The 60,948-nt window shown below is 38.7% G+C and overlaps 1 protein-coding gene across 8 annotated transcripts; it reads left to right on the top strand.

Moving 5' to 3' along the window:
• Nucleotides 1-15,837: 15,837 nt before the first annotated feature.
• On the top strand, nt 15,838-60,646 carry PJA2 (praja ring finger ubiquitin ligase 2). Of its 8 annotated transcripts, none has more exons than XM_075740262.1 (9): nt 15,842-16,076; nt 40,906-41,106; nt 44,124-45,183; nt 48,755-48,940; nt 50,421-50,606; nt 52,801-52,912; nt 58,238-58,352; nt 58,659-58,774; nt 59,930-60,646. In XM_075740262.1, the coding sequence occupies exons 1-9, from the start codon at nt 16,031-16,033 to the stop codon at nt 60,059-60,061; spliced, it is 2,154 nt and encodes a 717-aa protein (XP_075596377.1). In that variant the 5' UTR covers nt 15,842-16,030; the 3' UTR covers nt 60,062-60,646. The 8 variants fall into 8 exon arrangements, with proteins under 8 accessions (XP_075596382.1, XP_075596377.1, XP_075596378.1 ...); XM_075740263.1 differs by having other exon boundaries at nt 15,843-16,076; nt 44,163-45,183; XM_075740266.1 differs by lacking the exon at nt 15,842-16,076 and adding an exon at nt 26,734-26,810 and having other exon boundaries at nt 44,163-45,183.
• The last annotated feature ends 302 nt before the right edge of the window (nt 60,647-60,948 follow it).

Genomic DNA, 60,948 nt, shown 5'->3' on the forward strand with positions numbered 1-60,948 from the left:
TAGAATAGAATTATTGAACTGTTGTAGTTTTAAACATGTATTTTCCTGAATGTTTCAGAAGCAACTTATAAAAGAAATTTGGAAAGTTATCTAAAGCAGTAAAGCCAAGCTGTAAAGTCTTGGGCCCAAAAATACTGCTTTGTAAAAAGCAGGGTCTGAAAATCAGCTGATCCTGGTCAAGGTTTTATTAAATCAGGCCCTGGCTAAGACACGGAAAACAACCACTTTATTGAATAGGCAGTAGAAGGAGGGAAAAAAATTCTGTTATTGCATGCATGCAATTGTGTGATGTTATCCATGTATGTAAATAAAATAATAAAGCTAAAGCAAAATAGGGTTTTGGAACAATCATTAAGGTCTTGCAAAAATACTGAGAAACAGATTAAATCCATGTTTCCAGTGGATGTTCAGGTGCTTTTGTAAATTAACATTATATATAAACACAAATCAGTGTTTAAGTGCCAGATGGTTAATGAAGGCCAGCCAGGCAACTTCCATAATTCACAATAATGAGTATGGTAATGAGACTGCATTATAAACTGAACAGCCGAGTGATACATGGTGCCTACTTGAAGTAACAAAGCACTTGGAGTGTTTGATATTAGTGAAAAATGTTGCATTTCCACAAAAAAAAAGACACAGAATGTAAGTGATGGTTAAGTTGAATGAAAGGATCCTCAAAGTTTGTTACAAACATTATAAATAAATTTAATCGCCATTACTAGCAAGCAAATAGAATTAAAATGAAGTGACAAAAATTTAAACATGAAATTAGTTCCACTAATGCATCCAATAATGAACAGCTTTTCCGTTCCAGCATTTTCTGTTTTCATTGGCTTTGATAGTGGCAACACAGACTCCTACTGGTTTTTGGGACCTCATTCTTATGAAATTTAGGTTTGGCACAACTGTGATAGCAGCACATCTCATACTTGTCTGTGATAATAGATCGACTGATGCAATGATCTATTTGCATGTGCAGTTACAAGATGATACCTGCAGATTAGTCCTACAGTTGAAACAAACCATTCCCACTGCAGCTTCTGCATAGTTACACTTTTTAAGAGAAAACAACTTTGAATTGTTTTCTGCATTATCGACAGGGACCAGTCTGGATTCTAGATCATGTCTCAAATACTTAGGAGACGGCTGGGTAAGAGGTGATGCTAAGACACAGTTATGGGGTAAAAAAAGCAAAGTCCTGTGGTTCTGCCTGAAAGCTGACAACTTGTGAAGGTGGTTCCACTTCTTCCATTCACAGTGGTCTCTGATGGGAACTCTATATCCTCCAGCTGTCAAAATGCTGTTCCTCTTCCTTAGACACAGGCTCTTCTCCCACGACCATGCCTGAACAGCTGCTTTTACCTTTGCAGCAGATGCCTTCACCTTGACCTTTTTTTTTTTTTCTTTTTCAGACAGCCTTTTAGCATTTTGAAATATTCATGTGATCTGACACATCTGGTTTGGTTTTCCTTCAGAGTAACCTTCGGAGTAGCAAAACTGCAATAAAACAAAGGCTTCCTCTTTCTTTCCTCATTGTCTTCAGGATTTTAACATCTGTTTACCAGTACTCACATCTTCATTTTCTGGATAGCTGTTCATGCAAGGTGCCTCTTTAAGAAGAGATAAATCACAAGGTGCTGGCATTTTTGTCAATCTACATCAATATGTTAATAAACGTAGGCTCAGTAGATCTATACTGCTACCAGTTCTAACATCGTTATTTTTAAAGCATTTATTTATGGAACAGCTAAACAAAAAGAATTGTATTTTAAAATATCTGGACAAATTTTTCTATTTGAGCCACAGAAATGGGGATTTAACTGTAAAATTTTCAGTGGATTCAGTAACTCTTTTATCATTGATTGAAATTCTTACTTTTTTCACCAAAATCCTTGCCCTACATCTTCTTGATTTCTTAAAGCCATTAAAGTTTCTGTAATTAATAAGTTCATCATTTCCATACCAACAACTTGTAACTTTCAGGGTCTATTCAGTCACTTCCTTACCTGTTATACAGCCATCATTGAGCTGGCACCTGATGATTTTCGGGATTCTGCAGATTTTTCTGCAGTCTGGGCTGGTAAGAAATATGCTTGACACCATTTTACTAGGAGTCAGTTTGGAAATGAAACTGCTCTTGAAAGCAGACTAGTGGCACTCTACTTCCAACAGCTCTGTAATCTTCCACCTTTACTATTTTACATCCTCCTTCTTACCCTTCTGTCTTACCAAAAGATGCCATGACACTGCATTGTCAACAGAAAGCAGTTTAAACAATGCCAATATAGAAATACCACACTTCTGCAAAGTGCGTGCTCTCAGAATGAGAGTTCAATAATCCCTTTGGATTCCTCTCCCAGAGGGTATCAGGGTGCAAAGATTTTGCTTTCTTGGCCTTATGCCTCAGATTAGACCCCTACACAAAACCCCACTTGTTTTAAAGAAGTGTCAAAGCAACACCAGCGGAATGAAGGGCTTAGTGCAACACATTTGCTTTAGCCATACGGTTCTTCCATTTCCTTCTTCCTTTTCATTATTATTATTAGGCACTTCAGGAGCCCTTTTTTCTGTCTGCCTCATTAATCCTTTTTTCGTATTTCATATCCTATTTCACTCATTTCTGTACATTATTGTATGCTGCTTGTATTTGCTTGTTCTGCACAGCATGCCTTCCATTACCCAGTTTGTTTTCCTTTTGTTTCAAGCCATGTGGTTTCCCTGGATTCTTTTCTGGATGTTGGTTGCTTTGTTGTTTCTCAGCATTTCTAAATGAGTCATTTCATTTTGGCTCTGGTTCTGTTGTTCAGGTTCAATATATATTTTAGATGCAATATATCACAAAATGTTCATAATTGTACTTTAAAACTGATGACTGCCATTATGATATTAATTTATTTACTTTTAATCTAGATGTACCAAGGAAATTTTGAACATTAGTAATATGAATTCAAGCATGATTTGAAGGGGAGAGGATATTATTGTGCCAGTGTTATTAACAGACTTTGAGAATGCTTTTTCAATATCTTCCATACACGAACAATTTAAATAGGATAAATCAAGTTTGATGATTGTAAGATTTCTATATAAGCTAAAGAAAAATACTAATCTTCTCTGGGAGGAATAATGATTGGTTACTAGCAAGACATAAACCTCTAGGACAAACTTAGATGTTTTAAAATCCTGACAGTAACAATCTGCAAGATTTCAATTGCTGCCTAAGAAAAGAGTCAAATAAGAAGGATAACATATTACTGACCGAAATAGTCTGAAAGTAACTTCAGACAGAAATCTTTATTGTAAATATTGGCGAGTTGTCTTTGCTTTCTTTCTTTACTATACATCTGTCATTCTAACTTTCTCTCTCTTTTGCTTTTTCTCTCTCCTCCTTTTCTTCTTCTCCTCCTCTCTGTCTTTCCCTAAACATTTCTCTTCCTCTCATTTCAATTCTCTGTATTGATTGTTATCAGACTCTTAATACACCACATGACTTTTATTCCATTCTGCGTTTATTACAAGGAGAAACCAAAAATTAATACATTCTACAAGCATGGACATCTAAGACAACATCTTGAATCAACGTTTTCAGAACAGGATTGCTCAAATTCATAATATTATGAACTACAATCATAATTTTTTTCTGGGTTGTTTTATAAATTGACAGAATATATTTTGTGTTATTTTCTGTTTTTTTCTGCATTTTTCCATTTAAATGGAATGACAATCTGTTGCATTCTAATTCTAATATAGGAATATATACAACTACAACTACTACTACTAAAGCCTTTGTCCAATACATTTTATCTTTGCAATATATGATACTTTAAAAAATACAAGATATTTCTAAGAAATACAATTTATGTCATGGAATACTATATTAATGGTGCTGCTACTGTTGTTACTATGTTTGTGTAATGAGCTTGGGGGTCCTGGTAGTACTGCATAGATATAGAGCAAAGAAACTGCCCTTTTTTAAAAGAATATACAATATATTAATTTCATTCAGGTATACGTATTCCACCACAAAGTTACATGAAGTTTATATACTCAAGATTAATTATAAATAAATAATGCCCATACTGAATGACTCCAGAATTATAATTTTAAAAGAGAAATTCAATGACATTTAGTCTCTCTAAATAGGATTTCAGTCTCTCAATGGGATTTAGGCGTTCTTGAAATGCAAGATTTGTGATTATGAAATTGTATTTTATTAAATGTCTCACAGTTATGAATCTAAAATGAGTTGTGATTATTGCTTTTCAGTGTTATTTGTATAATCAACTTTCTTCATTTAAGGGAAGTCAGGGATTAGCTATTTCTTCTTTAATGCCTTCCTCAATATTCTGACATGCTTTGATTGAACACACATGATTTTTCTTACCTTCCAGGGATTTTTGCTCAGACCTGTGTCTGTGAGAATGGTATAGGAGAACAGTAGAACTGTCTCATAAAGACACTGTTATTATTTGAAGACCATTCATTACTGTATATATAATTTAAAACATTTAAATTAATTGTGAAGGACAGAGGGAAATTAAAAATGGGCTCAGAATACAGAGACTTTCTTATGTGTGATTTGTGAAGGAGGAAAGCAGGAAAAAAGATAGTTTTCTGTCTTATAATGATTAGATAAAAAGCAAGAATAATTACCAGCTCAGTGGGTAAGCTGGTACAAAGGAAGAAACACTCACCAAGCAGTTGTTTTGTTCAGCTTCAGCAGATTGCACACATAAACACACAAACACACACACCCCTTGGTGAGTTTTGCTACCCTGTAAAATCTAATGAATTATCTTCATAGCACATTTTGATGCATGTTGTTCCATATGATGGGTTGATGTCATTTCAGTTTTTATACTGTCTAAGACTTAACTAATGGCTGCAATACAAATTAAGGACAACAAGGTAGGTATGGAAATGATGAGTGTGTTTTTCTAAGTCTTTCCAGATTAAGCTTGTTACTAGCATGAAATACAATGATGACTCCATGAATAATTCTTAATAATCTTGAGTATAAAATGTAGACCAATCTGGATAAACCCTAGTGAAATAAAACTTCTGTTTCCCTACTTGATATTCTGCACTGTGTTCACGTAAGAGATTACTTCTTTTATCAACTATTCATTCAAGTAAATTTCAGAGCAGACCCAGGAGTTCTGTAAATCTGGTACAGAGTAAACACATTAATATTAAACAGCATGCTATTTCATCTGAAATTGCTTGATGTACCTTACATTCTTTGTCAAAATGCTCTGAAGAGTATCACATGCATCGCTCACAGGAAGAGGACCTTCGGAAAACCAGGTTACAGAAATCCAGACTTGGTATCAAAGACATGAATGACCAGACCAACAGAAAAGAGATTTAGGCTTGTCAGGTCAGATAGTTCAGTGACTATAGTTTAATTCATTAATGTATGTCTGCTGGGAGTCTAATTCTCTCATAACTGTTCAGACTTCTAAGTCTGAATCCACTAAAATACTAAGTTTCCTGTCTCCTGTAATGGCGTAGTTTCTGAGGTTTCAACTGGCTATAATTCTTCTTTATGTAGCGAGTATCATTAGTTTTAAGATAAGGACAGCACATTCACAGAAATTAACAGTGGAAATATATCAGCAAGCACTGGAGAAGAAAAACAACAAAATTTTAAAAGTATTAATCTTCTAGTCATTTCCTCCTAGCTATAGGTATGAGGGTTGTAGATTCAAGGGTTAGCGTCAGGAGAGAAGAAATGCTTACTGAAATTCATGGTTCATATCACCCTGGTATCAAAGCATTCTTAGAAGATGCTTGCCCCTCCATTTTCTGCTCCATGTCACTTAAACCAATGCCTTATTCTCTTTAGAGCACTGGGTGCAATATAAACCAAAGACTCCAGGTACCTTTTTGTCTTTTTTTTTTTTTTTTTTTTTTTTTTAGCAGCATAAAAACTTTCACATCCTGCAATGATTTAAGGAACACCACTATTTGCTTGCTAAACTATATGGTGTAACACACAGTTAATAGACTGTCCATGCTTTTTTCAATGAAAGATCAAAATGATGTACCTAATTCCTTTCTCACTGGTACCAATTTTAAACCCATTGTGGGAGTATTATATGACATTTTACTGTTAATCTAGTTTGTTCTTCTCAGTGATGCATACACCATATTTGGATTTAAACAGATCTTAAAAGTTAGAAACACTCAGACCCAGTATTTGTTATAGGGAAACACCCATCAGCTGAATTGTTTCAAGATACTAATCTGTGCAAAAATAAAGGGTGCATATGGTAGGGAAAAGAGATGGGTACAAAGCGTAAGACAGCAATCTTCAAGCAGATGAGGAAAATAAAAGATTTTCCCCAAACTGAAAGTATAATCTGTCTTCTATCGACTCACCTAATCTATGCAAATTTGCAATGTGTTCAGCAACCAGTAAACATGGACAGAGTAAAGATGGATGTTCCATATGCGGGAAGGGCAATGCTTATCCAGATGCTGCAAAGCGATCTTAATTTGTGGCTCCTTTAGACCAAGAACAAAGCAGATTGCCTGAAACCATAGCTACTAGTTCAAATGTCAAATTTCTCCCTTAAATGTACTACGGAGGCAGCAGCAGCTGACAGGCAATCCAAGTGTAGAGGATAAGTGGATAATGGAAATTCCAGGAGAGATCCCTTGCAGCAATTGAGGAATGCCAAAGGTGAAAAGAAATGCTACAGTCACTTGGGTGTGAATGTTTGTCAATATTGCTGAAACATTCTGCTATGAGCAGTGCAAATTCAGTATTGTTTCTGTCGTCTTCCTGTTCCTCTGCCAGAATACACCATTCTCTCTCTTTTTTTTTTTTTTCTTCTTTTCCCTTTATTACTGGAAATGCAGACTACAGCAACAACATCAAGTGAAAATCTGACCCATTCAGCAAAAAATGAGAAATGTAGCCAGGGATTTTCAGTTACTGCCTCACATCTAAATGCACAGAAATTCTACTATCTACCCAGGTAAAGCAGAAAGCTGTAAGGCTCCTTTACTTACGGTGATCCTGCATGAACACAGTCCTTTCCAGGTCAGCATCGGTGCCTGGCAGGCTTACTGGGCCAGGTTGCAAAACACTTAATTTTGAATAGGTTTAAATTTTGCTCCATTTTATACTGGTTTTGGACAGGATATTATTGCTTTGGAAGGTCATTCTATTTCTACAACTCACCTTTGAGGGAGCAAGTGAAGATTTATTTACTTTTTCTTTTTATATAAGAGAAACTAGGTAATAGGGCAGAGGAAAATCCCAGAGAGAAGTCCTGCTGTGAAGCATAGGGGTAGGACAGAACAGTTAACTAGAGAACAACATTTTTTTAAATGAAGTTCCTTGTTTAATGTGAGTTTTAACCATTGTCATGCTGACAGCTGGGGTGCTGAATAAGCTTGTTTGGGATATGAGCTAGCATTTGCATGCGTATGTGCTTATGTGTAATTTACATAGTTTTTTTGAGATACATTACAATTTGCATCACTTTTTCTAAAATGCTTGCAATATACCAGATGGAATAATTGTGTTTCGATTCTGAAGGATTATTTTAAAACAAGATCCAGTGCAGTACTTCATTTATAATTACTGAGAAACGTAAGAAGCAAGACATGAAGGAACTATATATAATACTATTTTGTCAGAGTTATTACATGACATTTGACCTCTCTGAAGAGTTCCTGCTTATCTTCAACACTCCTTTTTCCATATCCCGGATTGCATGATAACAAAGTCAAATGTTCTCTACCGCATTAAAATTTGAAATGGTTCTTTTTCACTTGAACTGCAATGCTCTGACAACAGTATCAGTTGCTTCAAAAGAAAACACAAGTACTCCTGCAACAAATGGCTTAAGGAGAAAAAATATAGTTCAAAAAAAATCTCCTTTAACTAAGGGAACAGTTTAGTATACTATAGTCAAATTTAAACAGTCTTCTTGAAGGGAAAGTTAACCATATGAAGTTTGGCTTTAGCCACCTTGTTGCAGATACCCAAGCTGGCTCATACAAAGCTAGTCAGGGCACCTCTGTAACACATCACAGCAAAAGCACACCTTAGCTTTGCTTCTAAGTTCATATAACCTTTTACATATAGCAAGGTTATAAAGTAATTTTGTTTACAGACATTAAAAAAAATTTTTTTTTCCCTTTTCAACACACCCAATTTGGTTATATATCAGAAATGTTTCAAAAATGTACTTCACAATGTATCTGCAAGCTGACTAGATGGCATAACAAAGTATCATTTGAGAGACAAACAATTTGCTCTCCAAGTTTCATTCCTATAGATTTTTGGAGTATGCTGATTAGATGACAAACTGGTATGAAAGGCACACATAAATAAAATTAACAAAGAAATCTCCCACCTTGGGGCACCATCTGATCTTGCACATCTGTGTGAAAGTAGTAAAAAGTCTAAATTTCAAATGTTATTACCTTTTCCGTCATATTTTCTGAGGGCCTAAATAGTGCATGCCCACCTATCCACACCTCTTTCTGTGTGTAGCTCAAGTGATGACAGTATTCCATGTGTTTTATAGATTCTTTTTACTAGGTTCTACATAGTTTTCAATTTGCATAATCTTCATGAAAACCAAAGGGAAATAATCCTTTTGAAACTATTTTGCAAGGCCATCACCCAGCTCCTTTACTTGATTAAATTAAACCTTTCCCAAGTAATTTTTCATTTATTAGAAATGTGACCTATGAATCTTCATATAACTAAGATTTACAGCAGATTAGGGACAAGGTAAAGTTTGCATTTGTTGTAGGTTTAAAAAAATTGCTGTCCTATTTCTGGTAAACATAATACGTTTCACATATGCTCCTTAAAATTTTATAGTAATTCCCTGCAGTGAAATCAGTGCTGGGTCACAAGGACATCACTATTGACATATCCAAACACCAAAACCAAGATACTCCTTTCCAGCAGCAAATTGTAGATAATGCCTTTTTCATCACTTCTCTCTCTTTAGTGTATACCTATAATGCAAGCACAACTTATTTGAGAAACCAAATATGAAGTCCTGAAACAAGTCCCATTAAAAACCCTCACAATATTAAAAGATATAATATTCACTTTGCAGAAATGATGCCATCAGCAACAGCTGTAAAAATCTATCATTCCTCATATTTTTGTGCAGCCGAGAATATGGATAGCCTATTAGCTTGAGTGTTGTGCCACTATTCCTGAGTATAGCAGTATTATTCAGAGGGAATTAACTGTAACTATATCAGTAGGAGGGTATTTGCACGATGAAAGGAGCATAGATGTAAGAAAAGACTTTTTAATGTTTTGGGAACCAAGAATTACTTACGACTAAATCTGTAGCAAAACACATGCAAGGACTGCTGCTGGTGTGCTTTCTTTCAAATACAGCACTGCATCTAAGATTAAGAAACTATGTAGCATAAAATATCACGGAAAAATATAGCAAAAGTGTAACTTACACTGCTATTTTATTTTAAATAGTATTCTTGTAAAGTGGTTTTCCAGTTTCCAGGAAGGTCATTCTGTTTCATTTTGTTCCTTGCTAAAATGCTTAGAAAAAAAATTTAACCTTGAAGAATCTCTGTGTTTTCCTGAGTGGATACAATCCTAGTTGGGATATTTAGTCAACAGAACAACTGGAGACTAAACACCCATGGGGAAATTAGGAACAGAACTCTGTGCCCTTCTTGACTCATGATAACATGTACCCATTTTTCCCTTACTGACAGCAGTAATTCACAGACTGTAAAGTATGACCTTTGAAATGGTGTCCATAGCTGTTACCTGACCCCTGCTTCCAGTAACAAGACCAGTCAACTTTTGGAAGATGTGGATCATATAGGAGAGCTTTGATAAGTATGAAATAAAGCGAGTACAGTGCAGAGACATCTATCAGTTTGGTAAACCGTTTACTTTGGTAAACCGTTCCTCAGCCACAAAGCCCTGGCTGCTTGTGATTAACATGCTTTGCCTCTCTCTCTGTTTATCATTTGTAAGGAGAAATCGCTCCACACTGAATATAGTAATGAAAGTCAGTATAAGGTATATATTGCAGAAATTATATAAAATATAATTTAGTGAATAAGTTATTCTATCAGATGGAATTGAGGGAGAAAGAGCCAGCAGCAGCAGCGAAACAGGAGAAGATGTGGCGTACAATGCAGTTTGAAAGAAGTGGGGAAGTTAGCAAGATACAGATGGCAGGAAACACAAAGAAAATGTTGACATTAACAGCTTGCACAGGCTGCAAAGGAAAAAAGGAAGGAAGCAGGAAGTGATGGTGGAGAGACAAGTTAGGGGCTATATCCGTGTTAAACTGCAGAAAATCTGTACAGATTTTTAAAAGAAAGAGGTGGTTTTGAACTGGATTCTTAAAGAGCTGAGGAGTCATTTCAAGGTGACCTGTTTCTATTCATAGTCTAAGTGGTAAGATTGGTTCCAGAGTTCTGCAGGTAAGAAGACGACAGAGGAGTTACAAGGACAATAAAAGGGAATTAAAGGGAATGTAAAGACAAACAGGCTGGAAGATTTCAACACTGTTGGACAGTGCACTCTAACAGAAATATGGGCTGACAGTGAAAAAAGAAATGTAGTTTGGGATCCAGGACTCCATTGCTCTGAGAGAAGTTTAAGACCAGTAAGCAGGCAGCAGTCTCCTCAGAATCCTCCTTACTCTTGTAACGCAGCATCTTTAGCATTTTCTGGTGTTATTTCCAAATGAAGCCAGCACATCAGCCAGCAGTACAAACCCAAACCCAAGTAAATTTTACTAGCTACCCACCGCTAATTGCTAATAGGTAACTGAAAGAATGACCATTGACCAATCAGATGCCAGTATTACTTAACAACCTTAGGGTTTAACAACCTATCTCTAGTTTAAAAATATATTTTGAGCATTGAAACAGAGTGGTGGAGTTAAAAATTTTCTGAAATAAGAACTAATGCTAGCATGTACATTCCCATTTTACACAGTAGCCTCCACACTTCTGAATACAGATGTTTTCACCACGTGCTTGCATCCTGCTAAGTGAAATGCTTTAGCATATCCAGATGTCAGTAAGTCAGAAAGCTAGAAACAGTGTAAGTATTCACTGGTATAAGGAAGAGTTAAAGTCCTACCAACACACAAACGATTTCTAGCACGCTCTGACTTTTTAGAAGATTGAAGTTGTGTTGTTGCTTTAATGACATTTACTGAAGAATTATAATACAAACTTTGCATTAAAAAAAAAACACCACACAGAAGTATTTTTGAAATAAACTCCTCACCAGTCTTTCCAAAAGAGCCCTTCTCCCTTCTTGGATACACCAGATACTTATTTCCAGCCTCCTACTTTACAGACTTCTCGGCATATAAACTTTTTGGCCTGTCAGCCGTATGTCTGTGGACCTTATGGACTGCTGCCTTTATGAGTTTTAACCATACGTCCAGCTCCCACAGCTACTACAGTGGTGGATTATCACAGAGGCCTTAGAGAACAGAATGACATCATGCACTATTGTTACTGCCTTTACTAGCTCAGCAATACACATATCCATACAGCCAAACATTTCATGGACTTCCTCTCCATGTTGTGTTTCAGTTGTTGCGGACATGATCCATGTGATAGTGACAGAATTATTCAAACATTTTGTTCTTCAATAGCAGCTCTAATTCTGATATAAACTGCTTGTCTTAGATGTTTCTGTGGTACATTAAGAGCTGTAATCTGTATGTGTAATCCTCTTTGTGCTGTGACGTAGCACGAGTCAGCTGTCTGATACGGTATTCCTATCCTCTCTGGACAAAAAAAAGGCAGCTAAATCACTGTAGTGTCATGAAATCGCAGTATATTAAACTATTTGTATCATAATGCTTTGGATACTTTCCACATTCTGAAAAATATGGACTAAATTATAATTCCCAAATCCTACCCCTGAAGAAATTAAAATGATAAATAAGCATATCAAAATTAATCATCATACCACAGCACCAAGTTCACAGAAACGCATGTGCCCTGCACAGCTGCCAGAGCCTCCGTACACCTCTTGCTGCTTTTCTACTTGTGTATAAAGTGTCCCTGGACATCATGTCCTTCACCGGTGAAGCCCAGGGACAGAACATTCTTCATTAATAGCTTATTTTTCCTGGCATTGTATCAGAATCAGTACTTCCAAAAACACAGCAGGGATTGCATTATAGCAAGGGAAAATTTCACTACTGCAAGAAAGAAGTGATACAGTTTACAAGTTAATGGCTCCTTATAAAAGAAAATGAAACCCTTTTATTTATAAATACCCAAGTACTTCAGAATTCCTGAATCTTAGCCTCTTTCTCTCCTTCCTACTAACAAGAGTTCTGCTTCTTTTAGAAAGCCTCCTTTAGCAAACGCTGCCGGTACCAAACGCGCTGCACTGATGGGCACTGAGGTTTTTCCGCGTGCCGGCGGAGGGGCGCGGGCTCCCTCAGGCCCTCGCCAGGCAAAGGGCACCCCTGGCCCGGTCCGGCCCGGCCACCCTCACAACATGGCGCCCCCCACACCCCCGTTGCCGAGGAGCGCCCCAGGGCTTTCCGGCGAGACAAGCCCGCCGTGGGTGCTGCCCGCCGCGCTAGCCGGAGTGAAGATGAGTTCCCCCGTTGCCCTCTCTCCCTCCCAAAGTTCAGCAGCAGGCCGGGACAACCTTGTCCACACCTCCTCCCCCTCCAGGCTCCGCCGCCGAATGCCCCACAGACGCCGCCGCGGGGTATGAGGTGCGGTTCGCGCGCTCCGGCCGCACAGCAGCATCGCGGCGCCACCTGCTGGCCGACGGGGCGGGGGCGTGAGGGAGCCGAGGGGAAGCAGGAACCCGCCCTTGCCTTGGATCAATTAACTTGGTTAACTACAGGTATAAAGCTGCTGTCTGCATTCCCAGGGGAGTCTTTTCCTTTCCTCACTGAATGTCCCTCACCAGGTGAAACACGTCCCTACCGCAGCCGGGATCTTGGGCGCCTGAGCTTGGCCACCTCGTCAGCCCGGCACAAAGGCCACCTGTCCCCATTTGGGGCTCTGGCAGGTCTCTGGGGCCAGGGTTTCAGGAGTACTCGACAGGACGAAGCTTGGAAGGGAAAAAACGTCCCTGCAAATGGCTGCAGCGCAAGGTTGAGGCACCAAAGCTCTTGGTAAATTCTCCCATGCAGGTGCTGGCTGCAGGCACAGCCGCTGGGAGCTCAGCAACAGTTGGCTGGCCTTCTCCTGCGACTTACAGCTCTGCCCACCAGTCAGCCTCACAAAGCTGGATCTGTGTGAAGCTGTCCAGATGCGGTGGTTTTCTTCTGGAGCTGAAGATGTAGAGTGTTTTACGTTGACTACAGCTGCCCCCTCTGAGTATTGCTTTTGAGGGCAGCCACCTGATGTTGCTCCCACACCTCTGCAGCTCAAGTCCTAAGGCCTCGGTCTGTTACTGAGCATCTTTATCTTTGACCAAAACCTCCCAGTTTTGTCTGATTTAATAGCTGGATGCTTTGGAGCATTGTGATAACCTGTAGGCTGTGTGAGAGAGTTATCCTTTAGTATTAGCTTTCCTTCTTGTAAATGACAGGGGTAAAGTGCATATGGAGACTGCTGGAAACCTTGACATAGCTGACTAACAGGCCCATTAGATAGCAATGCAATTCACCCCTTGATCCTCTACAGAGCAAGTGTGGGGGGATAGTCTTTCAGCATAATAACTGGCTGCAATTTGAACTGAAGTCAAGCAGGAGGCTAGCTGACCATTAGTGACAAGTTGTAGGAATACATTGCATACTGAATTCTTTGAAAAACATACTGCCTTTTCTAAAACTCCATACTAAGTGTATGTGGCCAGTCGCCAGCCAACATTCTTCTCTTGTACTGTGAGAATTCTTTTCCCTTGGCTCTGTATCTTTACACTGTGAGCTCTTCAAGGTTAGGATAAATATTTATGGTTTGTTTTGTCTCGAAAAATAGAAAAAATAAACCAGATAATAATAGATAATAAATATTCATGTGCTATGATGTCTGCATATTCATATAGGCTAAGGAAGTGCTCAAGGTCCGTGTATGTTTGCAGGCCAGAGTTGCTTGAAAATTATCTCTATATTAAAAATACCAGTTTTTCAGAATGAACACCTTTGCAGAAATATCTCCATGAAGGAAAAAATCCATTTAGACATTAATAGATAAGGTGATGACCTTGTAAGGTGAAACTGAAATTTCATTTTGGAAAGAAGCATTTAAATTTTTTTCTGTTTCAAAAGAATAAGTATAATTTTAAAATTTTGTATAATAATGCAAACCATTCAGAATCTTCACTCTCTCACCTTTTGGCTTTGTTTTTTTGGGTTTTTTTTTAGCTGTATGAGGTATTGCTGAAAGGATTTACAGAGTTTCTGCAGAAGGAGCAGATCACCAGGGTCTCTTTCAGGAACTTCTGCTCAAGTGAATGACACTCCAGATGTAATTGTTGAGATCTGCAAATGTTGTGAGAGACATAATTTTATTTTATTCTAACTCTCTTTGTAATAGTGGGCTTTATTTTTTCTATGTTCATTTTGAACAATGACATTCTAAAAATCTATAAATTATCTACGTATAATAATGTTGCAATATTTTCCATGATTTATTTTAACATAAGAGATAAGACTTGGGAAATTCTGCAAGCCAGCCTTCTGTGTGATTTGTTGGTTAGTTTCTCCCTAAAGCCTTTTTCTGAAGGCAGATAGCCAGACTAGTAGCACCATATTTAGTTTCTATTCTGATTTATGTATGGAGAGTAGTATTGGATCTCATTCCTTAATGTTATCTCTGGGGCACACAGGACTGTGTGAATTCTCTCTCTTCAAATCTGTCCTGTGGTGCAGCTTCTTAATCAGAGCTGACTAGTAACTTTTCCATTCCTATATACTTGGTAGGTGGAACATACCTGAACTTACATGCTTATAAAGGTAGAATAGTTGTTGGTAGATTTTTCTCCTTTGAAATTAGATGAGCCATTGCTGCAGTGAAAATGCTCTTTCACTGTTTATTTTCTGGATGATACATTAAAATACTGTTATTGGGAAAATCAACACATTTATTTGAAAGTGTACAAGAGCGGTAAAAGTAAGATAAAGAAAGTTGAGCATAGTTTTGCATGCTACAGCGATTGTTTTAAGTGAGAAAACCATGTTTTGTATCCGTATTAACTGGCTTAGTTTGAATAAGCAATCTGACTGGCCAGGGAAGATTATGAACTCAATAAATAAAGAAAATTCAGACTGTGTATATATTCCACTTTCTTTGCCAGGAAACAAATTATCTTGAAGCGTGTAATAAAATAAACAAAATAGACTTGGCTTTCGCAGTATGATCTGCGAGGGTTGCAGAAGTTACACTGAACTTTCAGATTCTGCCAACGATCTCCTGTTGTTTTACACATAACTGATATGAACACAGCCAGCAGTTTCTGGAGGATAGGGAAGTATCTAGCAATCAATAGTATAGTAGATTAGCAACAAACATAACAAGGTGGCTTGATTGGAAGTAGGTCAATATGTATATCCAGTTTAATATTTTCAAGTTGTCCTACACAATGGCTGTATAAAAATCAATCACTTTTTTTCTCCAAGATTTAGCAAAATTGCCATCTGGTTTGGTAGTTACATCAATAAAGTTTTACAGGTGCTGTTACTGAAACAGAATGAAGATAAGTAGCAAGATGATTCCTACAATAACTCCTAGACAGATTCTGCTTGGTGAAAAATCAATCTCTAGCAAATGAATTATGCCATCCTATTTAATTTGGAAAGTTTACATTCTGAATTTTCAGACCCTCTGTTAATTATGTTGTTTGTATCATTTTTAAATCGGTTGCTCTGTGAAGAGAAGAACTGACGAGTCTGGTCTCCTGCAGATGAAAGCTGATGCTGAACAAACATGGGAGTTATTCCACATAGAGTGGACTGTGTTGCTCGTTTCACAGTGAATCTGTCCTACTCACTGCCTTTGAAACATGTAGAAACTGAGGCAGACAGACAAATGATCAAATTAGTTAGGAAACCAAACTGCATATATGACATATTTAACCATGGAATTTGAATATTTTAACTTTCTAATAGGTAGGTGGCTTCAATTTTGGATCAGTTAACTTTTTGATGAAGCTGTATCTGAGAACTGTCAGCTTTTACCCTTTTCATAAATTAGTTTTCATTACAACCATATTTGCCTATCTTAGACTTATTTTAATTAAAGGGATAAAAATATCTTTTTCCAAAACAAGCACAGACTTTGTAACTTCAGCTGGGGTATCCAACACATTTCTGCTATGCAGTGTTAAGGAGGGAGGACCCCATGGTATTTTCTGTGCAGTGATGTTATCAGTGTTAGGCAGTTGTCCTAGTTTCTCTAGGGTGGTATGAGCAGAGGCTACATAATTACAGGACAGGTATCCATAGGGAGACATCTGAATTCCTCCTTAGCCACCCACATGAAGACTCGCTATAGCACTGCCTGCATAGAGCAACTTGTAATGATTTGAGACAGTCTTGAATTTGAGAACAACTGCACACTAGAAGGTATGAGAGACCAGAATCTATTAAACGTAAGCTACCTATTTTAGTGGTGAAGGCACTGGCATGCCTATCTTAAGCCTGTTTGAAAATCTTAACCACTGTATCTTCAGGTAAGGTCGCCATTGGTGTTATTTTCATCTAAAATAGGCCTATCCGCCTTTGTTAAGCCAGGACCTATTTTGATACATATGACTGTTGACATACTTAAAAAGTTCTTTACAGTACCCAGATTCAGTAAGGGAAAAATGCTGAAACAGTGAAAAATAGATTCAAAGCAGAGTGGTGCCACTGTACTGGCTAGGGATTCTCTAACCTCAGTTGCTGAAGACGGAAAAAAGCTTACTTCACTCTATCAAGAAAAAAAAAATATTAAAAAAATCAATCCTCTGGTGACACAAATACATACATCCTCACAAAAAAGCAGATAGTTTTCAAAATAATAGTTTCTGTAGTAATTTCTGAACCACTATTACATGCAGGGGTCTGAAAGACATGCTTGCAGTGGCTGTACAACTCATACAGTTTTTTCCCAGTTCAGGATCAAGTCTTCACCCATAGCACCTACTAAATGAAAGAGTGCCTTAACACATTAGATCTGCCTTCTCTCAAGCCAGATTTTTCATTATTTCAAGAGGGAGAAAGGAGTGTCTTTATTTGTCAATAAAAAAGGCTTAAAAATAATTTGGAACTGGGAAAAAAAATACAGTAGCCCAAACTTTACTGACAGTTACGCAAATACAGTATTATACTGTCTTTGCCAAAAAATGCAGTCAGAAGTAAAAATGCATCAGCATTGTCTGTTTCGGAACCTGCACCTCTGTGCCTGAAAGCAGAATTTGGTTCAATACTTATAAATACATCTGCCAGATCACCAATAGGATAAGATGATCCCCTTCCATGATGGTTTCACCTAAAATGCCAGGCTGTGGGCTGGAGATCCTGAGACACAGGTGTGTTTTCCATTACAACTGCTCAAGAAAGGTAATCTTCATCTTCTCTGAGCATGGGAATGGTAATCTTTATCTTCTCAGAGCAGCAGAAAACCTTGCACTGTGCAAATTCAGAAGACACTTTTATTGAGCTTTTGAGGAGCTTTCCAAAACTTTGGCACTTTCTCTTTGACTAGTCCAGGGTTTATTTTTTAATTTAATCATTACAGTGATACCAAGAATGATAACACAGCAGACCTCTCAACTTACCTGGCTCCTAACACATTAAACTCATTATTTACCTCTAAAGTTTTGAGATCCCTCTCTTGAGAAACAAACAATTGCCAGCCTTAACCTCCAAATTTGTTTATTTTTGCCAAAAAAATGTACCAAAATTGCATCAGGGTGCAGCAAGGCCTGCCTGCTCTCCAAGGAAGGCGAGCCAGGAGCCGAGTGTGACAGCAAGTCAGACAGGAGCAGCGTCCTTGCCGACAGCATTGCAGTAGTCAGGATCGGGGCCAGAGATAATGATCATGGTCACACACAGCCCAGCGATACCCTTGCAAGGCCGTAGTGCTGGGGCAGGTGCAAGGCTGAGCTGGGAAGCCTAGCTGGTGGGTCTGGACCAGACTTGGGGAGGTCCAGGACTGGGTGCAGGCCAGCTGTTGCAGAAGTGTGGTGCCAGTGGTAAAGCCACAGCTGGAAATGGCCCCCAGGGGAAAGGAGGGACAAGTCCTTGCTTCCAGCTTTCTTTACTGTACCGGTGAAGGAGCCCACCTTGGGGTCAGCCAGCCAAACTCCTTCACTCTGCAAACTACACAGCAGAAGGGGTTCACGCTCACAGCCCTGGCAAATTGGAGTTTGTACCAATTTTGGAGATGTAACACATGTGCATAGACACACACTGTACTTCAGCCACCTCAGAGAACACTGACAGAATTACTTCAGCTGCTCTGGGCTTTGGTATCAGAAATATTTTGTATTTCTATGCTGAGGAGCAAAAATTAACCATTTTAGAACAATTTTTAGGCCTTTCCAATTAAGCTGGCCAAAAGTGCAAACTCTTGAAACTAGTGACCAAAACATTTTGCCATATATTTAAAAACTAATCCTAGTATTGCTTCATTTTTTTTTCAGCTGGCAAACCTAATCAATCATTGTGACTATTAATTTCTCTTGGTGTGCTTACAGGATGCAGTGTCACCATTTTACTGTGTTACAATATCACACTGACACACCTGAGAAATTTGGTAGTGGGGATCAGTCTTGCCCAGTTACAAGCTTTTATCTGTTTGTTAGATCTTTCATGCCTAGTTTTACAGTGTGTTGCATGCCTAGGATGTAGCAAGTTCAAAGCAACAGATGTAAATGCTACAGTAGATGAAGAGTAAGTGTAATAGCAATTAGTTGTCTTTTAACATTGTTTTCATCCTATCAGGACAGAAAAAGTTGACTGCTTGTGGTTAAACATGCTGTAATTTAGGAAGGAGGTACAGAGAGAGATTTCCATGACCATAAGAAATACAAGAACCTAGGAAGCTGGCAGCCTTTGACTTGTTTGTGCGTAGGCCTTCATGCATCTGTTCGAGTGCTTTCCTGACAAAATGTGTTTTCCTGACTAGAGCCCTTTGAGTTTTAATCCTAGTGTGTGCTGGGTTGATGCATAAACAGGAATTATGTTTGTATATTGATTACAAGAGTCTCAGGTCTGTAGCTATGACTAGTACAGTACCTGTTCGTATAGTAGCTTTTGTGGAATTTCATGACGTTTTGGGGGTGTGGGGGGGTGGTTGTGTTTGGGGTTTTTTTAGAGCTGTTCAGAAGGATCTAAGCTTTAATTCAATGTATCACTGCTGAATGAATTGAATTAATCAGAGACCTTGCTAGGAATTTAAGTTATAAATTGTTTTTATTTAGGGAATACTTTAGGACGTAGACAGATTGCATGTACTTTGTACATTATTATGAGATATAAATACAAGTAGAGTCTCTTTAATGAAACTTTAATTTGTTTTGGTTGCCTTGGGAATTTCTGGATAGTTAGGATTTCATTTACTACTCTGAGTTATCCTGCAGAGCTCAGTTTTTGCTAACCCATAGCAAGAGGTATTTTATGACTGAAGCATTAATACAGAGTATACACATGCTGTAAGTTCCCATCTAGAATAACACTGGAACAGGCTTCCTAGAGAGGTGGTCAATGCCCCAAGCCTGTCAGTGTTTAGACGGCATTTGGACAATGCCCTTAATAACATGCTTTAACTTTTGGTCAGGCCCTGAAGTGGTCAGGCAGTTGGACTAGATGGTCGTTGTAGGTCCCTTCCAACTGAAATAGTCTATTCTATTCCATTCTACTCTATTCTATTCTAAGTAATCACAATATAAAAGATACATTTATTAATCAGTTAGTAATTGCTATGAATAATAACCACATCTTACCAATAAAGCAACCATTTAAATATTGTTATTCTTTAATAACTGGTTTAATTATCCAGCCCAATTTCAGACTATAAGAGCAATTTTTTAATATCTTTAATTGTGTTTTAGCATCTGAGTAATTATCTAGACAATGTGACCTAGAAAAAATCATATTCCATTTGTTACCTTCTTTGTTTTGTTTGATTTTGGAGACTCAAAAAGGTCTGAAATAGTAGACAGCTTATTTTGAAGCTCAGTAGGCTGGGTCTTAGTGCCATGCAAAGAAGAGTAAGTGATGTTAGCTGTAAGAAAGAGAAAATATTTTTATTAAGCTAGTTTAAAATCTTTGTTTATTTGCAGCAGTATTTCATTGATTTTAATACAGAAAGAAATGTTTTGTTACATAGAAATTGCCATACTGAATAAAACTTAAATCTTTTAAAATCTATTTGGCAATAGTGGTAAAGGACCTTGGAGAAGCACACTGAAGTACAAGGGTAGGGAATAATCCAGTCATGCTGAAATTATCTCTTAATCAATTAAAAGTGCTTTAAAATCTATAAGTCTGAATACAGATTTATAATCCTTCTTTCCATAATTGCTGGTATGCATTTATTATTTATAGTATTGTAAACTTAGATGTTGACATTATCTATGTAAACTGCAAAATATATCTTGTATCCTGCTAAACACTTGTTCTTAATGATAGTTACAAATAATGTTACTTATAAGTAATGCTACCTTGCAGAAATACCCCTTGGCTAATTTTACAATGTGTCAGCAAAGTTATTTTAACTGATTTAAAAATTTCTGACTTCATTTTATTAAACTGAATGTTTTCTTGTTCTGGAGTGGCAGGTGTATATTAATATTATCTTTTTTAAACTAGAACACACCGTGCTTTCCTGAATTTATAGTCATCTGAATTTTTGGGAGAGGAGATTTAATTTGCAGTTCTGTGTTGTTATTGGTGTTTTTACAGCTTGTTGTGCTGTAATTTCAGGGTTTTGGGGATGCATCTGAGGAACTGTACTTGAACAAATCACTTGTAAAGTATATATACAATAATTCTCATGCTTCTAAGAAATATTTGCTCTGTTGTGAAGTACACATAATATCTCATTTGCTCAGAAATATTCAGAAATAACCAAATTACAACATTACTAACTTAAAACAGTAACTCCACTTGAAGCTACCAATCATGCACATTGTAGGAATACCAAATATCTGGAAAAAAAGAAGATTCTTGAAAACTACTGGACAAAATTTCTGGATAGAAAATGAGATGTGTCCAAGAAAACACAGGTATGACAGTTTGTGATTTGCAGTAAGATTTTGTTACAGGAATCATCATATTGTTTTTCATGTGTACCTTTCAGTATTCTGTCATAGTTTTCTTTGAATTCCTCTATGAGGGAGGATGAACTTTTGATCATCAAAAAATTCCTTTCTTGTTATAAAACCTAATAATCTGGAGTTGGAAAAAGAGGTGGCACTCTTTGATATGGTGGTATTCTGTATGTTCTTACTGAGCACAACCTCAGTATGTGCAGCTACAGTTTAGCCTCCTCAGAAAAAAACTTGGTCTGAATACTATGAAGATTAAAAACATTACAAAATTCTAAATGCTCACATGCAGCTCACATGAAAAAACTTTCTATTTTTGTTTTTATTTAGTCTTTTGAATACAATATGAATGACATCATGGATGCATCAGTGATATGGATGTGTCTTATGCAACCATTTAAAATTCTTTAGAAACTGTTAGACTTAATGTCTTTACTGGAGTATAATCATCAAACAGCACAGCAAGCCTTCAGGAAGAATTCACTCTTGCTCCCCAGCTGAAGATACAAACTCAAGATATTTGCATGGTAGTAGTATTCTTCTATTTAGACTGACATTTTCTGCCAAAACCTTTTGTATTTCCATGGAGTGATGGGTTGATACACCATGAAGAGTATTCACAGAGGCTAATTTTAACCTTTGGTGCCTAATTTCTCCTGTTCCCTCTTACAGCAGTCTGTGAATGTATGGGGTGGATTCCTTAAGAGGATGATTTTCAATACAAGCCTAACCTGAAGATCTGTATCATAGAATCATAGAAACATAGAATGGTTTGGGTTGGAAGGGACCTCAAAGATCATCTTGTTCCAACCCTCCTGGTATGGGCAGGGACACCCTCCACTAGACCGCGTTGCCCAAAGCCCCATCCAACCTGGCCTTGAACACTTACAGGGAGGGGGCACCCACAACCTCTCTGGGCAACCTGTTCCAGTGCCTCACCACCCTCACAGTAAAGAATTTCTTTCTAACATCTCATCTAAATTGACCCTCCTTCAGCTTAAACCCATGACCCCTTGTCCTGTCACTACAATCCCTGATAAACAGTCCCTCTCCATCTTTCCTGTAGGCCCCTTCAGGTACTGGTAAGCCACGATTAGATCTCCCCAGAGTCTTCTTTTCTCCAGGCTGAACAACCCCAACTGTCTCAGCCTGTCCTCATAGGAGAGGTGCTCCAGCCCTCTGATCAGCTTCATGGCCCTCCTCTGGACTTGCTCCAACAGCTTCATGTCTCTCCTGTACTGGGGCCCCGAGAGCTGGACGCAGTACTCCAGGTGGGGTCTCACAAGAGTGGACTAGAGGGGCAGGATCACCTCCCTCGACCTGCTGGTCACACTTCTTTTGATGCAGCCCAGGACACCGTTGGCTTTCTGGGCTGCAGGCGCACACTGTCGGCTCATGTTGAGCTGTTCATCAATTAACACTCCCTCAGGGCTGCTCTCAATCCATTTTCTTCCCTGCCTGTAGTTGTGAGGGTTTTAAACAAATGCTAGCCTATCCTGATCTTTCTGAACAACTCACATTATTGCCTCAAAGTATCTGAGTTTGGCTTGTCTATCAGTCTGCTTGCATACATACCTATCAGCACTCCTTCCTAATGTTTTTTAATTGATGTTTTTAGCAAAATTTTGACAGGAAGGAACGAACTCTGGAATGGAATGGAATAGAATAGATTTCAGTTGGAAAAGACCTATAATGACCATCCAACTGCCTGACCACTTCAGGGCTGACCAAAAGTTAAAGCATGTTATTAAGAGCATTGTCCAAATGCCTTTTAAACACTGACAGGCTTGGGGCATTGACCACCTCTCTAGGAAGCCTGTTCCAGTCTTTGACCACCCTCTCAGTTAAAGAAGTGCTTCCTGATGTCCAGTTTGAACCTCCCCTGGCACAGTTTGGAACTATTGCCACACGTCCTGTCACTGGATCCCAGGGAGAAGAGCTCAGCACCTCCCTCTCCTCTTCCCCTCCTCAGGAAGCTATAGAGAGCAATGAGGTCACCCCTCAGCCTCTTTTTCTCCAGACAAACCCGAAGTCCTCAGCCGCTCCTCACAGGACATGCCTTCCAGCCCTTCCAACAGCTTTGTTGCCCTCCTCCAGATGCTTTCGAGGACCTTCACATCCTTCTTAAATGGTGGGGCCCAGAACTCAGTACTCAAGGTGAAGCCACATGATCGCTAAATACAGTGGGATAATCCCCTCTTTTGACTGGCTGGCTATGCCATGTTTGATGCCCCCCAGGTTGGGGTTTGCCCTCGTGGCTGCCAGGGCACACTGCTGGCTGATAGTGAGCTGCTGTCGACCTGCACCCCCAGATCCCTTTCTGCAGGGCTGCTCTCCAGCCACTCCTCTCCCCATTTATACATTACTCCGTCCTAGGTGCAGAGACTGGCATTTGGACTTGTTAAATGTCATGTCATTGATGATTGTCCAGTCCTCCAATCTATCAAGATACCTCTGCAAGGCTTCTCACCCTCGAGAGAGTCAACAGCACCTCTAGTTTGGTATCATCAGCAAACTTGCTAATGGTGCCTTCAACTCCTGTATGCCAATCTTTGATAAAGACATTGAACAGAACTGGCCCTAGAATTGAGACCTGAGGAACACTGCTGGTGACCGCTCACCAGCCAGATGTAGCCCCATTCACTGTGACCCACTGAGCTCTGCCCTTCAGCCAGTTCTTCACCCAGCACACCATGAACCTGCACATCTCACAGATGGACAACTTGTCCAGAAGGATGCTGTGAGGGACAGCATCAGAAGCCTTACTAAAATCCAGAAAAACTGACATCCACCATTTTCCCTTATCCACTAGATGGGTGACGTTGTCTTAGAAGGATATCAAATTACTTGAACAGGACTTCCTTTCCGTGAACCCATGTTGACTGTGCCTGATGATTGCATTGCTCTTTAAATGCCTTTCAATTGTAGCCAGTCTGATCTTCTCCATAATTTTCGAGGAGCTGAGGTTAGACTAACAGGTCTGTAGTTTCCTGAGTCTTCCCTCATGCCCTTCTTGTAAATTGGAATAATGCTGACTAGCTTCCAGTCAGTGTGGACCTCCCCAGGCTTCCAAGACCTTTGGTAGATGATCAAGAGGGGTCCTGCCATAACATGTGCTATCTCCTTCAGTACTCTGGGGTGAATCCCATCAGGCCCCATGGACTTGTGAACATTCCACTTGTACAGCCGATCCCTTACAATTTCAGTGTCCACAAATGGAAAGTCACTGTTCCCTCCCACTTGTGGTCCTCCAACTCAGGGGACTGGGCAGCCTAAGATCTGTCAGTTTTATTAAAGACTGAGGCAAAAAAAGCATTGAATGCCTCTGCTTTTTCCTTCATCCCTATTAGGTGACCATTTTCAACATACTTAGATTTCTGTAAGCTCTGCAAAAATTAGCAGCTATGTACAGGAGAAAGCAAATAAAGTCAGCACTTCTACTGAGAATGAATTGTACAGTTACCCATTTATATGGTTTCCTGACCAGCAGTCAGCATGCATGTACTGGCTAAGCTATTAGCATGTAGAAAGCTAGTAACCAGCCGCAGTATGCCCTGTTGCTTGTCTTGCTTAAAATGGAGGGACGTGAAAAATAATTACAGGGCAGAAAGTCCAAAGAGTGAGAACTGAACTGATAATGTGAGAGAGGGGGGAGGAGTTGTAAGAAAATGGATGACTGGGGGATTCTTGTTGCTGAGTGGCAGCAGGAATATGGGACACATTCATAGATATCACATTTCATTAGGTCCAGCGTTCACTTGAATTCCTCTTTGGGGATGAAGTTTATTCTTGATCTCAGTTGTCATGTTTCAACAAGTAGATATTGGTGTTAATAAAGGATTCATTTCTGTTATGTTGTCGTGGTTCAGCCCCAGCTGCAGCTGAGCACCAGGCAGCCGCTGGATCACCCCTCTCCCAGGTGGGATGAAGAGGAGAATGGGAAGAAAAGGTGAAACTCGTGGGTTGGGATAAGGACAGTTTACTGGGATAGCAAAAGGAGAGTGGAATAAAAACAACAGTACTTACAATGAGTGATACACAATGCAATTTCTCACCTGTGAACATGACTGCACAGACCGTCCTGAAACTGTGCCACCCCTCCCCGACTAGCCCCCTTTTATGGTGAGCATGATGTCACATGGTATGGAATAGCCCTTTGGCTAGTTTGGGTCACCTGTCCTGGATATGTCCCTTCCCAGCTTCTTGTGAAAATTAACGCTATCCTAGCTGAAACCGGGACAATGTTTAGAGTGTACCCAACATGGTAATACTGGGGGAGTAAAAAACTTCTGTTGTAGATGGAAGCAGGCTAGGATACCACCATCTAATATTTTTTTTTTTTGAGAACAAACTCTGTTTATTATTGGAACAGAGTGTAGGGATACTTAGGCTGACAAGAGTGTTGAACAATGTAAGTGTATGCTAGTTGAAATATTCTACACAAAGTTGATAATGAGAATTTTCCCTGAGGAATGACTAGTCATATTAATAAAAAACAATGTTCAATCTTTATAAAAATAGCAGTTGATAACAGATGAAGCTTCATCATTGTAAACAATGTGCAGCGTGTCTTCTCTGGCCTTGTTTTTGTATGGCATAGTCTGTGCTCTGTCTTCATCCCAAGTGCTGTGTTTCTCCTCCTGCTTTCTGTATGCACCAAACATAGCACAGTTCTTCTCATGTGAGGCCATTATTTTTCTTCTTCTCCCTTGCTCTGCCCCTTTGTTTCCTCTGTAAAGTGTACGTCTTTTTGCTTATCTGCCTCTTCAGTACAATGTATATCGCCCGATGTTGTGTGTCAATCTTTCTGTCCTACTATGTGTCACCCTTTCCCACTTCTCCGCAGTAGAACATGAAAGTGCTTTCTGCCCGCCTTTGAATAGTAGGATCTCCTTCTAAATTCAGATAAGTGACTGGCCCAGAGGTGAAGTCACTCTGCATGATCAAACGACTGATTAAAAGGGTAACAGTAATTTATTCATTAACAGACAAGTGAGGCCAGAAACACGCATCCGGGCAGGAACACCTCTCCAGGTGAACAGCTGGGTGGCGGCTGGCGGTGATGAGGCACGCTGACCGCCACGGCATCTCTGCCGCAGCTGCCTCAGGGCCGGCCATCCCCTGCCACCTCAGAGGTGTCCGCCCTCCTCGGACAACTCGGGAACAGCAGGTCGGCGGCCCTGCTGCCGCGGGAGCTCACAGGCAGTACGGCCGTGCACGGCGGTGCACAACCTCCACCCCCGCCGCGCACCCCCCGGGTGGCAGCGGGGCGCACGGTCCTCAGGAGGGGCGAGGGGCTCCCGGCCGAGGGCTGAAGAAAGAGCACAGTGCCGCCAGGCCACCCCGGGACCCCAGTCCCGCTCCCCACCGAGGCACCAGCCCCGCCCCCGCCCCGCCCCCCGGGGCGGTAGGGGCGTGTCCACTGTCTCCGTTCCTGCCCACCCGACCGGGATTGGTCGCTGCTTCTGCACCCTGGCCAAGTATTGGCCGCCGCTGGCGACTGTAAAGCGACAGGATTGGCTATAGTGGCGGACGCGGGCAGGCAGGCGGCTGCTGCGGGGAGGCGGGCGAGCCGGGCTCGGGAGGGGTGAGTGCGGGCTCCAGTGGAGGCCGGCCTAGCCTGAGCCGGCTGGGCGGCTGCGGGTGGCGCCCGGGACAGCCTCGGCTCAAGCCCGGGGCTCTGTGTGTGGCCTCCGGCTGGGGAGGGAGGGCGATAGTGGAGCCAGGCAGGGCCGCGCCACGGCCGTCTTCAGCCCCCGGGGCCGTCGCTTGGGCTTGCGGAGCGGCGGCCTCCCCTCAGGGACGGGCTTGCGGAGCGCGGCCCGCCCCGGCGCGTGGGGCGGCCCCGGTGGTGCTGGTCGCAGCCAGTGGACCGAGAGAGCGGCTGAGGGGGCACCGCGGCCGTCTTCGTCCAGCGCAGCGGGCCGTGGTGGCCTGACGTCTGCCTGTGCCTGAGGGGCCGAGGCCGTCCGTGGGCGCGGGGAAGCCACTGGGGCAGGCAGCTACAGAGCAGGCACGGGCAGGCCTGCAGTTCAAAGGTTGTGGGGTTTTTTTGGTTTTGTTTTAGTTTGCTTTTTTGGTTTTTTTCCCCCACAACAATGTGACGGTGACTGAGTATCCCGGGGCGGAAGGGGGAGCGGATGCTGAGCGTGGTGCTGAGGCCGAAGAGCCGTCGGCGATGGCGGGTGTGGGCTCTCCGTCCTGCGCAGCAAGCCTCTGGGAGCAGCCCCGCCAGCGGGGCGGGTTGGGTTCTCGGTGTGCTACCTCAGACAAAACAAAAATGGGTGTTAGCAGGCTCACTTCTAAAGTAAGCCGCTTGACATTGCTTGAACTCATGAAGTGCTCACGCTGCCTGTTTTCTGGAAGAGAGATGGTCTGAGCAGCTGAGAGCAGAACCCCCCCCAAATTCAGGGACAGAAGGAATGTGTCTTGGGCCCGGAATCCGGAGGGGATTTGTTAAGATGCATCCTGCACACTGTAACTACAGGTTAATGCATTTTCTTACACACAAGCAAAAATGCATTAACCTGTAGTTACAGTATGCAGGATGGGTTTTGCACCCGGATGAGAGCCTTCCTGAGGGTGTTTCCCGTCTGTGCTTTGATGTTGCACCTTTAGTAGGTTCACATGAACTGCTTGTCCTCAGCTGTGCTGGCTGTGGTGGAACTGAGTTCTCTCAGAATACTGTACACTCTAGATAGGCTTGCCTGGATACTGCTGGTGAATAAATATGTTTTGTGAAGAATACATACCAGTTACATAGCATGTGAATCCGCATGGTGGACAAAGATATAAAAAGTTGCTATTATAACTGTGATGCTGTGTACTTTATAGGATGTGTTTAAAAGCTTGGAGACTGTGTTTAGGTCCTCTTTCTATACTCTGACATGTTCAGACATTTCATTCTTTCAGTATGGTTCTTGATTTGCACTTGTCCGTGTACACAGTTAAGCAATTTAGAGGAATGATTTTTGATTAAAAGTCTGTTACACTGTATCTAGAAAAAATAAATTATGTCCTGTAGCAATAAAGAGTGCTGTCAGACTGTTACTGTTCTCTGTTAATGCACAAATCATGAAGAATAAATACTTTATAGATGTAAATTCCATTTAGGAGAATAATGCATATTTAAATTTGTGTAAGCAAATATATGTGATAAAATAAGTTTATTTGCAGCTGAGTCAGACTTGCACAGAATTGATTTCCTGCTCTTTCTCACCCATTAAAGGAAGGAAAATGTCTGGAAAAAGTTGTTCAGAAAAGTCATTATTTTGAAGTTGCATTAAAATGCAGGATCACGTAACTTTTGTGATATATGCCTATCTTTTTCTTTCCTTTGCCAACTCAGTGAATTGCAGTGCAGTGTAGGTAGTGTGCAAAAGGCCTCGACAGATCAAAGCTTCATCAAAGTAAGACATATTTATGAATTACTGCCTTGTTAAGCTATCTGCTGCCGTGAAGATGTTTACTTCTGCAAAAGCAGTTTAGCATAGCAAATGAAAAATACTGATATGATGTATTGGATTAATTCTGCAAATACTGTTCAGGGTATTTGTAGCAAGAAGTTAAGCTGCCGTTTTCACATGCTACCATTTTCACATAGTAATCTCTCTTATGGTCCGTAGTACTTGTTGAGTTGTATTTGTTTTGATTCTTGGTGTCTTAGGAAAGCTTGAATAAAACAAAAAGTATTACTGTGCTGTACAGCACTAGAGGCCAGAATCTTATTGTATTGAGGACAATACATTTGTAAGGCAGACAGTCTCTGGCTTGTAGTTTGCCGTGTAAGTAGTGTTTGTTTGACATCTGAGGTAATTGGAGTTGTGGATGTAATTGAAGTTGCGAGCATAAAATTTACAGTTCAATGAAGGTTTATCCTAGGATTTCTGAATAATATTTTGAACAAACAAAGTATGGGAGCAAATTTGTTCTAATTCATTTATTCACAGATACGTTAATGATCCCCCTGCAGTTTTATGGGTACGGCTGTAAGGCTGATAGTCTACTGCAGAGTTACAATGATGCTTCAGCAGTCTTTTATCTGTATGTTTAGTAGTGTACCTGGACAGGTCCCTCAGGTCTACTTTGCATTCATTTCAGTTGGCAGATGTGTTTAAAAACTTCAGTTAATACTTGGAAACAATATTCAAGTTACAGAAACAACTTTGAATGTGGGATAAATATAGGTAAATCCAAACAACTGGAGGAGGGGAATGCTTCCTAATCATGGTGTTCTGTTGGGAGCATCCATGGAGAAGTAATATTTTGAATGTCATTAAAAGACACATGAACTTGAGCTTAGGATGGTATGTTCCATCAGTGTGTGCAACTTCAGCTTCTGTGTTTTTTATAGCCTGAACTTGAATGAAAAACACTTCATGCTGTTTATCACAGGAATATCCTGAAGTGCTTGGGATACTACTGTACACATTTAATACAGAGGCACCTATTCGAGTTGACAAAGTGTAAGATATAGTAGGTCTTGCAAGAACCTTGGTTTTCTTGTAGGCTACACCTGGCTGGCACTTTTTGTTGTATTTGTGGAGCAGGGCTATAACTTGTTTATATGGGAAATGGAGGTAATTGCTAACAAGCTTTTAGTAATAAGTGGAATACTCTCCAAGGCTGACAGAATGGATGGCTGTGTAAGTTGCTAGGTGCATATGTGTCACGAAAAAGTATTTAGAAATTCTGCTGCCAATGGTGTTAATCATTCTCAATAGTTTTAAAACAGCTTTTCAGATTTGGTTAATTTCAAATGTGCTGTTTTGATGCTAGACCCTTATACAGCATTTCAGGCAACTAGATATGTGACTATGGAAGCAGAGAGAAGTCCAGCTGGCACATATGTCCTTTCATATGTGCTTACAGTTATTAAAACATGACCTGAAAAGTTTGTTTGTAAAAGAAGATGACAAAATCAAGTATTTGTACCACACCCACTAAAATTAATGCAATTTCATACAGCATATTAATTATGTAACCTTTTAGAAATTTTTAAAAAGGAAAAAATGTGGAAAAGAGTTGAGAATAGTAGAGAAGTTGATCAGTAGAGAAATTGTGATTTATCTTCTAAGTTATGTGAAAGCAAGCAAATAGTTATTAGGAGTCACATTGTAGTTGTATCTCACTGTATACACCAGGGGTTTGGAAAAAAAAGCACACAGATTTTCCCCTCCACACTAACATAGTTATGTACAATTGTGATTCCAGCCCCAGAAACAGAATAAATATCTGAAATTCTGGAGGGCTAGTTTAGGGAAATAATCGTGGGGCTGGTAGGGAGCTCAAACAGTTACCTGTCCTGCTTTTCCTCTCTGCCAACCCTTCCTCACAGTGATTCGTCACTAGATGTTTGAATCCCTTTCTCCGGGCTGCATTGCTGATGGATATTCTTCACCCACCCCAGGCAATCTGTTTAAGTGATATGATACTCCTTACTGGTAGAAACATTTCCCTTATGTTGTTTCCATGTGTTATTTCCAAATGTCAGGGAAATCTTCCTTGCTGCTGTTTAAGAGTCATCTTTTTTGAAGTATGGTACTTAAAACTATATGCAGAGTGCTAGATTTGATTTTAGCAACATTGATCAGGGTAGAAGGGTTACTTTTCCTGTCTTGTAGCCTTCACTCTAATACAGCTCCATTTGTTGCTGTTTGCTAAAACGGGGAAGTATTGAGTTGTGTGTAACTTGTGGTCCCCTATAATCCTCTGCTGCCCTTCTGTTTAGTTGCACATTGCCAATTGTTTGCCCTTTGGTGATTTGCTCAGTTGTTTATTCCTGTCCTGTGTTTCTGCAGTTGAGAATGATCTTACTTTCTTCACAGATGTATTAGAACTACTTCATATTCTGTTTCTAAAATTTAAAAGTCTAGAAGGCCCAACTGACTTCAGGTGAGCTCTCCTGTCTGTCAGTTGGATCAAAAGCTTTTGTTACCCATGTATCTAAGATATAAAATTCTGTTTATGAAAGGAAAAGAGTTTAAAGCAGCAAGTTTTTGCTGTTCTTTAGGAAAAAAATTACTTCCCAAAAAATGACTTTGACTACTTTTGGTAGTGGATAAGGATTCATTATGTCTTTTGAGTTAACTGTGCTTTAATAAAAGCAGTTAAGTACGATGAAAGATAACAATGCAAAAATACATCTTTGGGCCTGATGGTTTGCTGAATTGTATCTCTCGATGTAAGAGTTTCAATTAACTGAACTTCCACCTTGGGATTCTCTTGTCATCTCCTATTTGCTACGTTTATCAGGGAGAAAGAAAGTGACTGTTCTAACTTCTTAAAGTATGTTGAGGTTGTCTACACTGGCAAAAATAAAAGCAAACTTTGTCTGCTCAAACTATAGAAGAGTTTTGGTGTGTTTAATACTGGCTTATATTTGCTGTCTTTCAGCTCTATAGAGATGCTTCCTCCTCTAGAAAGTTTGGAATTGGAACTAAAATAGAAATGCAAAATGTTAAAGTCACAGGCAAAGGAAAAAGAGAGGGCATATATGAGGGGTTTTGGTGCTTTTTTTTTTTAAGTGGATGAATAATTTGAGTGGGAGGGAGAGAGGGAGGCAGACTGCTAGTACAGCTTTTATTAAAAATAAGGACTGAATTTCTGGATATCTTCTGAAAAGCAGTAGGTAAAAATTACTATTTCCATGCCCTTAGTTTAGTACACATATTTAGAATATGAAAACTTGTGATGTTTAGGAAGGAGAGAGATATGAAGGCTCAGCTGATGATTAGCCGTTCTGTATTAACAGAACACATTGCTATAAGGGCTACTGGCAAAGTTAGGCTTTTTATTATTAACTAACTTTCTAAGGGATGATAGGACTTGTTCTTAATTGGCTAGTACATGACACACACACTGTCCTTATCTTTAAAAGCTTTTAGTACTTCACTTAATCTTCCCTCTCTCTCGAGTTGAGATTTAATGTGGAATTTCTGCTGAAGCTATTCATCAGGACAAAAACCGGAAAAGCAATTATTGTGGTAAGCCAGAGCTGGCACTTGGTAGGACAGATTTGCATGTCCTGTCAAAGTCAAGGAAGAAGAAAGTGATGCATTCAACCTATTTACAGATTTGTGTAAGAAAGCAGAGAGCTCGGCTAAAATTGAAGCAAACCAGTGCAAATACACTAGACAAAATGTGGGAGTTGAGTGTAGTGTTGGTGCAGCGAGATCATCAGAGAACAGTGAAAAAATCAGCACTGGAATGGTTGCAGATCAGTGCCCAGCAAAGAGTGGGTCCGTGGCTCAGGGATGTAGGGGCTTTGGCAGCAGAGTTTGTGTAGCAATTCCTGCCTCAAGCTGCTTGCGTCTGGCTCAGTTCTACTGCCTTAGCTGTGCTAATGCAACTATCTGCTGAGCTTTAAAAAACAAAGACAGAAGAAAGGGGATTTGGTAAAGCTGAGTAAGTTCATGCAGTCCAATTTACAGCTTGACAGCCAACTATTGTAACTACAGCTGAAGTGGTGTCAGAGCAAGCCAGCCTTACCCTGGCTCCTTGGCTGAAGTGAACAGATGGCGGACATCTGTGTAGAGGGATTCTGTGCACCCATGTTGGTCAGAAGAGCCTGGATGAAGGAGTAGGAACCATGCAGGATCTTGAACTCTAGGAGGATGTCTGAGGATAGAAAGGAATTGTGTCAAGGTGGTGGTTTGTAGCAACTTACCCATTCAGACAACTCTACATGGGAGGTGATGACTGGGTTTCACTTGTAAAAGGAATTCTCTTCGGTTGAACTAGAAAGCTTTTTTCTGAAGCAGCATTTTAGAGTTTCTGTCCTCTAAATTGTTGATTTGTAGCCATTTACATTTTAAGCGCAAATGATATGCTTCATACAGTATCACCAAGCTTCCTATATTAAAATGCTACTAAATATCTGGGAGATGGGGTCTGTGTGCTGGTCTCATCTTTCTTCTGTCTTCCCAAAGAACAATCTCTTACTGCTCTTCAATCTGACTTGATATTCCCTGGAGACTGGAAATTTGGCCCATGATAAAAATTGCAGTGGAAGGGTCTGCTGGAGCTAAATCCTTCCTCTCCCATTCAGCCCTGGGAATGCACAACCTTCCTCTTTTCGCTTGTTACCAGATGACAGGCAGTGCACTGCCACTGTGGTTTCTAGCCCTGCTGCTACAGGGAGCACGGGTGGTTCTGATCTCTTCTTCCAGCTGCCGGAGCAGAAAGCCTGTGCAGATAGCCTTACTCTAGGGATAGGGCTGGAGGTGTCTGGGGCAGGTGTGTGCGGGTGAGGGCAGTACAGAGCAGAGAATGAGCAAACTGTCTCAAAAGTGTCAGTACCTAGTTTTGGTACCGTATTGCTATTTTACTGTCACTAGCATTGACTCTGGTTATATCAAAATTGATAGGGTCAGGCTAGTAGTATAAGTATAAATGTGTTGACACCAAGTGTGCATGTGCACGATTAAGTTACGAGTTTAGTTTTGAGTGACTTAACAAGTAAGTGTGAAGAGGCCAGTAGTCACAAAATATAAATTTGCTGTGATTAATATTTTCATTAATTCTCTTAAAAGTGTTAAATGCAGAATTATTTTTTTCTTTAAAGTGGGCAAGGTGGCAATAAGCATTTCCTTTATTCACATAGTTATTCAGATATCTTTAACTGCCTATGCTGTATTTCCAAATTAAGGCCCTCAGTGGAAAAAACACCTGATTCATGTTTGCTGAATGCATTGCACTATTGAGATTCCAGAGACGTAAACTGGTCAATCTGTTTGAAGGTGCAGCCAGCTGCTGTTTCAGTCATTAACAAAATAATCAGTTTCTGTAATCTGAGAGTGTAAAAAAGAAAAATAAATTTGTTTTTAAAGTTTTATTTTCATTTAAAGTGAATTCAGTGGTAGGCTAGCCTGCCGTCTTATCGAACTTGGACCACAGGCTACTTTCAGCCTCAGGCAAAGAGAAGGAACTATATGAAGTAAAAACATTGACTTAGTGGAATCTGTAGCTCAAAGGAGAGTGCAAAATGACCTGAAAGGTTAAATGAAAAGACAATAATTAATGCTTGAAAAATAAATTCCTGAAGCACATTACATTTTTCAGTGTACAGGTAGCTGAGCTGATACTACTTATGGAAATAATCACTACTGTGCTTTCAAACATCCTAGTGAGCACCCCCAGTCACTGTGGAACCAGAGACTTTGAAGAAAGAATTTTTGGATTAAAAAATCTGAACCTTTAGAAAAACATTTAATTTTTGCTTATGATATTGTGTATTGGTTTCAGCTGGGATAGAGTTAAATTTCCTCATAGAAGTTTGTATGGGGCTATATTTTGGAATTTTTTGCTGAATACAAGGATGTTTTAGTTCTTGCTGAGTGGTGCTTACACAGAGCTGAGGCCGCCTTCTCTGCTTTTCATGCTGCCCTGCCAGTGTGGTGGCTGGGGGTGCACAAGAAGCTGGGAGGGCAAACAGCTGGACAGCTGACTCAAACTGACCAAAGGGATGTTCCATACCGTTTGGCTTCATGCTCAGCTATAAAACTCGTGAGGGTACAGGAGGTTGGCCAGGCTGCTGTTACTTCAGAACTGTCTGGGCATCAGTGGGTTGCTGGTGAGCAATTAGGGGTTTTTTTCCATCACTCTTTTTCCTTGCTTTTGTTTCTTTTCCTCTTTTTTCCTTAAAAAAAAAAAAAAAAAAGCTGTCTTTATCTCAGCCCACTGATGAAAAAAAGTTTTCTCACTTTTACTCTTCTGACTCTCTCTCCTATCCCACTGGGTGCTGGAGTGAGAGAGCGGCTGTGTGGTGCTTAGCTGCCTACCGGGGTTAGACTATGGCTATGGCTTTCTGAGGTTTAGATAAATCCCAGACAGTGAAGGTAAGTTCTAACTGAATATTCATTGTTTTGAGTGGTAATTTGCCAGGGTATGTAGTTTGGAGCTTGTAAGTGTAATAAATTTAAACAATTTCAGTGTTAATCTGCCCACAGTGTCAAGAGAGGGAAATTGTGACAGTAAGATGTTTTAAATTATTGAAATATTCCTCTCCCTTTTGGGGATTATTCCATACCTTTTTTCTGTTAACTGAAGTGGAGTAGTATCTCCACTGTCTGGAACAGTGTTGCTTAGAAAACTGAAAATTCTCCATTCTAATTGAAATTTCTTTTTAATTCATCTCCTCTTGGAAGCTTTCAGTACCTGCAGGAAAGAAAGAGATGTAGAATATTGGTTACAGATAAAGAATGTTGGATAATACAGTTTAAAAGATAATGTGAATATTTTTACCTGCAACTTTTATCTGAATTGATCAGGGATATGCATTTTTTATGATTCAGAATTAATCAAGTAAGGGTGTCAAGAATGTCTGTTGTTTTTATGTTTCGCCCATTTGACAGCCAAATGCATTCATATACTTCTGGAAGTAAATAAAGTTTTGGTTTGGTTTTTTTTTTAAGACTGTAACCTCAAAAACAGTAATTGTGTCAGTATTACATGCATTCGTTCTTCAAACCTTGAACGTGAGGTCCTGTTCTTGCCTTGTGGAAGAAAACGGTTTCTGTAATTCATAGATGTAAAAGAAAAAAGAGCAGCTGAGTAAGACAAACTATATTTGTTTTTCTTTCTATGTCAAGTGTTGGTGAGATTGATATATGCATACGAGTTTTTTAAGAATGCTGGGACAAATCTGAGGAAGAGTGGAAAAAGTTATGAGTTATTAAAAGATTGGGAAAAAATACTTCTTAGAGATATTTGAAGCTCACTTTACATGTCTTTAAAAAAAAAGAAAAAAGTTAGTTTAATACCTTCTGCCACAGAAAATGATGACCGCCCCGCCCTTCCCTTCTTTGAGATGAAAAACACTTGGCACTGCTGCTTGACAGCTTCCCCCCACACACACCTCCCTTGGCTTCCCCCTTCCACACACTTCTAATTTTGTTTTCCCTCTGTGAGGTATATAATAGGCCTAGGAAGTGACTGTATACGTGAATGAATGATAACAAAGAAATAAAATTGGACATAATAGGGTGAAAACAAGAACCAGGTAAATTAGATGGAATACTTAACTGAAAATGTCCTTGTGATGTTTCTGTGGTTATAGGATATACTTTTTTCAGTAGAAGTCATGAAACTCAGTTGCCTTCTCCTTAAACTAATAAAATTGCTAGTTACAGTAGGGAAAGTTTTCAGTATTTCAGCTCTTGGAAGAAAGGCAAGATTTTGTTCAGATGTTCAGAACTGCATTAGATACACTGTAGTTAATTTATATAATTATTTTACTGTTGCTTTTATGAACTAGACTCTGCTCTGAAGTGATGCCGCCCAGGTAGATCACAGCAGTTCTGGGAACTGCGAGCGAGACTAGCCTGCCTGCCACTGTGGCAGTTGACATTGCCCCATTCAGGAGTTAGGTGTATGTCACAGTTTGGTGTCTTAGATTTGCACAGGTGGCGGTGATTTGTTTGAGTATTGTTGTAGATCTAGGTCACGCACTTCTTGATCCCAGAAAGCTGCTGCTTTTGTTTCTGGTGTGCAGCACGTGAAGGAGTTGAGAGGGAGAACAAAAGGTAATGGAGAGTGAAGGGAAATATCTGTGTTTCAGTGGGTGAAGACTGGGATCCTTCAGAGGACTTGGCATGTAACTGAGCAGGAATCTCCAGTGATCCTAAATTTAGGCCTGTAAATTAGAATGGTTCCAGATTTATATGTAGAATTGTGGTCAAGAGGATGGATAATTTCTGAACGTTTGAGTTCTAGTGCTAGGTTGTGAACACATGTATGCTTGTGTTAACCTTGAACATCATGTTGTTTCTGGAAAAACAGGGATTTTTTGTGGGAGAAGACAAGTTGGTTATGCAAGTCAGAGGGATTGGGTCTAGATTCTGAAGTTTTCTGTTACAGCCTGTAGTTTGCTGGTTCTGGGGAGCAGAGTTCTTAGTGCAGTATTTGTAGAAGTAAAAAGGAAGCATGCTGCTCTGTGTTGGTGATTAAGGCAGTGCCTGGAAAAGGCTGGACCTACCTGTTTATGCACTGTGCATTTTAGGAGACACTCCTGTATTGGTGGTTTGTGGGGTTTTGTTGTTTTTTGTTGTTGTTGTTGTTTGTTTGTTTTTTTAAATCCACCTCTGTATTCTAAAATGCTTTTCTGCTATGTGACAGCAGCTAACAATCATTTGAGGAATTGGGGTGACTGTAGTACCCTTTTGAAAGGATGGAGGTGTGTATATAAACATCTTTAGCCTGAGAAGTGAATAACAAGCCTGTTTCCCTTACCTTGGTTATTTACTGGTGTGTTGCATCTCTAAGGCTGGTCAGTTTTGCAGAACTGTGTCCTATCAGCAGGTATTGGGTGTGTTTTGAGCAGGCCTACTAAACTGAGCTTCTTTCAGAAGGTAGAGCAATACCCATTTTTAAGGTTGGGTTAGCCTGGAAGAAGGACCTGAGAGAGGATATTATATGTCTCAGGAACCTGATTGCCTGAAAGGTTTCTTGTAAATTGGTCTCTGTATTCAGATGCCTAAATGCTGCCCATTTTAGGCACATAGGCAAATAAATGCATGGTTCCTTCTCTAATTTTGAGGTATTTTATATCTAGGTAGAAGTTAACCTCTCCTGTAAACCAAATGTGACATCCAGACTTTCAGTAAATGGTGAAAACTTTCACTATATTGATTCAATAAATCTTTCCCAGGGCAGAATAATAACTGCATGATATATCTTTTAAGAACAATTGAATACGAGATGAGATACTTTGTATGTGAGAGAATTATTTGGAACAAAAAAATGTAGTGCCTTGCACCCATTTTTAAAGATTTTGCATGCTGTGAACTTCAGTTTTAAAAAAATAAAAATTTGCATTCAGAGACTTCAACTCTCTTGAGTGGACATCTGTTTTTGAACAATACTGGTGTTTAGAGAACAAACTAAAATTAAGAATCAGGCAGTTATCTTGTATTTCTACCTTTTTTGTTTCAACCACTTGTATGAGTATGTTTGAGGGCAGATTTCTCTGTTGCTCTGTGCTGATTTACTGATCTAACTGTTGGATTCTGCTCTGCAAGTTCAGATGTGCCTGCTTATTGTCAGCTCCCTCTGGCAGTCTGCTAACCAGCCATGTTATAATCAGTGGAAAATTAAGAATTGTCAGCGATTGCTTGAATAAAAACAGACTTGCTGGTTGACTTAGTAAGGATATTAACTGGGTGACTAATTGAGAAAATTAATTGTCAGTCCCCTTTTTCTTGGATTAGTTGCTGAGACTTTTTTTTTTTTTTTCCAAAGATGGTAGAGAGTTTTCACCTTTCTAAGGATTGCAGGAGTAGTAAATATAGTTAATAACAAATTGACCATTTTGTCTTATGTTGTTTAATGTGGGATGGGCAGATTTTGACAAACACCTGAAAAAAAAATTCAAGGAAAATTGTAAGTAATCAAATTGCATAGAGCTTCATAGATAAATGAGGAAAAAAACCTCGGAAACCTGCTATTTTTTTCTGCAAAGATTCGACTGATTTGTATCCCAGATCTCTAGAAATAAGCAGTATCACCATATTGCAGCTAGTGATGGACATGTTTGCACTTCTGCAGTGTTCATGGAACTCGGCTATGGTTGGAGAGATTTCATGTGCGTGAAGAAGAGTGGAGACAAGACATGACTAGGATTACATGTTTTAAGGGAGATTTAGAGACATAGATTTAATGTGGTGAGTTATAGCACAACATTTTTGTAGCAAATGGTTTCTTAGAATTGGCTAAAGATAACAAAAAGTGAAGCTGACAGCATCAGATAAAAGATTACTTATGTTATAATTTGCTTAAGTGTTGCAATTTTAAGCAATTGAATTGTAAATATTTGCTTTTTAATTTTAAGCACTGCAAGTGTTTTTACTGTTGGTGTCAATTCATCTGGGAATGAAACAGTAATATTTTAGACTCTTGTGGCAGGTATTTTATTGTGAGTGTAATTTTGTTTGGTTTACTCCAACTTTTTTTTTTTTCCATGTCAGGCTGAAAGAAAAAGTAATTAATTTTCTTTTCCTGGAACTTACTTTTTTTTTTTTCCTGAGGCCCTAAATTTTCACTGTCATTATACTCATGTTTCTGTCTTTTTTTTCTTCTCTTCCCCCCTCTGTGGGGACAGTCAAGCAGAACGTATTTGGATTTTTTCCACAGAGATTTGACATGCAGATTACTAGGAAATGTTTTTACCATGCTGGCAATTATAGACCAAATTCTTGTAGGACGTTATATGTCTGAACCTCTTAAGCTACAGCTTCTACTAGAAGCTAAAATAGCTGGCTTTCTTCTATTTGCTTCTTCATTAAAGCTTTTAAGGGATTATGTGATTTCTGTGAGGGCAGCCCCAAGAAAAAGATTTCATTTTTTTCCCTTGCATTTTATTTTTCATGATTTATGTTAGGTAGGCAGCAGCAGAGTTAGTTTTCTGTATGTCAGTCCTAGCAAAATCAGCTTCAGCAATGATGCTAGTTTAAAAAAAAACCTGCTTGAACTCTTTGATAGTTGGTGCATGTGTGCAGTTTTGTCATTTAAGCAGTCCACATACTGCAACTACCAGCCTTACTAGTGGATGTTCTACTTGAAACTGCATAAAATAACTGTGAATAAATGATATCTTTGCATATAGATATTCTTTGCATGTAGCTATTCTCTTTCTAGGAGTAGTGAAGAGATAGGTTTCACAGCCAGGAAAGAAAAAAAGCTTTCTTCTTTTTCTGAAGTTCAGAAAACTCTGTGTTAATGGCTGCAAACTTTATCTTCCTGGACTTTAATGTCTCCTTTTCAGTTTAGTGAATTTCAAGAACAGAAAAGCGGTTTTGTTAATTCCGTATCTAGTAAAGCTTAAAAGTGACTTAGAGGGACACGACAAAGCCACTAAACATCTGAAATACTGAACTTCTAATTGCACTTGTACAAGCAACAGCCTTTGGACATGAACCCTTGTGCTAGCAGTAGTATCAGCTATTAATAATCTGTATTAAAATCTCTCTTCATTACAATATTGGCAGTTTTCCCCTGCTGTTTTTCAAGTTTCCTTGTACTACTTATCCTATGTTTTCTTGGTAAAAACATTAAGATCCATTAATATGGAATACTTCTGTAATTTTAGGAGCCCTATGTGGGCAATTGTCTTCTGTGGCCATGCCTGAACATACTGCCAAGTGTGAAGAATAAAGCCTTCTCCCTGGGACTTGGGACATTTATTTTAGAAGGTGTGATTTGATTAATTGTACTTTTCCTGTCACAGAGATAAATTAGCTAGGGCTGGCTGAATCGTGCTGCATTACCTGAAGGCTTTTGCATTGTAGTGCTTGCAAATGTTTTTTACAAGCTGACATATGTGTTGTCAGAGCTATATGCAGAAGTGTATCACATTTTTTTAAAAAGTCATGTGACATCTGGACTTGATTTTTAATTTTTTTAATAAAGGCTCTGTTATTTACTACAAACATGTTAAAATGGGAGCAAGATAGCTGTTCATGAATATTATTTAGTGTAGATGAAAATTCTGTTATGTGCTTTCGTAACATATGTGCACAGAGTACTTTACATTCTTAATAATCATATTGTTAGTGAAGCTCAAGACTTTAGAGAAACGGGAAATTCCTGCTAAAAAAATTATACCAAAGTGTTGGGGAAGAGGGAAATTATAAAGACATATTGTTGCCTAACAAGTCTCTCTGTTTTTCCTCCATAATCTCATGTAGCAATGGGTCAAGAAGCTGGCAAACCTGCCTGGCCCAGACCAGCAGGAGGATATCAGACTATTACAGGTAGAAGATACGGAAGAAGACATGCCTATATCGGTTTTAGACCGTCTTTGACTAGCCAAGACAGAGATGAACATCAACATAATGAAGACTGCGAACGATTAGAATTGGAGGATGCTCAGAAAGAGAATTCTTTATGTATGTGCATATCTTTGTGTATGTGCCATTTAAATGCAAACTGGGGCACTTGGGGTGGAGGAGGAAGGCACATAAAGAAATGTGAAGGGAAGAGAGTAGCCACTTAAATACCATGTGTAAAGTACATTTCATATGGCTTTATAGAATGAAACTTAACATGAAGGCAAATTAAAATATAGTCTATCTTAGGCTGTTTAATTTTGCCTGAAGAAGGGCATTCCTGAATGAGTTAATTCATTCTAACCAACTGGATAACCATAACATTGTATAATTATTTTGTCTCCAAATCAAATTATGAATCAGATTTGGAATAGAATATCTATTCTAATCTTCTATTTGAAGTCAGCTATGAAATACTTGACATATCATGGACCAGGTTGTTCTGTCTTTTTCAACCTTAGTGTAGTTACAGTGAGAATTAGTTTAAGCCTATAAAACATCTTTCAAGGTTCTCTTTTTAATTGTTTATACTGGTCAGACCACTTTCTTTTCTTGTTTAATGAACATTGAACATTAGTATTTCCCAAAATGTCTTTTGTGACTTCAGCATCTGAATAATAATTTCATAGAGAAACACGAAACAGCTTGTTGGATTAGAAACATAATCCCATCTCCTTGAGTCTATGAGTTTTTCTGCTAAAAATAGTTTGATATAGCATCAGATCTTCCAAAGTGCCGGGTCCTGCACTTGGGTCACAACAACCGCATGCAATGCTACAGGCTTGGTGAAGAGGTCACAACAACCCCATGCAACACTACAGGCTTGGGGAAGATTGGCTGGAAAGCTGCCCAGCAGAAAAGGACCTGGGGATATTGGTCAAGAGCTGGCTGAATATGAGCCAGCGGTGTGCCCAGATGGCCAAGAAGGCCAACAGCGTCCTGGCTTGTATCAGAAATAGTGTGGCCAGCAAGACCAGGGAAGTGATCGTCCCCCTGTACTCGGCACTGGTGAGGCCTCACCTTGAGTACGGTGTTCAGTTTTGGGCCCCTCACTACAAGAAAGACATTGAGGTGCTGGAGCGTGTCCAAAGAAGGGCAACGAAGCTGGTGAAGGGTCTAGAGCACAAGTCTTATGAGGAGCGGCTGAGGGAGCTGGGGTTGTTTAGCCTGGAGAAAAGGAGGCTGAGGGGAGACCTTATCACTCTCTACAACTACCTGAAAGGAGGCTGTAGCCAGGTGGGTGTTGGTCTCTTCTCCCAAGTAACAAGCAATAGGACAAGACAACTTTGTCATATGTCATTGTTCTTGGAGACTGTTATGTGATGTAGATCATCTTGGGGTGGTTTTAATTTTTAGTAATTTGACCGCTTTTGCAGTTGTCTGCACTTCATACATTTTCTAGACCTTCATCTAGCTAAAGGTTTATTTTTTGTAAGTCAGTGTTGACACTTGTGGAGATCTTCCTAATGTTTCTCTATAATGCTACCACCTTTCTTGTTTCAGTTACTCAGAAATGAGCATGCTATTATTTTAGGGGTCATATGAAACATGCAGTTTAGAGTGCTTTATCTCCTTGTTTTTAATACAATTGCTTTGTATATGAATTCGAAGTGACTCATTTCCTATATTAACAAAATGCCTTTCCTTTTATATATATTATTTTTTGTATTACGACTTTTCAAATTTATCTGAGAAATGTTTTGGATTGATTTATTTTCCTTACCTCAACTAGTCTATGTTTTTTTGCCCCAGTTGATACTTACTTCTTGATGGGTGGGTGCTACCTAAAATATGCTGCATATTTCTTTGCTAATTGGCTTGACATCTTATACACATCTAAGCAACTGTAGAAGGTGGGTGGAAGGAGATACCCTTGGAAATACTAAAAATCTGACTGGACTTGGTCCTTGGTAACCTACTATAGGTGGCTCTGCTTCAGCTAGATGGGTGGACTGGATGATCTCCAGAGAGGCCTGCCTGCCAGCCTCAGCTGTTAGCAATTTTGTGAAGGAGCTTCAAGATTTTAATTAGATAAAATGTAATGTTACAGTATTGCTTCCTGCAAAACAAACTCCTAGTGCTGAGAGGCACAGCTCATGTAAGAGTTCAGTGCCATGAATTCACCATGAATTCTTCTTTTCTTTTTTAACCCTGGAACACTTATTTTACGTGGCTTCCTACCTCTGCCTGTTTTTAAAATAACATATAGGGAATCCCTTCAATTAACCATGCATGTTTCTTTTTTTTTTTTTTTTTTTTTTGGCTTGTAGTTAAGTTTCCAAATCTCTTAATATTGACTTAAAAATTTTAAGTACTCTCATCAAGTTATCCAAGCTATTCTATGTTCAAAACTAGTTTGGATGATTGCCTTGGTTAGGAGTTTACAAATGACTAGAACTATGCATTAATTTTGTAGTAGCAGCAGTATACATGTTTTTATCTTCTTTAATGCTTGCTGCTGGGTTTGATATTTATTGTCACTTTATGCAAGAGGTGTTCAAGTGTAATATAACCAAACTGAATTTGTGATGATGGTAACTACTAACTGTAATTCCATGTTTATCCCTGCTATTATTTTCTTCTTATGAGGAGTTGCACTCACAGCTGCATGTACAAAATACAGTCTGTAATTTATAATAGCAATAAATGGCTCTATCTGAGTGTGCCAGGAGGCACAATTTAGCCAGGTAATGAATGGACAGTCCAATTTTTAACTTAAAGAAATGTGGTAGCTTTTTTAATCTTCCAGTGTTTTTTTCAGATTTCCTGTTCTCATCTTAAAATTCCATTTTATATAAACAATGTAAAAGTGCTGCTTATGAACATGATCTTCTAATACTTGGACTTTTTTCTATCACATGCTGAGCTGAAATTGTATCATGTATTTCTATATGCTCAGTTTACCTAAATACATTAGTGAAGAATCACCGCATCTCTGGTAAATGTTTCTCTTTATCAAATTGCGCTGCAGTCCTAGTGAACTATCCTTTCTTTTTCATGATCAGTTGTTGTAGATGAGAATATTTCTGTTGTTTTTGATTATTCCAATGCATTCTTTCTTAAAACTTTCTGTGAAGGTTCCAGTCCATTGATTCCAGCTTCTTCTGGTTTATTAGATGAACCTTTGTTAGAAAATACTGGAACTGAAGAACCCATTGGCCAAAATGTATCAAGTGAAACATTTGAAGCAAACACATCACCATTGTCTCCATTCTCTTATGGTCTGGAAGACAACCAAATCTCTGGAAACTTTATGAATCCGTCAGAAAATTCTGAGGACCTTGCAGGATGCGCATCTGGAGGGCATAATGATTTGAATGGTCAGAATGGAATTGCTTTTGTAAACATTGACTCTTATGAGCCAGATAGTAGTGGTGGAGAGGAGGATGCTCAAGACAAATTTTCTTTGTCAGGAGAAGAAGCAAGTGTATTTCAGGAAGCGCTAGATAACATATTTTCTGAGTTAGAAAAAGGTGTAGAGTCTTTTACTGACTTACAGGCCCGATTGTCCGCTCTCAGCCACAGTGTTTCCAGAGAATGTTACGAAGAAGCAGGACCAATGCCTTTAATGAGATATTTTGGCATAGATTCAGACTTAGCATGTCCAAACAACAGGACATTTAAGTCTTCTGCTGAAGATCAAGCTGTACTGAAAAGTAACCCAAATGGTGCCAATTATGAAACACAGCAGATGAAAGATATAGTGGATGTTGGAATCAGAACCCCTGTAGCAGTTGCTAATGAATTAAATGTCAGTGGTGGAAATACTGACCAAGGAAATTCACCAGAGCTAGTAGTGAGACCTAAAATAAGAAAACAAAATACTGCAAACCAGTTGGAGGGAGAGATGCTTTTCCCTAATGATGATGAAGAAGAAAGTTCCTGGAACAGAAATGGTATTGCTGAAGTCCAGCAAGGCCGTGCTGAGTGTGCCTTGAGAAACAGCAAAGAAGAGATGAGTTCTACTATGTTCTTCAACTCAAGAGAGTATGACGGTCATCAGAGGAACACAGAAGCAGACATAAAGAAAAATGCAACAGCTCAAGAAGAGAAAAATGTTCCAGATGATAGCACTTTTTGGGATGAGTTTGAAGACTGCAGCAGACACTTCTCAATGTCCCACAAAGATGAAGACAGGTAAAATTTCCATTTTATATCTGTATTACTGTTGATCCTTTTCTGTAAATAATGTGGAAATCTGAATAATTTGTTAGCAAATGGGACGTGAAAACTCAAGCAATTTCAGAATATGATCAGATAACAAGATGCTAACTTTTCCTTTCAGTTCTTCTCCAGTCCATCTAAAGAAATGGTAATGTACGTTCTTTTGGTAATGTAAAAAGCTTTTCCTTATGTTTAGGGTCAAAGCGTCTTACCACTAAGGAAGATTACTTTTTTTAAAGTTATTTTTACTGAGTAGATGGAGGTTAGAGAAGGAAAAACTTGTTCAGCATGGGTTTTGGCAAATTATGGGTCTTTGAAAATTCCCTTCAAGACTTGTTATTTTCAGAATTTGTTCCTTTTGCCATCAAATGTCAATATTCTGCATGACAGCCTGTGTATGTTCTTGTCTCCAGCCTTTTGAAAGAAATTATTCTTCCTTGTCATATCTGAAGAATAACTTGATAGGATTGCCTATAATCCCTTTTTAAAATACAATTTCTTTAGACTTTAGTATGTGTTTCCAAAGTAACTATTAATGACTACAGTTTCAGATCTACAAATGGCTCCAGCCTGGACACCAGGAGCAGTATTCAGACTCCTCCTGTTTTGGGCTCTCTACCCAGAAGACAGACTAATTTGGATAAACCTTATATTCATTATTTTTTACTCATATAATGCTGGTTAAGAATGTTTCACTGTGAATTGGAGTTATGTAACAGAGCTATTTGAGGGTAAAGAAATTTCTAACCTTGTGTTCATTTATGCAGTAAATGCAGTAGTGTTTGTGATAGCTTTTGTTTGATTTTTTTTCCCCCTATTTTTCTCCTAGTTTGCTTTCATATTGTTAATTCTGTTCCATCTGCATTCTTTACAATGTTGGATGTTGGATCTTTTGGATGTTGATATGGCTTTTTTGTGTGTGTGTGCTTGCTATTAGGCTTCATAAGCTAACCTACTTTGTAGATTGTGTTTCTACTGCTTTTGTGGAGAGAACAGCATGACAACTAATCTGCATAAACTCTTGTCCTTAGAATATTGCAGAGTCGCAATTATGAGAGAACAAAATCCTTAAGGCATTGTAAAATTGGGTAGCAGACTTCATTTTGTTTTTTTCTTATTAAAGATATAGGTGGACTTGCAAATGAACCCCTTCCTTCCCTGTAAGGTTTGCTTTTCAAAAATTTTCATAATGTTTTCTTTTCCACTTCTGAAATACTGTTACTAGAAGATTAAAATACAGTGGAGGAAATAGACTGTATTTTACAGTTATAGCATTGGCTTCCATGATGCAAAGTGATAGATTGTTGTAGCAGGACAAAAAGAAATACAGCTTGCTTATCTGAAAGTGACTATGCTTGTCATGATGGCAGTAACTGAACCACTAAACGAGAAGTAAATGTGTTCTTAAAAAAAAAAAAAAATTTGGTCTAAACCAAGAGTAATATGTTTTTCCACTCCGAAAAGGTAAAGTTTTATGTTTAAAGGGTTAAATCATATTGCAAGTTTAAATATACATATATAGCTGCATAAAAAGCAGAATTGACATATATGTCAAACTACATCTTGCAACTCAACTTTCATTTATTTCTAACCCAGGATGAAATTGACCTTGGTGATTGCTGCAGCCTGGGCCTTCACCTCACATTTTTGCTTCAAGGAAGTGCCCAGCTATTATGGTGTTAACATGCAGAAGCTGTGTGGGAAGGAGAAAGTCTTGCATATTTCTTAGAACCACATATGCTCTAAGCTGGAAAGGTCATGGAGTGTCCCTGGAGGGCAGGAGTGGTGGCATGAGGATCATATCCCTTAGCTCCGTCCATTTATGTTTGGACTGTATGGCAAATACAGGCCAGTTCAGCCTGGGGAGAGACTATTCTGAGAAAATCTATGTGCAGATGCTAAGTCAATGTGTTATGCTTTTGGCAAGTGACAAGTCTGTAGCTCTCTAACCATTAAGTGACGTTCAGCAGCTCTGCAGAATTGGGCATAGTTAAATCCTAGGTTTCGAAATATACATATTCAGTGTTCTTCCTTTGTTCAGTATTAATGACTTTAGACATATCCTCTTTTCTGGTTTGAGTTAGTGTTTGTGTATAAACTTTAAAGAGAACAAATTTGTCTAACAACATAGGAATGTTATTATAAACTGTGAAAATTGTACCTCAATTGTAAAATAGAAAAAACTAAAACAAGAGATTTGAATATTTGGTCTAGTCTTACAATATGCTTAGATAACGTCTTTTTTTTTTTTTTTTTAAACAAAAAGCAAAGAAATAGCAGGTTCTAAAATGTTACTATTTAGCTTTAGTTGGTACAATATAAGATGCATTAGACTGCATATAAAAATTTCTTAACAGATATGATTTCTGTTGTAAAGTAATTCTTTAAAATAGCCCAAAGTTAATGAATATTGTCATTTCCATCACTTTCCTCAGTCATCAAAATTGTGATAAAAAATATATTCCTGCTTCAAATTAAAATGGTTCCTTCTTGATCTTCATTATCCTTCTAAAACTTGCAGCATATAATGTGCAGTTCTTCAAAAGTACTTGTAATTTATTAAATAACAAGTTTTATTGGCATGTACTTGTAATATGAGATAGATGGAGGGTTTCTTTAAAGTGAGTTTATAGGTGGAGAGGTAACATTGATACACTTAGACATACTGGGTTTAGCAGATTGAAAACTGAGCTGCAGGTGTTGTGGGTTGCTGTGTACGATGTGCTCTATTAAGCATGTTTGCTGTTCACATATTACTCGGTTTTTTATAACTTTTTGAAGTTACATAGCTAGTTGACTGTACTTTGAATTTTGGTAGGTGTCAGCTGTCACTGTGAGTATTGAGTGAACCTTCTAAGTGGCATTACCAAAGGCAGCAGTAGATAAGTGCATTCTTCTTGAGATTCTGTTTAAGCTGCCTGCAACTTGTTATCTCCTACCCTTTTCTTTGTGGTGGCTGAGCAAATTCTCTTTGAAAAACTTGCTGCCATTCATCTGTTCGGGCCAGTGAACATTTGCAGTAAGTCATCTATTGTATCGTTGTATGTTTAAAATAAAAAAAGACCATTGTATATGGCTTAGAGTTTGAGAGCTTTTACTTTAAGTTTTGTTTGGCTGAGAGGTAAGGCTGACATTGCTTGTTGTTTGTTAAGCAAGCATTGCTGTTCTCAGTGTCACTGCTGCTGTTTTCTCATTGTGTGCTTGGAGAAAGATGTGTTTAGTTGGTCTGGGTTTATACTCCTGAGTTGTTTCATGTACTCTGCAAATGTGGAGGGGGAAGAACAAAACACTTTTGCAAAGCTGGATGTGCAGAATTCTTTCTTAGGAACTGATTTGGTTTTTTTTAAAAAAAAAAATCAGCTCTTTATGTACACTTGTCTTGTAATACATTTATAAAAAGTACAAGATTAATTTCTCCTGGAAAAAATAGTCTATATTGAGAGCAATGTTCATAGAAAAGTAGGAAATCACAGAATGTTTGTGTTTGTTTTCTTTCTCCTAAAGCAGTTTAAATTCACACCCCATTGCATTGTTTAAATTGCAGCTCAGAATGCAGTGATGGAGAATGGTCTACAGCTGTCCCTACCTATTTTGCTGCTACAGAAAAAGATCAGTCCTCAAGTGATGAGAGCTGGGAGACTGTCCCAGCTAGGGAGGAATGTGAGCCTGAAGTACTGAGCAGCAGCAGTGGTGTAGAAGAGGAGAACACAGACTTGAGTTTCCAAGGAGGGTATAGTTTATTTTATTAGCTAACTTCTTGTAAGTTCTGACATCAGCAGTAACATGGTATCCACATGACACTACACAGAATAACATCAATTCTAAAAGTAGTTACTATACTATCAATAATCATATATATCATATGATATATCATATACTATACTAGCAATAATCATTTGTCTACATCAAATCTGAGTAGTTTTAAGTATTTCAAATCAGGGAAAAAAAATGGCATATCATGCAAACCAAATCTATTTAGTGTAAGATGCAGAAACAATGACTGGGCATTGACATGTGGTATCAATAGGGATAATAGGCAGGATATACCGACTTTAAAAAGCTAGATCAGGCAAGTTAATTGTAAAGACATATATGTGACATACACATCTTCTGATACGGCTTAGTACTCTTTGCAAAGCAGTTGTTTATCTCTGCTTTATTGCTTCTCATACTCCACTGCTGCTCTTTATTTCTGCAGCCCTATCAGTGATTAAACTTGAACTACTTGCTTGCCAAGAACTTAGGTATTTTTCCAGACGTTCAGTACTTTCTAAAATGTCTTTTGATGCAAGGCAAAATTTGTAGTTATAAATAACCAAGGAAAGTTGGGGTTTTTGGTGTTGTTTTTTTTTTTTTCTAAGCACCTAATATTGAACTTATATTCTTAGTTTGGGACTTCTATAAAGCAACAAGCCATGCCTACGTCTTCTTTCAGCTTCTTCTATTCTTAGATAGACAGTACCTGTTACCAAGCAGTCCACATTGCTGTTACTGCTTTTTTTTAGTATCACCGTCTCATGTGGCTTTATGAAAACATTAGAACTCATCTGTTTCAGAACAACAACAATGCAGCAATGTACTCTTCAGCTTTCTTTGATGTGAACAGCCTGCAAATGTACCCATTTCTAACATGATTGCTGTTTATTTGCCCTTTGATAAGGAAAGTGGGACTTGCAGCCCTGTGGCTCTAAACATCCAGGTGATTTGTGCTCCTCTAGAAAATCCAGGAATGAGGAGTCTGTTTCTCCTCATGCAGATAGCTTCTCTTACAAGTAGTATCTCTGCATTCAGGCCAAGCTTCCCCATGAAGGCTATTCCAGGGTAGCAAGAGAGCCTTTCTTTTTAGTGGCTTTAGGAACTTGTAGATGAATAAGAAAATCCTTAGTACCAAATTCACTAGCTGTAGTGGGGATGTTGTCTGCACTAGGGAAAACTCAAAGCAAGCTACTTGCTGTACTGCTAACCTTGAGCATTAGACAAATAATTTTGCCATAGAATCATCAGTGTTACTAGATGCTCAGTCTGGAGCTGATATCACTGGGAGTTTCTTGTTGTATTTTACAACAAATACTAAGTTTCCTAATTTGGGACTCTGCAGTCTGGGAAACATGCATCTTTAGCCCTTGTGATATGTGTAGCTTTTGTTGCTTGCATGTGTTTGTAAATTCTCCTAGCTTTTTAGTTTTAGCTTTTCATTTATTTATTTGAAGGGAACAGACATTATTGGAGGAAGGAGAGATTCCTTGGTTACAGTACCACGAAGAAGTAGAAAGTAGCACTGATGAAGAAAATGATGCAATTGGTGATTTTGTGCATCCTGGGTTCTTCCTGTTGGATGGAAATAACAACCTTGAGGATGACTCCAGTGTGAGCGAAGACCTGGATGTGGAGTGGAGGTATGCCTTTGATACTTTTCTGCATTAATTTCAGAGGGTTTGTAGTTATTGGTTTGTTTTTTATGTAAGATGTCAAAAACACTCATGGCTATCAGTATGCACTTGCTTCAAAGGCTGATAATCTGAGTTTAAGGCTTAAGATACTTCAAGTGCTATGTGTTTTCTTATGAGAGAAAAAGGATGTAGATTTGCTAAGTCATGCTGTGATCTGAGAAAATTCTGGTGCACTAAATATTCAATGGATGGGTGTACTTTTTCAATTAATGTTCAGTTGGTAAGTATAGTGGAAGTATAACAAAAGTAAAGCAATGTCAATGTAATCAGCAGTCAAGTCAGTGCTATCTTATAATTGGTCTTTTCCTCTTTTGCAACTAGTGTTAGATGTTATAAGTCTATTTTATTTCTCTTTGAAATGCCATGCGCTTACCTAATATTATAATTTTGAATGCTTCACTCAATTTTCTGTTGTTAGATTATTGAAGAATATTGCAATAAATTTATTACAAAATTCTGCAAATACCAGGAAGAAGGTGATGGAAGCCACTTACACAGCCTATTCCTAGAATAGTATAATGTGTTTGTTTTAAAGTAAGAGTGAGCTAGACAGAATGCTTTCTGGTGAGAGAGTTAATGCTTGCTCTCTTCTGCCTATTAAAAATACTATAAACTACAGTGTAGACATATGAAAACCACTGGTATTTTCTCCTTGTGAAGTTACATTATGTAAAGTACAACAGAGACTAATGCGTCAGAGTCCAAGCTAGAAGTAAAGCATGTGTTCTTAGAGTGCCAGGCAGCAAGCTAGCAAAGGATATGGACAAAATCTGTTTGTGTTGGAGGTTAGCCTTGGTAAGCTTCCTAATTACTCGAAATAGGAAGGAAGATGCTTCTGTAATGCTCTGAGTTTTGTCTGTTGAGCATATGCAGATCTGTGCGTGATTTTTGCTCATGCCCATTTTAAGATTTGATCTCCGAATGCTGAAAACAGAACTTCAAGCAGCTGCCAAGCTATGAACTGTGACACATGATGTAATAAAAATCGGAAGGGTAGTTGCAAAATGAGCTTAATAGTATACGTATGAAATTTATTAGCTGAACCATATGCCCTTTTACTCTGGCATAGTCAACAGGAAAAGATCCCATTATATTCTTCTGAAGTCTTGAGTGTTCCACTGCACTGGGAGCAGGTGCTTGGGACAGGGAGGGGGAGTTGCAGGGTGGCTTCTATGAGGAGAGGCCATGGCTGTCCCACGTGGGACACAGCTGGTTCCAGCCAGCTCCAGTGGACCCACTGCAGGGTGGTGCCTCTAGGAAAGTATTTAAGAAAAGATAAAAAATGCTGCACAGCAGAGTGTGAGAGAGAAGAGTGAGGATGATATGAGAGACAACCCTGCAGACACCAAGGTCAGAGAATAAGGGAGAGGAGGTCCTCTGGGTGCTGGAGGAGAGATTCCCCTGCAGCCCTGGGGAGAAGACTACAGTGGAGCAGGTAGGTATTTGCTGGAAGAACTGTGCCTGTGGAGAACTCATGCTGGAGCAGCTTTATCCTGAAGGACTGCAGCCCATGGGAGTGACCCCACACTAGAGCAGGGGAACAGCATGAGGCGGAAGGAGCAGCAAAGAGAAACTGCCATGGACTGACCCCCGCCCCCATTCGCTGTCCATCTGTACTGCTTAGAGTAGGGCGACATAGAGGAGTCAAGAATGAAGGAGTGAAGTTGAGCCTGGGAAGAAAGAGAGGGCTAAGGGGAAGGTGGTTTAGTTTTTGTTTTTGTTTCTCACCATGCAAATACATTTTTACTGGCGATAAATTTATAGAATTATAGAACAGCCTAGGTTGGAAGGGAACCTCAAAAGATCATCTAGTTAAATAATTTAACATTTCAGTTAAATTAAGGTTCCCCCTGAAGCTGAGTCTGTTTTGCCTGTGGTGGTAATGAGTGATCGATCTCCCTGTCTTTATCCTGACCTATGAGCTTTTAGTCTTATTTACATGCCAGTCCAGTTGAGATGGGGGAGCGAGAGCAGCTGGGTGGGCATTTAGCAGCCAGCCAAGGTCAATCCAACATAACAACCTTATGAGCGTATTCAACATAGTTGTTAACAGATGATGTGCATTAATCTGATGTACCCAGCTCTTATGTTACTATTTACTTTGAAGTGAATACCATGTTTCCTAACTCATGTTTTTCAGATTACTTGATGAGTTTGGTGATGGCCTAGGACTTGCTCAAGCTATTCCTTATGTGGATCCTCAGTTTGTCACATTTATGGCACTAGAGGGACGCTTACAACAAGCTATGGAGGTATTAAAATATTCTTGGTAGTACTATATCAGTGATGTCGTGAGATAAGTTTTTATTATTGCATCCTTTTTCAGCATAATTTTAAAATCAAGGGAGTCAGGGAAAAATTACTTTCCTGCTTTAGCTTGAACTTTCTGGTCTGCAAGCTTGAAAACAAGTGTTCAAAGTTCTTTTAAATGATGTAGTGCAAGAAGTCATTGATCAGTGCTAGTCCTTTTAGAATATATATTTATTTTTTCTTAAAGGAAAAAAAATAGTGATTTATACCAGTATAAACATATGTAATTTAAATTATTCTAAAGAATGTTGCCAAAATCCTTACATAACAAAGGAGAGTTCAAACCTGCATCTGTGCCTATGAATTGTCCCAGCTTTTTTTTCCAAGAGTACAATTTGATGTTTCATATTTTTATTCCTCAGTGGAAGATTTTTCTATGTTTGACTGTCTTGACTCCATGTGCTTCAAATTAAAAAAACCAAACCACCAAACAAACCTCACACCCAAAAAGCAAAACAGCCTTTTGTCTTTGCCTTATTCTAATCTCATTTCATCTATCTAACTTTGGAAAAACCAGAGAGAACCAGCATAACCATGCTGGTTCTTGTTATCAAGAACCAGCATGGTTATGATCTCTCTCTTGTCTGTGTTACATGATGTTGGTCACTGTCAAAGTGAATGTGAAGCTAGCTGAAATTCTGTTTGATTTAATGTGACAATCCTTGCACTGCCAGAAATCTCCCCTGCAGGGTATTTGTCAAAGTAAGAGTTATGTGTTAACATGTAATATGGTGTTACAGCAATTAAATTGGATGTTTTGTGTGTGACATAAGTTTAGGGGCAGCAAGGGGCAGTTTGACTACTATCTCTTAGTTAAAAGGGGTGAACAGAGCGGACCATATGTCATAGTGTGCTTGCAGACAAAACACCAAGGACACTTTAAAATACTTTCTAAAGCTGGCAGTCAGTGGAACAATCATAGATTTTTTTTTTTCCCGTGGATATGTGCAAAATCAATGATTTTTTGTGAATAAGCTTCATGAGTATTTTCCAAGGTGGTGTAAGGGTTGTTCCCTGAAGTTGGCAGTCATTCAGTTTCCCAGGTATAGTGCATCCCCCAAGGTATATGAGAGGTCAGCGTTATTCATGGTCAAGTACCATAGGGTCTTCAGCTGTGTAGGATCTTGTTCGTATTACTCATCTGGAGACATTTTGGAACTGCTTAGTAATGTGTAGGAGGTCTGTTGATATCCTTACTATAAAAGCAATATTTTTAAGTTGTATAGAGAAAATTGTTGTCTCTTTAATAGCTGCCAGTTCTGACTACATCAAAAAGAACAGAACTACAAAAGCAGTTGACCTCCTTCTTTTCACCAAAGCAAGAGGATCTGTGTAGAGAGGGGAGACTAATCCCATCTTTTCTTTTTTTTAATCTATGTGCTAACACCTGAAGAGGAGACTGAGGTTGTTACGGCTCTGAATTTTTTTCTCATTACTGTGTAACAGCACTTCTCTATTTACTCTGTCAGAAGAACACTGTGCACTCTTGTCAGGCTGACCTGTAAAAGCAGTCCTAGGTGGCTATGTGCATGGCTGGCTGAGAAGATTCTGTGATTATGTTAGCATAATCAGAGGAACAGAGTGTCATTGAGCACACTTGGCAAGCAGGTAGATGACTACAAAGGTACTTATTCTTTAGTACCTGTGGTACAGGTCACTGGCTGTTGGACAAGAGGGAAAGCCAATTCTCTTAAATAGTATTGTGCTTGAAATTAGCACTTAGGCATCTGAAACTTTACAGTAAGCATAGAAGTCTGGCATAATTGGAATTAGTGAGCAGAAAATGGTAACTGAGTAATAAAAGGAACAGCTATATTGACTGTGACTAAAGGGACAACGGAGGCTTTGAGTAAGAATTCTGAGTATTTCCTCCAAATCTTAAGCAGAATGTATAGAGCACCTCTCTTTCCAGTATGAAGATTGTTACTAAAATTGTTGAGAAAATAAGAGCAAGGATTGCCCAAAACTGTTCAACATTTCTCTTGGGCTATATTGCAAGTACTTCTGGAAGTTGAGAGAAAGTGAGCAAAAAAGGGTCTGTAATGTCAATCTATCCAGAATTAACTTTTAATTGTTTGCTGAGATCCTCTCTTTTAGTGACCACAGCAAGATGTAGATCAGGATATAATGTTTACTGCTTTGTAGAAAATAGGACTTCCAAATGGCTAGTCCAGCATAATCTCTGCATGGAATATTATGTGACTGTGTCCCTGAGTGGATTAACATAGACTAGAAACTTGTGGTCCTGGAAGGACGTTCAGAACAGCCTTTAAACACAGCTTTTCTTTCTCTTTGAGGGAAGTGAGAACTGAAGATAGTTGTCTGTCTTCCTCATGATTGGTATTTTATGTTCCTCATCCCTCTCCCCAAGAATAAAGGAAGTGATTTCATCTGTTCTTGACATAGTTCATCTTGTTTTGGGGGTCAGGAGTTGCTCTGGTTTTGCAAGACATTTTTCTGCAGGATGATTAGATTTCACTTTCACCAGATACCTTTTCTGCTTGTTCTACCACTTTTGCTCTCACCTTCCAGAGTTTACTGACTCCATGCACATTTACTTTCTCTGTTTGAACACCTATACCCCAAGTTGGTTTGCTACTTTGCAGTTACATATTATCTATATATTTATACTCAGCTTTCGAACAGGCTGCTTGTTGCTAGTTACACTATTTTAGTATTACTTAGCCCTGGTTTTAGGGCAAACAGCTATTACTTAAATTTTGCTTAGTATGATTCTGTCTTATGCATGTAACATAGCTCTGCTTTTGCTTCACGTTTTTAAAGTAACCCATCTGTTTCCTGGTAATAAATATTTTTGCACCAAAGGTTTTGTAATGGAGAAGTCTGAGCTTTGACTAGCTTTAAGTATTACTCTGATTTGATTAAAAGATTGGGTGGATTAAACATCATTAATAATCTGTCTAATGACTGTGAGTGTATTCAACCTGTTACTGATTTACTTAATCCACCTCGTTTCCCAAAATTCTCCTATCTACTATAGTAGATTCATTAACTACATCTCTTCACCTATAACAATTTATTAGGAGAGTTTATTATAGAAAAAATTTTTGAAAAATTTCTGAGTTATCTAGCAAACTAATTTACTGTAGCTATGAAACACTTGAAAGGGATGTGACATAATAATGCATCCAAAATTCCAGTGTATCTTAAGTTGGAGGGAGGGCACATCTGTTCCAATAAATTGTGACATTTGGAGGGGAGAAGTCGTAAATATAAAATGTAATAACCTGTATATGTGATTTGTTTTTTTTTTCACTTGGATTTGTTTTCAAGAAATTACATAGCTGGGAGTGTTTGTTTTACTTCATTAGCAGTATAAAAAAAGTTGGGTGTCTCTGCAGTGTCAGTGACTTCATTTATGAATATTTCCTGTAGCAATTCATGCGTGAGGAACTCAAACCCCTGCAGACAATAGCACTCCTCGTTTTAGCAGTGTCCAGCATTTGGTTCATGGTGCATGGACAGTAAGCAGTCGTCCAAGTAATATGAGGAAGGAAATAAAGGTATCTTTGAGGTTATAAAGGTATCCTATAAAAGTTGTAAAATGGACACTTCTTTGCTCTGCTTTGGTGTTGATAATGTGGTTTTAAGCATCAGAGTTATTGTGAGGCTTTCTGTCTGTGATGTTTCTTTTGTGTAGCTTTCAAAAGCAAACAATGCAATGTGTTTGTAAATTGTTTTCTGTTTAAGAGCACTAATACTGGATATAGACACAGAGGTTTGACACAAGTAATATTGCATCCTTCTGTCTGACTGGGATCTTATCTAATTTTTCCATCTGTAGTAGTTAATCTAATTAAGCATAAGTGTTTTTACCTACAAATTATTCTCAGACCATCACAGCTTAGCAAAATACCATTACAAATACTAAAATCATCTTAATGTTAGTAAGGCAGTATTGTCTGCTTTAACAGAACTGAATGTTTTTAAGCTGTAAAATTGGAGGAGTGTACCTGTTTTGCTGATGGACTTACATACTGCACTAGGGATAACTGTCTCAGGATTTCCTCTAAATTAGCAGAAATCTAGATGAGAATATGTGGTAGTAGGAGCTGTAAATATTTGTCTGTTAGCTCATGCTGATCTCTCTGCTGCCACAAACATTTGACTGTAGGTGTAAACCTGCTACTTTAGATCTATTGTGGGGTGGTTGCCTGAGCTACCCTGCTACTGCTATAAAAGTACAGGCATGTTTTCAGCTGTAGCTCTAGTAACTTCCTCTAAAGTTTAAGAGGAAAGACTACTGGAGATGTTTGTCTATAATCCAATGTTTCTTTAGTATACTTTTGGGTTTTTTTAGTTAAGCATACCCCCAACATTACAAATATATCAAGTAATCTGAAACTTCTTTCAAGGGAGTTTTGTAGCCATTAGAATAAATTATTGTTGTGCTGATTAGAGCAGTAAGTAGTTGTACTTGAGGGTTGTGACTAGTTTATTCAGAATATGAACTCAGTGCTTCTGTGTTCTTGGCTCTTCACTTTGTTCTGTTCAAACAGGTGTATCTATTCTATTTCTTAGCGAATATAACCAATCTGAGTTCTGTGTTGCATTTTTTTTTTTCCTACTGGAGATCCTTTCAGTGTCTTACAGGGTTGAATGTATGATGTAAACATCAAATCTGTCTGCTGTAGCATTGGACTCTTAAAAGATTTTGTATGGTGAAAAAACTTAAGTTTTGAACAAGATGACTTCAGAGCACTATGTCTTTAGTCATTATATAGATGACAAACATCTATGTGGATCCCAGGTTTTTTTTCTGAAAGCTTACATTGGTAGTGTAGCCAAGATACTTAATATTTTTGTTTGTACCTGAGTAATTCAATAGTTGAAGCCATGAAACACATTAATGAGGCTTTTATTTTCAGAAAGCAAAATGTAATGACAGTTTTGCATGAGCAAACTTTATTGCATTTTTTACTTGCTGGCTTTTCTGAAACTTTATAGAATGAGCAAATGTTAATTAGAGAATAAATTGTGGCTCTGTCTTGGTACTTTAAGAACTTTAAGAACAGCTTAAAAAACAAGCTGTTACTGTTTTGACCTTCAGTTTCATCTCATTCATTACAAAAATAAAAATGATGGTTAGTCTGACAGACATAACTTCCTTTTAAGAAGGTAACCGGATTTAATTAATTAGATTAATTAGATTTAATTAGAACCGGATTTCTTTGCATGCTTGCTTGTTTTTATATGGAATGTTACATTTGAGTTAAAAGAACTTGTCTGCTGCTCACTCTTTTCAGGCTGCTCTGGCACAATTGGAGGCTCTTGGATTTGATGTAGAACAGGCTCATCCACCAGCTACTACAGAAACCATAGATAGTCTGCCACATATTATCATCACAGATGACCATGATGGTATGGAAAAATAATTAAGAATTCATTTCCACAAAGTTCATAAGAACAAATTTAGCTTTGTGTAATACCATAGATGCAGTATTTAAACATACTGTGCCACTGGCAATGCTGTTCTAAGAGCTTTTGAATCTTGAATCAGACTGAATATAACTTTGGTCAGTTTGGAAAACTAATCTTTACTGGAGTAAATGTGATTGTATTTTGTAGTCATTAGTGATACTGTTGATAATATATGTATTTTAATTTCAGCTCCTCTTTGATGTAAAACAAGATAATAATAATGCTTTTTCTTCATCATGGGTGTAGGTCAAGAGCAGTGTTGTACTATCTGTTGCAGTGAATATGTGAAAGATGAAATCATAACAGAGCTACCCTGTCATCATTTGTTTCACAAACCCTGTATAACTCTTTGGTTACAGAAAGTAAGTACTACAGGATTGGTGGGGATTTTGTGGATTTTTTGAGTACTTGCATTCTTCTGGGAAGAACAATTTGTAACTTTTTGAAAATGTGTGATGAAAGAATTGGCTGTTAATTTTACACATTATGAAACCAAATTCTAGTGCAAGTGAGGAAAGTAATTTATACCTGTACTCACATGAAGGGCAATTTCTTGAGGGGGTGTTTTTGTGAGGGGGGAAAAAAAGGTCTGTTTTTTAGGAAAAATAAAAGAGTTGGATGTGTTATAACTTGTTTTGGTACAAGAAAAGCTTTCTTTACTCATACCTTGAAGTAAAGAAGATGGCTTGGTTTTCTCTGAGAAGAGCAAAGGATCTGATCTGTCTTGCCAGAGTGTCAGGCCCATTTATGGTGACAGCTAAAGCTGGTGGGAGAAATAACTTGAATGCTTGTAGATTAATTTAAAATATTTACCTTTGGTAAATGTATACTGTATTAGATTTCATTTTCATAATATGTAACCAGTTTCTTGAAAAGGCTTACATCATATTGAGGCTAGACTAAAAGAACTGTAGTTAATGAATTGGGTTTTTTCCTTCCACCATACACACAGTATGAGCCTGGACTTGCTCGTTCTCAGTGAGCCTACAGTGTAACACATCATTTCCTTAAGAAGTACAAGAGGAAGATTGATTCAGACTAGGCAGATCAAAACACATCTAGCATGGGTTGTTGGTGGGTTTGATGATATTGGTTACCATGTTGATACTGCTTGTATTATATGTCTTGCCTTTTTCTGCTGTCATAGTAAACTACTCTTGCTGAAAACTAGGACAAAAGGCTTCCTGTTAGATTTGGGCTGTACCCAGTTTATATTTAACCCTTGTCTCAAAAACAAAACAAAAAAATCCCTCCTGTAAAACCAATTATTTGAAGAAGACCTTACAGAGGGCCTGACATATCCACTGTGTAACTGGTGTAAAAGTGAAATGAAGCTTGCTTCTGAGAGTGCTAGCTTTCTCTTAGTTCCAGGTAGCCATCCAGTCAAATTATGGCATTGAGACAGTGCTGTTGTGAAGATACTAAATACTTTGTAAATAATAACCTTTAGCTCTTCAATAGAATTGAATGCAAACTGTGCAAATGACTTTTTTTCTCTCTTTTTTTTTTTTTTGTAGTCGGGAACATGCCCAGTTTGTCGTCATGTGCTTGAACCTCTGCTTCCTGAAACAGCTGCTGGCCCTGTTTCCTTTCTATCTGATTATGATTCCTCATCTTCTGTTCACAATGCTACAGAAGCTTCAAACTAGGGTCTGAAATTAAATCTTTGCCACCAAAATAAAAATGTAAATTTTGCCTGCTTAATTACAATGAAAACAATTATGTAGAAAATATTATATGTAAAAGACTATCTATATTCTATATTTTAGTTTAGAAAGAGGGTGCAAGACTTTCTAAACTCTTTAGGTTTGCAATAATAGCTTAAATTTTCAAACTGTAATTGGAAGAATGTGCAGCTTTTTTTCCTTAGCAGAATGTTGCTAGTAATGTCTAAAGTTTGTTAAATTTTTCCAAAAATATAATTAATGTGGCACTTTGTTTGAGTTCTTGCAGCTGCAGTGCAGTTGCAGCTTACTAAACTTATGTTTATATCCTGTTCTACATAATATAACAACTATTTGATTTTTATCTAAGTGCCACTGAGTGACTTTGTAATTGATCTCTCATATTTGCATCAAATGTGAAGATGTTCTGTGATGCCAGCAGTGGTAGAATTTGATTTCACCGGAAACAAATTGCATAATGGAACAATATTTCTTACTAGTTTATTCCATAATAAAGCCTTTTCCTAAGTCAGAAGCGCTATTAAATTGCTGCTGTGTGGTTTGTTTTATTTTAATAAGGCTAGTACCATTTTTAAGCCTGTGTCTTCAATAAGTATATGAACTATGAAACTTCAACATTCGAAGTTCTAAGTTTCTAAGAAGTTGCATGTTGTAAGAGCTGGGCAGCTGTTTCCTTAAATCTGTGTTTAAGTTGGATTCTACTAATTAGGTCTTCTCCACTCTCCTGCATGCGTACATGTTCTCACTTTCTTAAAAGATATATTGATGTATGTATACATCAGGGTTGGGGTTGCCTTCTAATGCAGATGTAGTTAAAATATATTTGGCTCTTGGAGTCTTAAGTCTGAAAA

Source organism: Balearica regulorum, chromosome Z (genome assembly GCF_011004875.1).
Source record: "Balearica regulorum gibbericeps isolate bBalReg1 chromosome Z, bBalReg1.pri, whole genome shotgun sequence".
Lineage (NCBI taxonomy): Eukaryota > Metazoa > Chordata > Aves > Gruiformes > Gruidae > Balearica > Balearica regulorum.

Bases quoted from the DNA above. Each gene is read 5' to 3' on its own strand.
- PJA2 (XM_075740262.1), top strand. From the start codon at position 16,031: ATGACATATTTAACCATGGAATTTGAATATTTTAACTTTCTAATAG. The intron at 16,077-40,905 runs GTAGGTGGCTTC...AATCTCATGTAG, and splicing joins ATATTTTAACTTTCTAATAG to CAATGGGTCAAGAAGCTGGC. The intron at 48,941-50,420 runs GTATAGTTTATT...ATTTATTTGAAG, and splicing joins GACTTGAGTTTCCAAGGAGG to GGAACAGACATTATTGGAGG.